Genomic DNA, 72,089 nt, shown 5'->3' with positions numbered 1-72,089 from the left:
GCTTTTATTCAGAAGAACTATGTCCGTTAGCCTTCACCGGTTTACTAGAACTTCATGGAGTTCCTTTCCGGCAGCGATCGCTGTTCCAAACCCGGAACAGGGAGTGACAAGTCACGATTCATTACACTCTGCAGAGGTGTGTTGCTTTACCCATAAGAGATCTTAACCTTGGTGCCAACCGGGGGCGACCCATCCACACTTCCTTTGGTGTGAGGCCCGGTATAAGGTCATAGCCAATCATATTCCTCCGCTACCTCATACACCCACCCTTTGATGCAAACTCCGACCCTGGGTCCTCGCCGGTGCTCTTATACCAATTAAGGACGGCCCCCGACCACGACAACAGTTCAGGTCTCTACCATGAACTCCTTCGCCGGGAGATGCAACCCATCATAGACCGCAATAACCATCGGGACTTAAGGCTTCCCCAGCCCACCGCTTGCTCCTCGGGCGACAAGTGTCTACGGTCTCAACCGTGGGCACTTAAGGCTTCCCCAGCCCACCGCTTGCCCCCTTGGAATACAAGTGTCTACGGTAAAGCGCATCCGTTGATGTACAAGAGGTGGAAATACAATTGACTATTCCGTCCCACTCCAGATCTTATGGTTAACACGGGTATTACGGCACAAGAATCACTGGACGACATTTGTTGTTTAATCCTAGATGGATATAAACCCTTGCAATGGAACCTCCACCATATCAACACAATCCATGGTTCCATTGCCCACCACATAGTCATATTCATAGTTATGAAAATAGTGGTTTTGCTTTTTTATGCAATAGTGATAAACATAGTACTTTGCAAGTAATTTGGTAAAAATACTCAAATGACATGAGCAAGCGATGAACTTTCCTTTCTTGACTGCAAGATTATGCAGGCAAGGTCTTCGATACGCAATAACTCCAAATTCTGAAATAGCATCATCGGCCGGTAAGGACGATGTTTAAAAGATTGGCAAGGATGCAATAATGCCTAAGTATGAGATGCAATCGTTCTAAACGTGACCTAACCCCGATGATTTAGGATTAGTGAGTTGTAATGATTAGTTTCGGGTGTGTTGCACTTTTAGAATGATTCACAAACAAGGTTCTTATTCAGGGTTGTGTGGTTTTAGAATTATAAGCAAGTGGTAAAATGCATAGTAACAATCATACACACCAAGGAATTGTAGTTGTATAATAAGTAAAGAGCAGTTGTCAATTTTAATACTATATGGCATGGTTAATGATTACTTGTTATATTCTTCAAAAGAATATCTTTTGAAGAACATGTTCTTTAATATAAAACAAGTATGACAATTGGGTTTGTGGGGTTCTATAGTTTCCTATAGTTCCAATTGGTCTCTGAAGTAAGTATTAGATGGATCCCAACAATGTTGGATTTATCAACACCTAGGGCTTGTAAGGTTGAGTTAAGCCTAGGCATCCTAAGCAATTGTTTATACATGGTTGCTATCAAGGTTGATTCATCTTGCTGGTGATAGATAGCTAGGGTTTATAGATCCTATTAAGCAGGTTTGATGACTACTTATTTACTTCAAAAGAATAACTTTTGAAGAACATACTTCTCAAGTAATAAGAAGTATTTCAATTAGGGTTGAGGTGGTATAGGTTTACAATTGGATCCACTAGGTAAAGAATAGTAGGTTCCTAAATAGGATAGTGCACAAGTATGTATTATTAGTAGGGTTTAGTGTGTATGGAATCTGATGCACAATATTGGCATGATTGCTATTAGGGTTCATCACCATGGTGTGATGCAAAATAGGGATAAATAGGGTTGTTGTCTCTAAGGATAGGAACTAGGGTTTACACTTGGTTAACCCTATTTGATCATCTAGATCTGATGCAGATGAACACATGGGATACCCATCTTATTAGTGATAGGTCTTCTACATTATATGTGGATAAGACAAGTACCTAGGTTCTATATGGTTCTAAACTTTAAAAGAAAGTAGGATGATTACATGGTATATACTAGGGTTGAGGTTTGGAAACCATTTAGGGTTCATATGGAGCTAGGTTTCCTAATGGCATTAGGGTTTTAGAATCCCACATAAAATTATGAACTATTATTTTATGTATAATGGAACTAGGGTTTCCTAATCTACCATATAGTTCTTAAGGTAATACTTCATTATAAAGTTGAAGTTATTAATAACTTTGAAATACAATAATAATGGATTTAACATTATATTATTTTTAAAAGACTTAAATAAAATATGATAAATACTATTAGGGTTTAGGGTTTTGAATTAATAGCTGAAGTAATGATCAATTAGAGTTTTCATATAATTAAAAATAACCATAATGAAACAATTTTTGTATTATGTAAAATTTTAATACAAAGTGATATTTACTATTTTCTTGATGTAAAACTAGAAACAAGAAAATTATATTCTTAGCATTTAAGTCTTAACAATTCAAGATTTAAAACTGGTCTTCAAAAATCTAGAGGAATGATTCATATTATTATTATTTAAATTTTACAGTACTTGTTTCTGGTTTTGTTTTGTTTATAATTTTCCTTTTGTTCAGAAGTTATTTCTATTTGACTTTTTATGTCACTTTATTTATTTAAGAATTGTTCTAAAAAATGGCTAAATAACTATGGCCCAACTGGTCCAACCAGGCCAAGTTGGCCTGGCCCGAACGGCCTGCTCGATCGGTCGGGCTCGGGTCAAATTCGACCCGACCCAACCCCTCTCCCTCACACTCTCCTCGTCCTCTCTCACTCACGCGCACGCATACCCCCGAGCTCCCCATGTCCTGGCCGCGCCGCCGCTCTCTCTCCTGGCCGCCTCCAGCCCTCTCCAGCACCGGTGAGATGGATTCGCACCCGCCATGACGTGATCTACAACCCCCACCAGCTTGATTTGATTTTTGTGGCTTCTCTTGTTCGCCCCCAACCTGAAAACCCTAGCCATTGTCCGGGTTTCCCACCATCGCCGGCGACCATAAGCTCCGCCGCGCGTCGATGGTTAACCTCTCCGGCCTTCTTCAACACCTATTTCCACTTCAACGCCCTCTGATTCCACGTTGGACGGAAGCCCCAATCCCTTCGGGTTGGCTCGCCGTCGGACGTCTGACGCCACTGCTGCTTGGCATGGCTTCGGCCGCCTCCATGAAGCTCGGCCCCTCCTGCGCGTGCAGCCACGCGAAATCTTAGCCGGTGTGGCTCAGTTCTGTCGGTATGGCCCCAGCTGCCACGCCTCCGGCTGCTCATCTTGTGAACTACCTGAATCTTGACGCCGGCAAGACGGCATCCTCTGCAACCCCGGCGTCATCGACCTGCATATGTTGCGTTGATGTACTGTTTGTTGGTGATGATTTGTGGTGGTGGGGCTGACATGATGGAGTTGCTATTGCTGCAACACCTACGTCTCCTTTGGCGTCGGCGGGACGGTGCTGCAACGCAACCCCGGCGCCAACTCCTTCTTCTACTGCTGCGATTGCAATGTGAGCTAATCCTATTTTTCTCACTCACTCTATGGCTTTAAACCAACTGCATGTGTGTATGTGTAGTGCTTATAGCTGCTGTCATGGATTACCATTTATGTGCAACTATATTGGTTCCATGTACTGAATATAATGTTCTGCATTTATAGTGTTACTAATTCCATTGAAGAGTTAACTGAACATTTTGTTCAGGGTTAAAAATTATCTTGTGGTCTGCCTACGGTGGAGAGGAATTTGCTATGCTGATAATTCCTAGTTGTATTTTCATTTAAGGAATCTGGTGGATTGTTTCCACATGTACATGAGCTGGTTGTTGCCTTGGAAAGGTTTATATTATCTGATGAAGATCTTGTGGCCTAGTTACTGCCTTGCGTTGATTCCGATAGTGGTGTTGTTGTGATGCAAATTGATGGATATATTGGCTATGCAATTTATGATTTTTAGATACTGTTGTGGAACACATGTAATGATGCCTCGGTCTGGAATGATTAACCATCCAGGCATGTGTGGTTGGTTGTGTTAACTTGTATGCGTATGGTGTCTGTGATTGCTACTTTTGTACTACTTGGTTGGCCTGGGATGATTTCCTGGACCCCAAGTAATTCCTGGAGTGAGTTATTTATTACTGGCTGCTTATGATGATGACTGAATCAAGTGCATAAATGATACTGGACAGTTACTGGGTTAGAATGCACAAAGTGAGACTTTGAGTTTCTTGAATATGATCTAGTTGCGAATTAGCAACTAGAAATGATTTACTTTTGCAAGGTTGTTTATTGGTGGATCTTGCTATCTCTTATTTGGCAGTTATAAACTGATAAGAATAGATGTTGAACTTGAGATCTTGGCCCAGCCTATGATGCAAAAGGATGAGGCACTTCCTTTTGATAAGAACAAATATACTATTTACGATTTTATAAGATTCTCCGTGATGAACTGGGCATAGCACTTCTATGCCAGATCTGAGAGAAATCCATCTCTCAAATCCTCCTAGACGAAGTCTAGTTGAAGGGTAGTTAGATGGGTTACTTGTATACTTCTATTACTTCCTCCATGATGTGTATGCAAATCTAAGTACTGTAAGATCTATCCTATGAGTTGCTACCTGCCTTGGTAGCTTGATCTTCTTGATGCTGAAATGAACCTCCCCTTGTGGCATGCCTTCTCCACTCTCTGCTTCTACTTCTTCCTAGTTACAATTGCTGATTCCAGTGGTTGATCTGGTGTTGTTCTAGTGGTTCAGCTAGTGTAGTTTTTGGTGATCTTCATGTGCTGAGAGAGTTGTTGGCAGATTTGGGAAACATGAGATTCGGCTGGGAATGTTGTGTGTGCTAGAAAATCTTGCTGGTACAGGTGTTGTTTATATAGGCTGGTACTTTGCATGTGAGGTTGACAACACACAGATGCATGGCATGCGTGTAGCTGCTGGGTACATGGGCAAGTTTTAATGCACTAGATCCATTCCCCTTGTACAAGCCAGGGCTGATATTTGTAGCTGTCAAGTGACTTTTCTCTTTCTCCTCTTGCAAGCTACGGTGGGTTGATATTTATCCACCTTTGGTCTTTCTTTTGTGTACTGCCAAGTGGAAACTACTTAAGCTGGGCTGCTACTATTACTTTATATTGTATGGATGCTTCTTAATTACATTAGTGGCTGGAATAACTCAAGTGGCATAATTATGTGTGCCTGTACTAAACAGATCAAGTGTGATTCAAGATTGATTAAGCTTTGCTTAATTATCAGTGGCTTATTAATATTCGGTTAGGGTCATATTGACTTTTCTATGTCAATAATGATCCATTTAAATGAATTTGTGGCTTCTAAATAGGAACTTGATTAGATTAGAGGGAAAATAAAAATGTTGCCTTCTGTTGCCATTCCAATTGATCATAACTTGTTGCACAATATCCCTGGTTGCCTATTTGATGCCTAATTTATCATTGCTGCCTCCAATGGTACTATCTAGTAGTTCCTAAATCACAAATGTTGTCGAAGATGAATAATTACCTCTAGTCACTTTTGGGGATTAGGACTGGTTCCTAATTTCCATTAATTGAGTTCCAATATTAAAATGCCTCATTTCATATGATGGCAACATTATAACCATAACCCAATATTTTTCCTTTTTCTTTGTTTTGTTTCTCTTATTGCAGGAAAAGAAGAATAAGAAATGTTGAGAAGATTTAGATTAGATTTAGAAATTCTTTTAGTTCCATTTTGTAATCTCATAGTTCTTGTGTAAATTATAATATTTGAATAAATGTTGTAATAATACTTATGTGAATTGTTATTAGTAATATTTGATTCTTATTCCTATTTGTTATTACTTCGTATTTTATATAATTGTTTAAAATTCAAATTCTTATTTGAGTTTTGTCTTTCATATTCGAATTTGAATTCAGATTTTCCCCCAAAACACATAACTTCGCAAAGGTCATGTCGAAATTTATCACACTCACATCGTTGACTAACTCGATTCCACCGATGCAAGAGAAACCTCGATCCCTTTGACAGTTTTAAACAATAGCGCGAAAATTTCCCAGATTTTCTATGCATGAATGCAATGCACACATCTGTTTCCTCTATTTTTGTAACCCCATTACCTGGGATATTACATAAACTCTATCTCCCTATCTGGTGGCATTCCAGGTAATTCCTTAGGAAAAACATCCTGGAATTCATTCACTACAGGTATATCCTCCAGCTTTACTTCCTTCATGCTATTCAACTGTAGCTCTACTTCAATTTGGGTATGCTTATCTCCTTGGTAGATCATTCTACTTCCATCGGGGCTTTTCAGAGACACTGTTTTGTTCACACAGTCTATCAATGCTCCATTTTCCTCTAACCAGTTCATACCAAGAATGACATCAATGTCCTTCATCGGTAGAATGAATAGGTATGCGTCAAACGCGCACTTATTGATCATAATGACTTGTCCTTGTTTGGTGTGGGTTACTACTATCGTTCCCCCCGCAGAAAGTATGTTTATAGGTGTATCTAACTTAGTGCAACTAATCCCATGTTTGATGATGAATTGCTGAGAAATGAATGACGTAGTTGCACCAGTATCAAAAAGTACTTTGCCAAGATGAGTAAGTATCTGAAGCGTACCTATCACTGCCTGATCGGAGTTCACCACCTCCTCCAAGCTGGTGCAGTTCAACTTGCCGAAGGGTTTCTTGTTCTTCCAGTTCCCTCCGGTGTTCCCTCCTCGGCTTCCTCCTCCTCCTGACTGTCCTCCTCCATTCTTCTTCTTAGGGCAATCCCTAAGCATGTGCCCTTCCTCGCGACAACCAAAGCATATTATCCTTGGCCTCTTGCAATCCTTGGAAAAGTGTCCCTTGCCTCCACAGCTACGGCAAACAATCTGGTTTGCAGGCTGAAATCCTTTGTTCCTCTCCTCTGGTTGTTGTTGTTGTTGTTGTACCTTGGTTTGAAACTCAAGCTAGTGTTAGGCTTGTTGCTGACATATCTCTTAGGCTCAAATTTAGCCTTCTTTCTCTTTTCCTCCTGCAGTTGCTTGAAGTCATCTTCAAGAGTGATGGCTGCATCCACCAACTCCTGGAATTCAGTAGCCCTCATCATTCTGAGCTGTACTTTGAACTGCGGACTTTATCCCCGCAAGAACCTCTTCTTCTTCTTGTCCTCGGTGTTGACCTCCTCAACTGCATAGCGGGACAGTTTTGAAAACTCCCTGACATAAGTCAGGATGGCCTTATCTTTCTGCTCGAGACTTTCAAATTCTCGACGCTTCAGTTCCACTATACTTTTAGGGACATTAGATTCGCTGAACTTCCTCTTGAACTCTTCCCATGTAAACATTTTCTCAGCCGGATAAACGGCTACTATGTTATCCCACCATGATGCGGCGGTTCCACACAACAAGTGGGTTGCATACCTGACCTTCTCCAAGTCGTTGCATCCAACAGTATTGAGCTTTCGCTCAGTGTCCATCAACCAATCCTCCGCATCCATAGGTTCGGGCGCGTATGCGAAGGATATTGGCTTTGTATTCTGGAAGTCCGACAAAGTGACTCCCTGATTGTCTGGCCTCTCCACCTTGTTCTGTTGAAGCAGCTCCTGAAAGAACTTATTTTGCTGCTCCATAGTCACTCGTTGCCTTTCCTCCAACATTTGCATGTATTGGAGGAAGTTCTGCTGCGTCATGGGTGGTGGTGTGGAAACTGGTTTCTGGCTGCTTCATCAGCCTCTTCCTTCTGCTTGGCCTCGCGCTCAAGGCGTTGTGCTTCACTCTCCTCACCCGTTACTCCCGACATATCCCCCTAGTTCTGCAACACAAAGTGGTACTCATAGTTACTCCATATGCAAGTTTTCTGGGCTCAACTTTGTGCACAGAACTAGTCACGCAATAGAAATCAAGAAGCAAATCCAAATCATACAAAACATATACCATGTATATACATACTTAAGTGGTTTATTACAATACTCAGTGACGATGTGAGTATGCAAACTCACTTATTGAAGTATATGTACAAACTTCTACAAAATATTACATACTACAATACATGTGGTACAACTGTATTGTAGTCTCGCCTCCCATGGTGGTCTCTAGTCGTGCTTTACTCCCGGTACATCCCAGGCTTCCATCCGGTCGAACGTGTAGTCCTGACAGAATTTGGAACATAGGGTCTTCCCGTCGGCTTGTAGTCGGAATCAGAGGATGATCCCAGGGAGAAATCTGTGTTCATGAACTGATTATTCAATACATCATAATCCACCCATCGGGTGTACTCCCATGTGACTCCGCCATAGGTATTTCCACCATCAGTATCCAACTCAATCAGTATAGGATACTCCTCATAGTCTCCCCTATTATACTGATTGTTCTGGAACTGGGTTGTGGCGTCCTCCTCCATCTCAGAATTACCTCTGACTGGATCGCCATAGGTTCCCGTGTGTGACCCCCAACGCCAACCTGTTGAGTTCTCTATAGGAGTCTCGGAACGCTGATGGTTTCCGGATTCCTCTCCACCCTCATATCCTCCGTGGGAACTACTAGGAAAGTACCTAGGTGTAATGGGTGTGGCTTGTTGTTCGGGATTGTCAATACTAATGAAATCACCAGCTGAATAAACTGGTGTGTGAACCTCATTCTCCATTGGTTCCTTCCCCTTAGTATCCTCCTTGGGCTCAGTGAACTCTTCTAACATTGTATCAATCGCACCCGACAGATGTCGGTTCAACTGAAAGAACAATGTCAGTAGGTTACGGCTGTTATCCATGTACTTAGCGGCTTCTGCTGGTTTGCGTTTTGCAAGTTTGAAGTGGTTAAGCATAGGATCATCTTCCTCCTCCATATGAGGAACGTGTGCGAACTCGGAACCCATAAGCTCTTTCATCTTATGTTCCCGAATATCAGTGATGGCTCTCATTATAGCTATGTGGTAGGCTGTTCGGATAGTTCTAGCCTCACCTGCTGGCATCACTATACTCATCCCTAGGGATTCTGGAAGTCTTAGTCCTACCCTACACTTTGCCAATACTGTACCGTCATAGTACATGTATTTCATTACCTGGATCTGGGGATCGCACCCAAATTCAAGTAACATGGCACAAAGAATATCCGCGAGTCCTCTGTCATAGTCACTCAATGTTGACTCCATCACTTTCACGTTATGTCCCGAACGTGAACTTGCCATAGTTGGTTGTAGAATAGAAAGAATATATATTAGTAATGATGCATCATAATAGAGATAATAAAGAATTATCGCACTAAAAGATATGATTGTTTTATTCTCAAGTGAATATACACCATATTTTTAGAGAATTCTTTACTAATCCTATTTGACTCCTAACGTTATGTCCCATTTACTAGGTTCCAACCTAAGGTCAAAGCTTTTGCTCTGATACCAACTGTGGTGACCCTGCATACCACTGCATGTTGTAGTATGCCAGTCGTTGATATAACATTCACGAAGTACTGACACGCGTACAGCACGCGACCGTTGGGAACCCCAAGTGGAAGGTGTGATGCGTACAGCAGTAAGTTTCCCTCAGTTAGAAACCAAGGTTTATCGAACCAGTAGGAGTCAAGAAGCACGTTGAAGGTTGATGGCGGCGAGATGTAGTGCGGCGCAACACCAGGGATCCCGGCGCCAACGTGGAACCTGCACAACACAACCAAAGTACTTTGCCCCAACGAAACAGTGAGGTTGTCAATCTCACCGGCTTGCTGTAACAAAGGATTAGATGTATAGTGTGGATGATGATTGTTTGCAGAGAACAGTAGAACAAGTATTGCAGTAGATTGTATTTCAGTATAGAGAGTTGGACCGGGATCCACAGTTCACTAGAGGTGTCTCTCCCATAAGATAAATAGCATGTTGGGTGAACAAATTACAGTTGGGCAATTGACAAATAGAGAGGGCATGACCATGCACATACATATTATGATGAGTATAGTGAGATTTAATTGGGCATTACGACAAAGTACATAGACCGCTATCCAGCATGCATCTATGCCTAAAAAGTCCACCTTCAGGTTATCATCCGAACCCCTTCTAGTATTAAGTTGCTAACAATAGACAATTGCATTAAGTATTGCGCATGATGTAATCAATAACTACATCCTCGGACATAGCATTGATACGTCCAAAACGTATCTACTTTCCCGAACACTTTTGCTATTGTTTTGCCTCTAATTTGTGTATTTTGGATGCAACTAACACGGACTAACGCTGTTTTCAGCAGAACTGCTCTGGTGTCTCGTTTTTGTGCAGAAATCCAACTTTCGGGAAAAACCTCAGAATTTATGCAGAAGGCCCTATTTTCCTAGAGAACTGACGGAGCCAGAAGGACGAACCAGGTGGAGGCCCGAGGGCCCCACACCATAGGGCGGCGCGGCCCAGGGGGGCCCGCGCGGCCCTGTGGTGTGGCCCCCTCGGCCGGCCTCCGACGCCCTCCTTCGGACTATTTATCGGCCTCGACCTAAAAACGCATGGGGAGAAGTCGAAGTCGCCAGAAACCCTCCAGAATGCCGCCACATCGCGAAACTCCGTCGCGGGAGCCAGAAGTCTCCGTTCTGGCACTCCGCCGGGACGGGGAATTGGAGGAGATCATCGCCGCCATCACCGCCAACGCCTCTACATCAGCCAGCCATGTTTCCCCCATCCATGTGTGAGTAATTCCCCCGCTGTAGGCTGAAGGGGATGGTAGGGATTGGATGAGATTGGTCATGTAATAGCATAAGATTGTTAGGGCATAGTGCCTAGTGTCCGTAGTTGGTACTTTGATGATATTGTTGCAACTTGTTATGCTTAATGCTTGTCACTAGGGCCCGAGTGCCATGATCTCAGATCTGAACATGTTATTGCTTCATCAAGATAATCATTGTTTATGGTCTTACCTATAAGTTGTATACACATGTCGCTGTCCGGAACCAATGGCCCCGAAGTGACAAGAATTGGGACAACCGGAGGGGATGGTAGCGATGTGAGGATCACATGTGTTCACGGAGTGTTAATGCTTTGCTCCGGTACTCTATTAAAAGGAGTACCTTAATATCCAGTAGTTTCCCTTGAGGCCCGGCTGCCACCGGCTGGTAGGACAAAAGATGTTGTGCAAGTTTCTCATTGCGAGCACGCACGACTATATATGGAACACATGCCTATTGATTGCTTTGTACTTGGACACCATTTTATTATTATCTGCAAATGCCCTGCTATGATTGTTACATGAGTTTCTCTCATCCATGCAACGCCCGCCATCCGTCCCCGTGCCTACAGTATTTTAATCCTGCTGTTTACTAAAATCACTACTGCTGTCTCTGTTACTCGTCGTTATTTCACTATCGCTCGCTATAAAACTGTTACTACTGATAAACCCTTGCGAGCAAGTCTGTTTCCAGGTGCAGCTAAATTGACAACTCCGCTGTTAAGGCTTCCAAGTGTTCTTTGTCTCCCCTTGTGTCGAATCAATAAATTGGGTTTTACTTCCCTTGAAGACTGTTGCGATCCCCTATACTTGTGGGTCATCAAGACTATTTTCTGGCGCCGTTGCCGGGGAGCATAGCTTTATTTGGAAGTTCACTTGGATTAATATTGTTCGCTGCAAATTCTCCATCATGGGTAAACCTCGCGATACTAAGATCGCCATATTACCATCCACTACAAGAAAAGGTACAATTCTGAATACCTCTGCTGCTCTTGATTCACCATCTGTGATTGATAAACTTGTTTCACCGCCACATGCTTCGCATGCGGGTACTTCTGCTGAATCTGAAAACTCTCATAATATTTATAATGTTCCTGCTGTGCTTGATGATAGTGGTTCTTTGGGATCCTTTCTAGATGCTACAATTGCTAGATCTAGACAAATTGAAAATACTGAAACTCCTAATGCTACTACACCTGTTAGTTCACCTGAACTTGATTATTTTAGTGATGATCCTGATGAAGATTATGTGGAGCTTAATGATGATTTTATTGATAAATGCAATGCTACTACTGATGCAAGAAAAATTAAAAAGTTGCTTGCAGAACATGCTGTTAGATATAAACTGTCTCCTGATCCTAAGTTTGCCACATCTCCTATAAACATTAAGGATAAAGATTATGATTTTTCTCTTGATCTATCTCATATAGCTATTGTTGAGAAAACACCATTTGTGGTACTGAAAAAGAAAGTGCTGTTGAACACATGACTGAGTTATCTACTCTAAGTAGCTTGTTTTCTGATGATGTCAAGATGCGTACTTACTTTGTTGCTAAAATCTTTCCATTCTCATTAAAGGATCACGCTAAAACTTGGTATAATAATTTGCCACCTAATTCTATTAGAAGTCCAAAAGAATTGCTTGATGTTTTCTTCCGCAAATACTTTCCTGCTAGTGCTCAACATATTGCTTTGCAGAGAATTTATAATTTTGATCAGGGAGATGAAGAGAAATTGCCTGAGGCTTGGGCGAGATTTTGCTCTCTTATTAGAGCTCTACTTTGATCATGATCTGGAAAAGCATGATTTACTTGATATATTTTATAGTGGACTAACCATTGAGTCTAGGGCATACCTGGATAGTTGTGCTGGTTGTGTTTTCAGAAAAGAACTCCTGCATTTATTTGAAGAATTATTGGCTAAAATAAGCCGGAATCATGATGATTGGACTACGCCTGAACCAACTCCAACTCCAATATTGAAGAAGAGGGGTTTAATTGAATTGAATGATGAAGATATGAGGGAAGCCAAGAAGTCTCTCAAGGAGAAAGGTATTAAATCTGAAGATGTGAAGAATCTACCTCCTATAGAAGATATATGTGAGATAATTCCCCCTTCATCCATGATTGAGGTAAACTCCCTTCAACGCTTTACTAGGGAAGATATTCCGTATTCGAAACCTCCTGCACAATGCTTAGATGAGTTTGATAACTATATTGTTAAGCAAGAAAATTTTAATATGAGAGTAGAGAATCATTTAATGGAAAATTCTCGAGCTATTAGTGAATTGCATGATATTGTGGAGAGAACCTCCAATGATGTTAAGATGCTTGTTAAACATTTTCATATGATTCAAACTCAAATTGATCAACTCACTAAAGTGCAAAATGACTTGTTAGGGAATAATTCTAAAGAGAAACATGCTTATGAAGTAACAACTAGAGGTGGCGTCTCTACCCAGGATCCTCTATATCCTGAAGGGCATCCCAAAAGAATTGAACAAGATTCTCAACACATTGAACCTAGTGCTCATTCTAGGAAGAAAAAGAAGAAGAAACATAAAAATGTTGTAGAATCCTCTGAACCTGTTAATGATCCTAATAGTATTTCTATTTCTGATGCTGAAACTGAAAGTGGTAATGAACATGATAATGATAAAGATAATGATAATCATGATACTCCTGAAGAGGTTGAAGAAGAACCTGAAAAGCATGCTAAAAATAAAAAGTACACTAAAGAAGATTTTATTGCTGAGAAACATGGTAATGAAAGAGAACCTTGGGTGCAAAAGCAAATGCCTTTTCCTGCTAAGAAACTAAAATCGAAGGAAGAAGAACACTATAATAAATTTTGCGATTGGATGAAACCTTTATTCTTGCAAATCCCTTTGACTGATGCTATTAAATTGCCTCCTTATTCAAAGTATATGAAAGATATTGTTACTAACAAAAGGAAAATCCCCAATGAGGAAATTTCCACTATGCTTGCTAATTACTCTTTCAATGGCAAAATTCCAAAGAAGTTGGGCGACCCAGGTATACCTACTATTCCTTGTTCTATTAAGAATAATTATGTTAAAACTGCTCTATGTGACTTGGGAGCCGGTGTTAGCGTTATGCCTTTTTCTCTTTATAAGAGACTTTACTTAGATAAGTTGATACCTACTGATATATCTTTGCAAATGGCTGATAAATCTACTGCTATTCCTGTTGGTATATGTGAGAATGTTCATGTTCAAGTTACTACTAACTGCTTGATATTAACCGATTTTGTTGTGTTGGAAATGCCTGAAGATGATAATATGTCTATTATTCTTGGGAGACCTTTTCTTAACACCGCAGGGGCTGTTATTGATTGCAATAAAGGGAAGGTTACTTTCAATGTTGATGATAGGGAACATACCGTTTATTTCCCCAAGAGGATTGAGAAAGCGTGTGGAGTTAATACTATTTCTAATGTGAGAACTATCAAAGTGGGAACTATTGATTGTCCTATATATGAGCCTAAAGAAGAATATCAAACTCTCGTGATTGGATCCATATCAATACAATTCAAGGTAACATGATTGATTTGAGGTTTATTTCTTCTTATGCTATGTAAAATTTATTTGGTGACAAGACTTGATCAACCTTGTTAACGAATACCTTTTATATGCATAGAGGAGGTAAACAACATCTCTTTCTTCCTCCACTTGCTCTAGTTGCTGTAGCATTTTAAATTTGCAAAAGTTCCTTAGTTATTTAAAGATTTCAAAAATTTTCCTGGCCAGTAATAATAAACTAAATACCCAGAAATGTGCGTTTTTCAAAGTTTTCAAAAATTCACAAAAATTATACCGTTGGTCCTATTTTTCGACGAGGCACCTGGGAGCACCAGAGGATGACCTGTGGGGCACCAGAGGGCGCCAAACCACAGGCCGGCGCGGCCAAGGAGGTGGCTGCGCCACCATGTGGTGTGGGCCCCCCTTTGCCCCACTTTGTCATCTCTTTCTCCCAGCACCTTCTCTCTCCCGAAAAAACTCGTACCAAGTTCCTCTCTCTCGCGTTTTTGCTCCAGAGCTCCAGATTTCTCGATCTCTTTGCTCAGCCCAGATTTCTTGCTGAAATTTGGCACATTTGCTCCTTGGTATGTGACTCCTCCACCCATCCAAGTAGAATTTTGTTTGGTTGAGTATATCTTGAATATTTTGCTGCTGTAGGTAACATGTTTAGTGAGCTTGCATGCTTGTTCTAAGTGGTAGAAACTAGTTTTGATGCATGATTAGTACTCTAGCAAGTTCCTATGGTAGTTCCCCTTGATTATATGTCACTAAATCAAATTTTTATATCATTTGTTGAAAATTTCAGAGAAGCTATGAAGAAGTTCAACTTTGGAGAGTTGTTCAAGAAAGGGACAACCAGCACCGGGAGGCCTTCTAGGGCCGCCACCTGGATTAGGCGATCATACAATGAAGACATCATCGCGCCTAGCTTTGCGCCCGAAGAGGACAACGGGCCTCCTAATGCTTCGACTTTTCCATGCTATGATTTTCTAAGGAATGCAGGGATATTGGAGGATTTCTTAACCCTTGTCAACAGGGCAGGGTTAACCACCTATATGGGAGATGAAAGGGAGCAATACTATATGCTCACCAAAATCTTCGTCGAGAGTTTCCAGTTCAACAACAAACAATATGAGCCGACGGTTGCATTCAGGATCTATGGTAATCCTGTTACTATGCAATTGAAGGATTTTTGTCGTGCATTGGATATTGTCCCTGTAGGTACAGCAAGTAGGATTGATGACAACCCCCGGGACTTGTTGGAGCTCTATCGAGGGATTACCGATGATGATTGTCGCACCATTCAGCTTGGCAAGATAAGGAACATTCAACTCCCCGCCATTAAGTATTTTGCATACTACATTGCTACTAGCATTCTTGGTAGGGAGAACACTAGCAACATTTCTAGTTACCATCTTGCTTTCTTGAATATTGCACTTACTGGTCAGACATCTTATCACCTTGGTGCTCTTATTGCTCGCCGCCTGACTACCAGGGGGCCTATTTTTGGAGGAACTATTGCACTGCGCGTTTTAACATATCTAAATCTTCCTATTGATCCTAATGATGTGCCATTGGCCCCTAGGAAACTCGATATTACTGCTATGAAGAGTCATCATTTTGTGACTACTGATTCTACTTTAGATAATATGGTTTATAGAATGTTGTTTTCTGACGGGGATGAGAAAGAAATTCCTCTTCCCCAACCAGGTTTGTTAAGTATTGACAGGCAATCATGGTCGTGCACTAAGGAGGAAGTGGATGAGCATTTGAAGATAAAAGACTTCCACCAGCAACATGACTCCGAGGACGCCGGGGCCTCCTACGACCACACCGTCACATATCCGGGTGCTTCTTCTAGCACATACCCGGAATACGATCCATCTTCGTCATACTACGGAGACACTACCTCATGGGATCGATGGGATTGAACTCCACTTAGGCCAAAAGCCTAAGCTTGGGGGGAGGTATACCGGCATCACTCATTCTTTGCATATTATGGTTGCTGGATACTTGTGCATATTTGTTTTGTTCGTTTGAGTGGTTTTCTAATGAGAGGAAGATAATATTTGGGGAAGTGCTGCCTGAAAACAGATTCTGGAACGTTACCGTAAAAATTCTCAAAAATAGCCAGAGCGTCATTTTGAGCTGCCAATTTTTGTGCAGGTTCCCCAGGTTGTTATCTAACTTTTATTAGTTGAACACTTTTCGAGCTGAGCAACGTAAGATTTTTGTAAAAATCGATTTCTGTACTGCTGTCAGGTTTTGGCAGATTTCTGTCATCCTGCTTTTCTGTGTTTCTTTTAGTTTGCTATTTCTTGTTCTTGCTTTGTTTCTTTCCCAAAACACAAAAAGACCAAAAAATATTTCTGTTGTTTCTCTTCACCATTTGTTTGCTTTAGTTTCTTGCATTTGTTTCGCTTTATTTGCTATTGCCAGTTTGCTATAAGAAAACCCAAAAAGATTTTGCTTTGTTTGTTTGTTTCCTCTTGTTCTTGTTTCTAATTTGAAAACACCAAAAATATTTGATGTTCTTCTCTGGTTTGTAAAGTTCTTTATGAGTTCAATGGTCTTCGGTGGCTGGAGCGTGGTTTTCATTTCATATTATCCAAGCTACACAAGTGAAAAGGCAATAATGACGATCTACGACAATTGGATTGTGGTGAGAGGCTGGTATGAACTCTATTTGTTTTCATTTTTGTACATATACTCATCCATGTGAGCATGCTTAGTTGGTTCATGTGAGGTATATGTTATTTGAGAAAGTCTAGTAGTTCATGATCTCTCATGTTTAGCTCCAATTTATTAATATGAGTAGCATGTCATGGATGTTTGCTTGCATTGTTTTATTCATAAGTAAGTATGGCATTGTGGTATCCTCCTCTGAATAATTCATTTATATCGACTTGGCACATGCTCACGCATGCATATGACTGAACAAAAAGTCAATTAAGCCTCGATGATTTATATTGCTTCAGAGTTCTTGTATCACTTTTATGCCTCCGTTAATTTATTTTGCCGCAAGCATGATTATGACGATTATCGCTCTCTTGATTTGTCGCTCCCTAGTCTATTGCTAGCCTTCACTTGTACTGAGCGGGAACGCTGCTCGTGCTTCCAAACACATGAAAACCAAGTTATTCCAGAGTGTCCACCATAAATACCTATGCATGGCATTTCAAACCATTCCAAGTAAATTCTCATGCGCTACCTTTAAAACCTTCAAACTGCTTCTCAATTTGTGTTTATGTTTCATAGCTCATGAGGAAGTATGTGGTGTTTAGCTTTCAACCTTGTCATTTACTTTTGACGGACTCTCATATGGACTAGTGGCACATCCACTTATCCAATAATTTTGCAAAAAGAGCTGGCAATGGGATTCCCAGTCCCGAATTAATTAACTTAAATAGACACTCCTCCATGGTTTGTGATTGTTGGACGGCACCCGAAGGATTCGGTTAGCCATGGCTTGTGTAAGCAAAGGTTGGGGGGAGTGTCATCATCATAATAAAACTAAAATAAAAAGGCACTCCTTCATGGTATGAGATTGTTGGTAGGCACCCGAGGATTCGGTTAGCCATGGTTTGTGTAAGAAAGGTTGGAAGGAGTGCCAAATAAATATGCAATAATTCATGGGAGCCGCTCTTGAAAGTCCGGTTGGCGAGGTAGTTAGTGTACCCATTACCATTCATTGACAACAACAAACACCTCTCAAAATAATTTTGCTCCTGTCTTTATAAAAATGAAAAGCTCTAGCGCATGTTAATCCTTGCTTCCCTCTGCGAAGGGTCAATCTTTTACTTTTATGTTGTGTCTCCATTATTTCTTTGAGCACTATCTTGAGAGCACAACTGTCATTCTTAGTATAATATGCTTGTCTCAAAATATGATTGATTGTGGTATAACTTTGATGCATTTATCTTTTGACAATCACTACTTCTAGTCTTTCTATGAACTCCAGAGGTGCCCGGGCATTTATGTTTTGCCAACCAAATACAGGCAAGCGAGATACCACTTTATCATACTCTCTTATGAACATTGCAATATTGCTTATATACATGATTCATGATGCTTCTTATTAATTGTTGGTACCTCTCCATGATTGACATAGCTTTTAGATGATCTTATTTGCATGTATCTCATTATGAACTGCTTAAGTATTAGCCATAGCATGAGAATATATACATCATATGAGCAAATGTGTTCGTGAAAGTTCTTTTATCGCTCAGTTGTTAACTGAATTGCTTGAGGACAAGCAATAAGCTAAGCTTGGGGGGAGTTGATACGTCCAAAACGTATCTACTTTCCCGAACACTTTTGCTATTGTTTTGCCTCTAATTTGTGTATTTTGGATGCAACTAACACGGACTAACGCTGTTTTCAGCAGAACTGCTCTGGTGTCTCGTTTTTGTGCAGAAATCCAACTTTCGGGAAAAACCTCGGAATTTATGCAGAAGGCCCTATTTTCCCAGAGAACTGACGGAGCCAGAAGGACGAACCAGGTGGAGGCCCGAGGGCCCCACACCATAGGGCGGCGCGGCCCAGGGGGGCCCGCGCGGCCCTGTGGTGTGGCCCCCTCGGCCGGCCTCCGACACCCTCCTTCGGACTATTTATCGGCCTCGACCTAAAAACGCACGGGGAGAAGTCGAAGTCGCCAGAAACCCTCCAGAACGCCGCCACATCGCGAAACTCCGTCGCGGGAGCCAGAAGTCTCCGTTCTGGCACTCCGCCGGGACGGGGAATTGGAGGAGATCATCGCCGCCATCACCGCCAACGCCTCTACATCAACCAGCCATGTTTCCCCCATCCATGTGTGAGTAATTCCCCTGCTGTAGGCTGAAGGGGATGGTAGGGATTGGATGAGATTGGTCATGTAATAGCATAAGATTGTTAGGGCATAGTGCCTAGTGTCCGTAGTTGGTACTTTGATGATATTGTTGCAACTTGTTATGCTTAATGCTTGTCACTAGGGCCCGAGTGCCATGATCTCAGATCTGAACATGTTATTGCTTCATCAAGATAATCATTGTTTATGGTCTTACCTATAAGTTGTATACACATGTCGCTGTCCGGAACCAATGGCCCCGAAGTGACAAGAATTGGGACAACCGGAGGGGATGGTAGCGATGTGAGGATCACATGTGTTCACGGAGTGTTAATGCTTTGCTCCGGTACTCTATTAAAAGGAGTACCTTAATATCCAGTAGTTTCCCTTGAGGCCCGGCTGCCACCGGCTGGTAGGACAAAAGATGTTGTGCAAGTTTCTCATTGCGAGCACGCACGACTATATATGGAACACATGCCTATTGATTGCTTTGTACTTGGACACCGTTTTATTATTATCTGCAAATGCCCTGCTATGATTGTTACATGAGTTTCTCTCATCCATGCAACGCCCGTCATCCGTCCTCGTGCCTACAGTATTTTAATCCTGCTGTTTACTAAAATCACTACTGCTATCTCTGTTACTCTGCTGCTGTTATTTCACTACTGCTACTGCTATAAAACTGTTACTACTGATAAACCCTTGCGAGCAAGTCTATTTCCAGGTGCAGCTGAATTGACAACTCCGCTGTTAAGGCTTCCAAGTGTTCTTTGTCTCCCCTTGTGTCGAATCAATAAATTGGATTTTACTTCCCTCGAAGACTGTTGCGATCCCCTATACTTGTGGGTCATCAAGCATCAATGTTTTATCCCTAGTGGCAACAGCACATCCATAACCTTAGGGGTTCTTGTCACTCCCCCAGATTCACGGAGACATGAACCCACTATCGAGCATAAATACTCCCTCTTGGAGTTACAAGCATCAACTTGGCCAGAGCATCTACTAGTAACGGAGAGCATGCAAGATCATAAACAACACATAGATATAAATTGATAATCAACATAACATGGTATTCTCTATTCATCGGATCCCAACAAACACAACATATAGCATTACAGATAGATGATCTTGATCATGTTCGGCAGCTCACAAGACCCGACAATTAAGCACAATGAGGAGAAGACAACCATCTAGCTACTGCTATGGACCCATAGTCCAGGGGTAGACTACTCACACATCACTCCGGAGGCGACCATGGCGGTGTAGAGTCCTCCGGGAGATGATTCCCCTCTCCGGCAGGGTGCCGGAGGCGATCTCCTGAATCCCCCGAGATGGGATTGGCGGCGGCGGCGTTGATGACCCACAAGTATAGGGGATCGCGATAGTCTTCGAGGGTAGTATAACCCAAATTTATTGATTCGACACAAGGGGAGGTAAAGAATACTTATAAGCCTTAACAACTGAGTTGTCAATTCAGCTGCACCTGGAAAAGCACTAGTAACAGGGGTGATGTAAAAGTAGCAGTAATATGAGAGCAGTAGTAACAAGAATACAAATAGCTAAAGAATAGCAATATGAGAGCAATGGCACCAGAGAATAGTTGATACTACTTCCAATGACATGTAGAACAAGTATATTATGATGAGAGATGGACCGGGGTTCCCAGCGATCTACACTAGTGGTAACTCTCCAATAAGTGACAAGTGTTGGGTGAACAAATTACAGTTGGGCACTTGATAGGAATCAAAGCATTAAGATAGAACATCAGGCTTATTAATTATGTAGGCATGTTTTCCGTATATAGTCGTACGTGCTCGCAATGAGAAACTTGCACAACATCTTTTGTCCTACCAGCCGGTGGCAGCCGGGCCTCAAGGGAAACTACTGGATATTAAGGTACTCCTTTTAATAGAGCACCGGAGCAAAGCATTAACACTCCATGAAAACATGTGATCCTCACATCACTACCATCCCCTCCGGTTGTCCCGATTTCTGTCACTTCGGGGCCATTGGTTCCGGACAGTGACATGTGCATACAACTTGTAGATACAATCTAAGCAACAATATAGAGCTCAAATCTAAGATCATGCCACTCGGGCCCTAGTGACAAGCATTAAGAATAACAAGATTGCAGCAACAATAACTTCACAAACTTTATAGATAGACTAATCATAATGTATCATCCATCGGATCCCAACAAACACAACACCGATTACATCAGATGAATCTCAATCATGTAAGGCAGCTCATGAGACCATTGTATTGAAGTACATGGGGGAGAGTATACCGACATAGCTACTGCTAGAACCCGTAGTCCATGGGGGAACTACTCACGGAGCATGGCGGAGGCGGTGGCGTTGATGGAGATGGCTTCCGGGGGCACTTCCCCGTCCCGGCAGGGTGCCGGAACAGAGAGTTCTGTCCCCCGAATTGGAGTTTCGCGACGGTGGCGGCGCCCCTGGAGTCTTTCTGGAGTTTCGTCAATTGGTACGGTGTTTTTAGGTTGAAAGGGCTTTTATAGGCGAAGAGGCGGCGCAGGGGGGCACCTGGGGGCGCCACACCCTAGGCCGGCGCGGCCAAGGCCTGGCCCGCGCCGCCATGTGGTGTGGTGGCCCCCTGGCCCCTCTCCGACTCTTCTTCGGTGTTCTGGAGCCTTCCGGGAAAAATAGGAGGTTTGGCGTTGATTTCGTCCAATTCCGAGAATATTGCCCGAACAGCCTTTCTCGGAACCAAAAATGCTACAGTAAAAACAGGAACTGGCACTGTGGCATCTCGTTAATAGGTTAGTTCCGGAAAATGCATGAAATCATCATAAAGTGCAAGCAAAACATGTAAGTATTGTCATAAAACAAGCATGGAACATCAGAAATTATGGATACGTCGGGGACGTATCAGCATCCCCAAGCTTAGTTCCTGCTCGTCCCGAGCAGGTAAACGATAAAAAGAATAATTTCTGTAGTGACATGCTACTTACATAACCTTGATCATACTATTACAAAGCATATGAAATGAATGAAGTGACTCAAGGCAATGATTTATAGTTGCTAACAAATAGATAACATATAGCAAAACTTTTCATGAATAATACTTTCAAGACAAGCGTCAAAAGTCTTGCACAAGAGTTAACTCATAAAGCAATAAATTCAAAGTAAAGGCATCGAAGCAACACAAAGGAAGATACAAGTTTCAGCGGTTGCTTTCAACTTTCAACATGTATATCTCTTGGATATTGTCAACATAGAGTAATATGATGAATGCAAATATGCAAGTATGTAAGAATCAATGCATAGTTAACACAGGTGTTTGCTTCTTGAGGTGGAGAGAAATAGGTGAACTGACTCAACATTAAAAGTAAAAGAATGGTCCTTCAAAGAGGAAAGCATCGATTGCTATATTTGTGCTAGAGCTTTGGTTTTGAAAACATATAGAGAGCATAAAAAGTAAAATTTTGAGAGGTGTTTGTTGTTGTCAACGAATGGTAATGGGTACACTAACTACCTCGCCAACCGGACTTTTAAGAGCGGCTCCCATTTTATTTTATTTTTGGGTGGCACTCCTTCCAACCTTTCTTTCACAAACCATGGCTAACCGAATCCTCGGGTGCCTGCCAACAATCTCATACCATGAAGGAGTGCCTTTTTATTTTAGTTTTATTATGATGATGACACTCCCCCCAACCTTTGCTTACACAAGCCATGGCTAACCGAATCCTTCGGGTGCCTTCCAACAATCACATACCATGGAGGAGTGTCTATTTAAGTTAATTAATTTGGGACTGGGAATCCCATTGCCAGCTCTTTTTGCAAAATTATTGGATAAGCGGATGTGCCACTAGTCCATATGAGAGTCCGTCAAAAGTAAATGACAAGGTTGAAAGCTAAACACCACATACTTCCTCATGAGCTATAAAACATTGACACAAATCAGAGGTGATAAATTTTGAATTGTTTAAAGGTAGCACTCAAGCAATTTACTTTGGAATGGCAGGAAATACCACATAGTAGGTAGGTATGGTGGACACAAATGGCATAGTGGTTGGCTCAAGGATTTTGGATGCATGAGAAGTATTCCCTCTCGATACAAGGCTTAGGCTAGCAAGGTTGTTTGAAGCAAACACAAGTATGAACCGGTACAGCAAAACTTACATAAGAACATATCGCAAGCATTATAATACTCTACACTCGTCTTCCTTGTTGCTCAAACACTTTACCGTAAAAATATCTAGACCTTAAGAGAGATCAATTATGCAAACCAATTTTAACAAGCTTTACGGTAGTTCTCCACTAATAGGTTTAAACTACATGCAAAAACTTATGATCTACTTGAGAGCTCAAAACAATTGCCAAGTATCAAATTATCCAAGACATATGAGGCATTTTCTGTTTCCAACCAAACAATAAGTATTGTAGCTTCCAACTTTTATTCATTGAACATTAAAAGTAAAACGAAGAACAAGTGTTCATATGAAAAAGCGGAGCGTGTCTCTCTCCCAAACAAGGATTGCTAGGATCCGAATTTATTCAAACACAAACAAAAATAAAACATACAGACGCTCCAAGTAAAGCACATATGATGTGACTGAATAAAAATATAGTTTCAGGGAAGGAACCTGATAAGTTGATGAAGAAGGGGATGCCTTGGGCATCCCCAAGCTTAGATGCTTGAGTCTTCTTGAAATATGCAGGGATGAACCACGGGGGCATCCCCAAGCTTTGACTTTTCACTCTTCTTGATCATATATCATCCTCCTCTCTTGACCCTTGAAAACTTCCTTCACAACAAACTTCTCATAAACTTCATTAGAGGGGTTAGTACTCAAAAAATTTGAATCCACCTTGGTCCTGTAGTGGCACATTGCAAGAACTCAATAAAACATTAGCTACAGCTCTCTACGTCTAGAAAACCTCGCTCAAAGTCCACAAGAGACAATGCAAAAAACAGAGGCAGAATCTGCCAAAACAGAACAGCCAGTAAAGACGAATTTTAATAAAATACTTCCGTTGCTCAAATCAGAAAACTAAAAACTAATGAAAGTTGCGTACATATCTGAGGAATACGCACGTAAATTGGCATAATTTTTTGAGTTTCCTACAGAGAATTGGACCAAGATTCGTGACAGATAGAAATCTGTTTCTGCGCAGAAATCCAAATCTAGTATCAACCTTCGATTAGAGGCTTCACTTGGTACAACAAAACACAAAACTAAGATAAGGAGAGGTTGCTACAGTAGTAAACAACTTCCAAGACACAAATATAAAATAAAGTACTGTAGCAAAATAACACATGGGTTATCTCCCAAGAAGTTGCTTTCTTTATAGCCATTAAGATGGGCTCAGCAGTTTTAATGATGCACTCGCAAGAAATAGTATTTGAAGCAAAAGAGAGCATCAAGAGGCAAATTCAAAACACATTTAAGTCTAACATGCTTCCTATGCAAAGGAATCTTGTAAATAAACAAGTTCATGAAAAGCAAAGTAACAAGCATAGGAAGATAGAACAAGTGTAACTTCAAGATTTTCAGCATATAGAGAGGTGTATTAGTACCATGCAAATTTCTACAACCATATTTTCCTCTCTCATAATAATTTTCAGTAGCTTCATGAACAAACTCAACAATATAACTATCACATGCAGCATACTTTTCATGATCCACAAACATATAATTTTTATCAAGTTCAAGAATAGTGGAATAAAAACTTTCAAACTTACTTTTAATAATATAACAAGGTAGTTGATCAATCTCAATAGATATGGGACTCATAGAATAAGTCAAGAACTCTCCAATCCCATTTTCATTAGTAGTACAATTAATATTATCAAGTAACATAGGACCATCATCTAGAGCTTTATCATAGACATTTGCTAAGCAAAATTCTTTAGTACCATGCATTTCGACATCAGGCACAAACAAAGCATTATCATAAGATTTATCAAAGTAGCATGGATTATCATAAATAACAGTAGCATAATTATTCTCACAAGTATTACTCATAGGTACTATTTCAAGAGAATCCACAGGAACATAACATTCAACCTTTTCCGGTAAGCATGGAGGACAATCAAATAGTGTAAGAGATAAAGAGTTACTCTCATTAGAAGGTTGGCATGGGTAGCTAATCCATTCTTCCCCCTTTTGTTCGTCGCTCTCCTCTTCTTTTTCATCCAATGAGCTTTCAGGTTCATCAATTTCCTCCTCTTTTTCATCCAATGAGCTTTCAGGTTCATCCGTTTCTTCTTCCACAGGTTCCTGCAAATTGTGAGTGCATTCTTGTGCATTAATGAGTCTCTCTTTATAATCAATGATATAAGGATTATTACCGAAGTATTCTATGCAACAATTAAGGATAGAAGAGACATAATCTTTAAGGTCCTTACAAACAACACAAGTTTCATAATTCTCAACCATGAAGGATTCGATCTCAGAGGCTCCCATAAACACGACAAATTGTTCTACCTCTTCGAACCCATAATGAATATAGCAATTCCGATTATAGTTCTTAATTAAAATTTCCTCACTAAAGCCACATTGAAATTTAAGATGTTTAGTATCCTGTTGAGAGCAACAGTTTATATCATGGCGTTTAAGCAAGATTTTAGCAATTGTATTCACTTTTTCTATCATAGCACTCATTACTTCACCAGCTCTTGATTTCCTATAATTATTATAACATTCTATGAGCTCCAAGTAGGTTGTAGGTTCTCCCATAACGGCAGTTTTTAATTTTTCGGTTTTTCAAATTTTTATGGATTTTTGGGTATATGAGACAAATAAAACAAGACAAAAATAAACTAAGCACAAGTAAACTACGCAAAATAATACTAGACAGAAATAAACTAAGCACAAATAAACTAGACAAAAGTAAACTAAGCAAAACAAAATAAAATAAAACAAAGAGAGAGGTAGAGTGTACTCCCCAGGTGAACTTATGAGTAGAGCTATGCCTCCCCGGCAACGGCGCTTTAAAAACGATCTTGATGACCCACAAGTATAGGGGATCGCGATAGTCTTCGAGGGTAGTATAACCCAAATTTATTGATTCGACACAAGGGGAGGTAAAGAATACTTATAAGCCTTAACAACTGAGTTGTCAATTCAGCTGCACCTGGAAAAGCACTAGTAACAGGGGTGATGTAAAAGTAGCAGTAATATGAGAGCAGTTGTAACAGTAACACAGCAGCAGTAATAGCAATATGAGAGCAATGGCACCAGAGAATAGTTGATACTACTTCCAATGACATGTAGAACAAGTATATTATGATGAGAGATGGACTGGGGTTCCCAGCGATCTACACTAGTGGTAACTCTCCAATAAGTGACAAGTGTTGGGTGAACAAATTACAGTTGGGCACTTGATAGGAATCAAAGCATTAAGATAGAACATCAGGCTTATTAATTATGTAGGCATGTTTTCCGTATATAGTCGTACGTGCTCGCAATGAGAAACTTGCACAACATCTTTTGTCCTACCAGCCGGTGGCAGCCGGGCCTCAAGGGAAACTACTGGATATTAAGGTACTCCTTTTAATAGAGCACCAGAGCAAAGCATTAACACTCCATGAAAACATGTGATCCTCACATCACTACCATCCCCTCCGGTTGTCCCGATTTCTGTCACTTCGGGGCCATTGGTTCCGGACAGTGACATGTGCATACAACTTGTAGATACAATCTAAGCAACAATATAGAGCTCAAATCTAAGATCATGCCACTCGGGCCCTAGTGACAAGCATTAAGAATAACAAGATTGCAGCAACAATAAATTCACAAACTTTATAGATAGACTAATCATAATGTATCATCCATCGGATCCCAACAAACACAACACCGATTACATCAGATGAATCTCAATCATGTAAGGCAGCTCATGAGACCATTGTATTGAAGTACATGGGGGAGAGTATACTGACATAGCTACTGCTAGAACCCGTAGTCCATGGGGGAACTACTCACGGAGCATGGCGGAGGCGGTGGCATTGATGGAGATGGCTTCCGGGGGCACTTCCCCGTCCCGGCAGGGTGCCGGAACAGAGAGTTCTGTCCCCCGAATTGGAGTTTCGCGACGGTGGCGGCGCCCCTAGAGTCTTTCTGGAGTTTCGTCAATTGGTACGGTGTTTTTAGGTCGAAAGGGCTTTTATAGGCGAAGAGGCGGCGCAGGGGGGCACCTGGGGGCGCCACACCCTAGGCCGGCGCGGCCAAGGTCTGGCCCGCGCCGCCATGTGGTGTGGTGGCCCCCTGGCCTCTCTCCGACTCTTCTTCGGTGTTCTGGAGCCTTCCGGGAAAAATAGGAGGTTTGGCGTTGATTTCGTCCAATTCCGAGAATATTGCCCGAACAGCCTTTCTGGAACCAAAAACAGCAGAAAACAGGAACTGGCACTGTGGCATCTCGTTAATAGGTTAGTTCCGGAAAATGCATGAAATCATCATAAAGTGCAAGAAAAACATGTAAGTATTGTCATAAAACAAGCATGGAACATCAGAAATTATGGATACGTCGGGGACGTATCAGGCGTCTCTGGAAGGTTTTCCGTATCGTGGCTCTCGGTACTGGGGGTTTCGCGACGAAGGCTATTTGTAGGCGGAAGGGCAGGTCAGGGGGCCACACGAGGGGCCCAGGAGACAGGTCGGCGCGGCCAAGACCTGGGCCACGCCGCCCTATCTTCTGGCCGCCTCGTGGCCCCACTTCGTTGACTCTTCGGTCTTCTGGAAGCTTCGTGTGAAAATAGGCCTCTGGGCGTTGATTTCGTCCAATTCCGAGAATATTTCCTTACTAGGATTTCTGAAACCAAAAACAGCAGAAAACAACAACTGGCTCTTCGGCATCTTGTTAATAGGTTAGTTCCAGAAAATGCATAAATATGACATAAAGTATGCATAAAACATGTACATATCATCAATAATGTGGCATGGAACATAAGAAATTATCGATACATCGGAGACGTATCAGCATCCCCAAGCTTAGTTTCTGCTCGTCAGAAGCGTGGTAAACGATAACAAAGATAATTTCTGGAGTGACATGCCATCATAACCTTGATCATACTATTGTAAGCATATGTAATGAATGCAGCGATCAAAACAATGTAAATGACATGAGTAAACAAGTGAATCATATAGCAAAGACTTTTCATGAATAGTATTTCAAGACAAGCATCAATAAGTCTTGCATAAGAGTTAACTCATAAAGCAATAAATCAAAGTAAAGACATTGAAGCAACACAAAGGAAGAAGAAGTTTCAGCGGTTGCTTTCACTTATAACATGTATATCTCATGGATATTGTCAATGTAAAGTAGTATAACAAGTGCAATATGCAAGTATGTAGGAATCAATGCAAAGTTCACACAAGTGTTTGCTTCTTGGGATGGAGAGAGATAGGTGAACTGACTCAACAATAAAAGTAAAAGAATGGTCCTTCAAAGAAGAAAGCATTGATTGCTATATTTGTGCTAGAGCTTTGATTTTGAAAACAAGAAACAATTTTGTCAACGGTAGTAATAAAGCATATGTGTTATGTAAATTATATCTTACAAGCTGCAAGCCTCATGCATAGTATACTAATAGTGCCCGCACCTTGTCCTAATTAGCTTGGATTACCGGGATTATCACAATGCACATGTTTTAACCAAGTGTCACAAAGGGGTACCTCTATGCCGCCTGTACAAAGGTCTAAGGAGAAAGCTCGCATTGGATTTCTCGCTATTGATTATTCTCAACATAGAAATCCATACCGGGACAACATAGACAACAGATAGTGGACTCCTCTTTAATGCATAAGCATGTAGCAACAATTAATTTTCTCATATGAGATTGAGGATATATGTCCAAAACTGAAACTTCCACCATGGTTCATGGCTTTAGTTAGCGGCCCAATGTTCTTCTCTAACAATATGCATGCTCTAACCATTTAGGTGGTAAATCTCCCTTACTTCAGACAAGACGGACATGCATAGCAACTCACATGATATTCAACAAAGAGTAGTTGATGGCGTCCCCTGGAACATGGTTATCGCACAACAAGCAACTTAATAAGAGATAAAGTGCATAAGTACATATTCAATACCACAATAGTTTTTAGGCTATTTGTCCCATGAGCTATATATTTCAAAGGTAGAGGATTAGAAATTTAAAGGTAGCACTCAAGCAATTTACTTTGGAATGGCGGAGAAATACCATGTAGTAGGTAGGTATGGTGGACACAAATGGCATAGTGGTTGGCTCAAGTATTTTGGATGTATGAGAAGTATTCCCTCTCGATACAAGGTTTAGGCTAGCAAGGCTATTTGAAACAAACACAAGGATGAAGCGGTGCAGCAAAACTCACATAAAAGACATATTGTAAATATTATAAGACTCTACACCGTCTTCCTTGTTGTTCAAACTCAATACTAGAAATTATCTAGACTTTAGAGAGACCAAATATGCAAACCAAATTTTAGCATGCTCTATGTATTTCTTCATTAATAGGTACAAAGTATATGATGCAAGAGCTTAAACATGAGCACAACAATTGCCAAGTATCACATTATCCAAGACATTATAGCAATTACTACATGTAGCATTTTCCAATTCCAACCATATAACAATTTAACGAAGAAGAAACTTCGCCATGAATACTATGAGTAAAGCCCAAGGACATACTTGTCCATATGCAACAGCGGAGCGTGTCTCTCTCCCACACAAAGAATGCTAGGATCCATTTTATTCAAACAAAACAAAAACAAAAACAAACCGACGCTCCAAGCAAAGCACATAAGATGTGATGGAATAAAAATATAGTTTCAGGGGAGGAACCTGATAATGTTGTCGATGAAGAAGGGGATGCCTTGGGCATCTCCAAGCTTAGACGCTTGAGTCTTCTTGATATATGCAGGGGTGAACCACCGGGGCATCCCCAAGCTTAGAGCTTTCACTCTCCTTGATCATGTTGTATCATCTCCCTCTCTTGATCCTTAAAAACTTCCTCCACACCAAACTCAAAACAACTCATTAGAGGGTTAGTGCACAATCAAAATATACATGTTCAGAGGTGACATAATCATTCTTAACACTTCTGGACATTGCACAAAGCTACTGAAAGTCAATGGAATCGAAATATCCATCGAACATAGCAAAACAGGCAATGCAAAATAAAAGGCAGAATCTGTCAAAACAGAACAGTTCGTAAATACGAATTTTATTGAGGCACCAGTCTTGCTCAAATGAAAATTCTCAAATTGAATGAAAATTGCGTACATATCTGAGGATCACTCACGTAAATTTGCATAATTTTCTGAGTTACCTACAGAGAAATTTTCCCAGATTCGTGACAGCAAAGAAATCTGTTTCTGCGCAGTAATCCAAATCTAGTATGAACCTTACTATCAACCACTTTACTTGGCACAACAAAAGATAAAACTAAGATAATGAGAGGTTGCTACAGTAGTAAACAACTTCCAAGACTCAAATATAAAACAAAATACTGTAGTAAAAACATGGGTTGTCTCCCATAAGCGCTTTTCTTTAACGCCTTTCAGCTAGGCGCAGAAAGTGTATATCAAGTATTATCAAGAGACGAAGTATCAACATCATAATTTGTTCTAATAATAGAATCAAAAGGTAACTTCATTCTCTTTCTAGGGAAGTGTTCCATTCCTTTCTTGAGAGGAAATTGTTATTTAATATTACCTTCCTTCATATCAATGATAGCACCAACAGTTCGAAGAAAAGGTCTTCCCAATATAATGGGACAAGATGCATTGCATTCAATATCCAAGACAACAAAATCAACGGGGACAAGGTTATTGTTAACGGTAACGCGAACATTATTAACTTTCCCCAAAGGTTTCTTTGTAGAATGATCAGCAAGATTAACATCCAAATAACAATTTTTCAATGGTGGCAAGTCAAGCATATTATAAATTTTCTTAGGCATAACGGAAATACTTGCACCAAGATCACATAAAGCATTACAATCAAAGTCATTGACCTTCATCTTAATGATGGGCTCCCAACCATCCTCTAGCTTTCTAGGAATAGAAGCTTTGCGTTCTAATTTCTCTTCTCTAGCTTTTATGAGAGCATTTGTAATATGTTTCGTGAAAGCCAAATTTATAGCACTAGCATTAGGACTCTTAGCAAGTTTTTGTAAGAATTTTATAACTTCAGAGATGTGGAAATCATCAAAATTCAAACCATTATAATCTAAAGCAATGGGATCATCATCCCCAATGTTGGAAAAAATTTCAGCAGTTTTATCACAGGCAGTTTCAGCAGTTTCAGGCAGTTTTTCGCGCTTTGCATTAGAAGTGGAAACATTGATAACACCAATTCTTTTATTATTAATAGTAGGAGGTGCAGCAACATGTGTAGCATTAGCATTACTAGTGGTGGTAATAGTCCAAACTTTAGCTATATTATCTTCTTTTTCATTTTCTTCTCTTTCCCACCTAGCACGCAATTCGGCCATCAATCTTATATTCTCATTAATTCTAACTTGGATGGCATTTGCTGTAGTAGCAATTTTATTATTATGATTTTCATGAGGCATAACTTTCGATTTTAAAAGATCAACATCAGCAGCAAGACTATCGACTTTAGAAGCAAGTATATCAATTTTCCCAAGCTTTTCTTCAACAGATTTGTTAAAAGCAGTTTGTGTACTAATAAATTCTTTAAGCATGGCTTCAAGTCCAGGGGGTGTGTTCCTATTATTGTTGTAAGAATTCCCATAAGAATTACCATACCCGTTGCCATTATTATAAGGATATGGCCTATATTTGTTACTAGAATTGTTCCGGTAAGCATTGTTGTTGAAATTATTATTTTTAATGAAGTTTACATCAACATGTTCTTCTTGAGCAACCAATGAAGCTAACGGAACATTATTAGGATCAACATTAGTCCTATCATTCACAAGCATAGACATAATAGCATCAATCTTATCACTCAAGGAAGAGGTTTCTTCGACAGAATTTACCTTCTTACCTCGTGGAGCTCTTTCCGTGTGCCATTCAGAGTAATTGATCATCATATTATCAAGAAGCTTTGTTGCTTCACCAAGAGTGATGGACATAAAGGTACCTCCAGCAGCTGAATCCAATAGGTTCCGCGAAGAAAAATTCAGTCCTGCATAAAAGGTTTGGATGATCATCCAAGTAGTCAGTCCATAGGTTGGGCAATTTTTAACCAAAGATTTCATTCTTTCCCATGCTTGTGCAACATGCTCAGTATCCAATTGTTTAAAATTCATTATGCTACTCCTCAAAGATATAATTTTAGCAGGGGGATAATATCTACCAATAAAAGCATCCTTGCATTTAGTCCATGAATCAATACTATTCTTAGGCAGAGATAGCAACCAATCTTTAGCTCTTCCTCTTAATGAGAAAGGGAACAATTTTAATTTTATAATGTCACCATCTACATCTTTATATTTTTGCATTTCACACAATTCAACAAAATTATTGAGATAGGCAGCAGCATCATCAGAACTAACACCAGAAAATTGCTCTCGCATAACAAGATTTAGTAAAGCAGGTTTAATTTCAAAGAATTCTACTGTAGTAGCAGGTAGAGCAATAGGTGTGCATAAGAAATCATTATTATTTGTGGTTGTGAAGTCACACAACTTAGTATTTTCAGGAGTACCCATTTTAGCAGTAGTAAATAAAACAAACTAGATAAAGTAAATGCAAGTAACTAATTTTTTTTGTGTTTTTGATATAGCAAACAAGATAGCAAATAAAGTAAAACTAGCAACTAATTTTTTTGTATTTTGATTTAGTGCAGCAAACAAAGTAGTAAATAAAAGTAAGCAAGACAAAAACAAAGTAAAGAGATTGGGATGTGGAGACTCCCCTTGCAGCGTGTCTTGATCTCCCCGGCAACGGCGCCAGAAATTTAGCTTGACACGCGTACAGCACGCGACCGTTGGGAACCCCAAGTGGAAGGTGTGATGCGTACATCAGTAAGTTTCCCTCAGTTAGAAACCAAGGTTTATCGAACCAGTAGGAGTCAAGAAGCACGTTGAAGGTTGATGGCGGCGAGATGTAGTGCGGCGCAACACCAGGGATTCCGGCGCCAACGTGGAACCTGCACAACACAACCAAAGTACTTTGCCCCAACGAAACAGTGAGGTTGTCAATCTCACCGGCTTGCTGTAACAAAGGATTAGATGTATAGTGTGGATGATGATTGTTTGCAGAGAACAGTAGAACAAGTATTGCAGTAGATTGTATTTCAGTATAGAGAATTGGACCGGGATCCACAGTTCACTAGAGGTGTCTCTCCCATAAGATAAATAGCATGTTGGGTGAACAAATTACTGTTGGGCAATTGACAAATAGAGAGGGCATGACCATGCACATACATATTATGATGAGTATAGTGAGATTTAATTGGGCATTACGACAAAGTACATAGACCGCTATCCAGCATGCATCTATGCCTAAAAAGTCCACCTTCAGGTTATCATCCGAACCCCTTCCAGTATTAAGTTGCTAACAACAGACAATTGCATTAAGTATTGCGCGTAATGTAATCAATAACTACATCCTCGGACATAGCATCAATGTTTTATCCCTAGTGGCAACAGCACATCCATAACCTTAGGGGTTCTTGTCACTCCCCCAGATTCACGGAGACATGAACCCACTATCGAGCATAAATACTCCCTCTTTGAGTTACAAGCATCAACTTGGCCAGAGCATCTACTAGTAACGGAGAGCATGCAAGATCATAAACAACACATAGATATAAATTGATAATCAACATAACATGGTATTCTCTATTCATCGGATCCCAACAAACACAACATATAGCATTACAGATAGATGATCTTGATCATGTTCGGCAGCTCACAAGACCCGACAATTAAGCACAATGAGGAGAAGACAACCATCTAGCTACTGCTATGGACCCATAGTCCAGGGGTAGACTACTCACACATCACTCCGGAGGCGACCATGGCGGTGTAGAGTCCTCCGGGGGATGATTCCCCTCTCCGGCAGGGTGCCGGAGGCGATCTCCTGAATCCCCCGAGATGGGATTGGCGGCGGCGGTGTCTCTGGAAGGTTTTCCGTATCGTGGCTCTCGGTACTGGGGGTTTCGCGACGAAGGCTATTTGTAGGCGGAAGGGCAGGTCAGGGGGCCACACGAGGGGCCCAGGAGCAGGTCGGCGCGGCCAAGACCTGGGCCGCGCCGCCCTATCTTCTGGCCGCCTCGTGGCCCCACTTCGTTGACTCTTCGGTCTTCTGGAAGCTTCGTGTGAAAATAGGCCCCTGGGCGTTGATTTCTTCCAATTCCAAGAATATTTCCTTACTAGGATTTCTGAAACCAAAAACAGCAGAAAACAGCAACTGGCTCTTCGGCATCTTGTTAATAGGTTAGTTCCAGAAAATGCATAAATATGACATAAAGTATGCATAAAACATGTAGATATCATCAATAATGTGGCATGGAACATAAGAAATTATCGATACGTCGGAGACGTATCAAGTACCAATCCGCAAATATTACATCCCTCAGAGTAGTACAACAGAACATAGCAGGTCCATAACTCATTCATTTATTATTACAAGCAACATGTACATATCATCTCGGAGCTCCTCTTGGTTCCTAAGAGGGATACTCCTGGGTTCGAGGCGAACCCAACTTAACTTACAATATAAGAGTCTTACTAGGTTATACATTTATTCTCCTCGAGCAGTTAAGTACTAAGAGTTCGTACTGCTCGATTACTACTACTACTCGGTAAGTCTAAGCTTGCTCTCCTCCGGAACCCTCCCCGGTTCCATAGACTATGAGGTAGTCTACACCTTCAACACCTCCAGAGAGGTCTGGTTCTTCATAGCCGATGACTTCGGCTCCTTCAGGGTCGTCGTTGACCTCCTCCAGTCGATTCAGACAATCTAAGCAGGGGATTTAAGAGTGGTATGAGTACGAGCGTACTCAACAAGTTCATTATACAAAAGAGGTGTTTAATGCACTAGCTACGATATCAGACCAGAAAGTCTAATACCAATGCAGGTTTTGATAAACAATTCTTCAAGAGGTTGCTTTTATTCCAAAGAACTATGTCCGTCAGCCTTCACCGGTTTACTAGAACTTCATGGAGTTCCTTTCTGGCAGCGTTCGCAGTTCCAAATCCCGGAACAGGGAGTGACAGGTCACGATTCATTACACTTTGCAGAGGTGTGTTGCTTTACCCATAAGAGATCTTAACCTTGGTGCCAACCGGGCAGCTTTCCCGTCCACACTTCCTTCGGTGTGAGGCCGGTATAAGGTCTAGCCAATCATGTTCCTCCGCTACCTCGAACACCCACCCTTTGTTGCAATTCCGACATTGGGTCCTCGCCGGTCAGCATATCCAAAGGATACCATCCGACCTCGACTAATACCAGGCACGACGGGCTGATACCTTCACCGGTTGTTGCAACCCCTCATAGACCGCAATACCGTGGGGACTTAGGACTCCCCAGCCTCACCGCTTGCTCCTTCGGGCGACAAGTGTACTACGGACAATGCCGTGGGGACTTAGGACTCCCCAGCCTCACCGCTTGCCCCCTTGGATTACAAGTGTACTACAGTAAAGCGCGTTTGTTGATGAACGAGAGGTGGAAACACTTTTGACTACTCCGTCCCACTCCGGATCTTATGGTTAACACGGGTATTACGGTACAAGAATCACTGGACGACATTTTTTGTTTAATCCTAGATAGATATAAACCCTCGCAATGAAACCTCCACCATATCAACACAATCCATGGTTCCATTGCCCACCACATATTCATATTCATAGTTATGAAAATAGTGGTTTTGCTTTTTATGCAATAGTGATAAACATAGTACTTTGCAAGTAATTTCGTAAAAATACTCAAATGATATGAGCAAGTGATGAACTTGCCTGAACACTACAAAGTGTTGCAGTTGGATGGTGTGGACTGACCCTTGTCCTCTCTTGCTGAAAAATAGCATCATTGTCCGATAAGGGCAATGGTTAAAGAAACAATTATGCATGATTCAGTTTTTAGGGTTGTTCCCCCTTCCGGTGTTTTTATCATTTCATGTGAGAGGTTAATACTAACAATGATTTAGGGATACTCTGTTTAGGGTAAAATACAACCTTGAAATGTTGTCAAGGTGTTTTTAAAGTACAAAAGCATTTATGGACTAATTTTCATTATTGAAAATATAAGGTGTGATTTAAATGATTATTTTACTCATCAAATTTGGACTTAATCTTGTTTGTCTTCAAAAATTCCTTTTCATATTTTATTATGATATAGAATTTTATCCCGAGTAGTTTTCATATTTTTAATTATTTTTTAGAGCTATTTATCATTTTCTATGTATTTTCAAAGTTTCATGATTAAATGGATTTGTGAAAAGTCAAAAATGCCCCTGGGCCCACTTGTCAGGGTGGCCCAACGGGTTAACCCTAACCCGAGCCGCCTGTCTGGCTCGGTCGGACGCACCCATCCCCTTCCCCTTCTCCCTCGCGAACCCTAGCCCTTCGAGCTCTGGCGACTCCCGCGTCGCTCGCGCCGTCGCCGAATTACTCCGTCCGCCTCCGGCCATTGGATCATCTGCAAGGCTCCGGTGCTTTGATTACTTGTATGATTCACTTATATGTATTGACTTGATTTACTGAAATGGATAAGTGATGTGAACTGCTTGCAGTTGTGGTCATTCTATTAACTGTGGCAGGGCTAGTTGGATGCCAACACCTGGTTGTGTACCCTAGCCCTCCTTTTGAACCCATCTGGGTGATGATAACTGTGCAAGGCTTGGTGGTTTGGGCTGTTTCAGTGGTAGAGGTGACCCTGACAGCAGTTCTTTGCTGTTTAGGTAGCTCCCACCCTTGTTGGCTAGCTGTGACTCACTGGATGCTTTCTGGGTGATCCTTTTGTTGGATCGCCAGTAGCTTTTGATGTTGAAATCAAATAGACAATGACTTGTCTAAAGTCTGATGGTTAGTGAACCATTTAGTGCTAGGAGAGTTGGGCTAGGCTAGCTGTGGATCAATCCTTGCTGCATTCATTGGTTTGCCTTAGTGATAATACACTTGGCTTGACCATTTCTTCCCTAGGATGATTTTCATCTGGCTTATTCCCCTTTTTGCCAGCATCAAATGGTTTAACACCAAATGATGATACACACAGGGTGATCATACCCTCTGGCTTGTGTTTGTGTTATGCACATGCTTGTGTTATGAGCAAAACTGATGTTTGCTCATGGATTTTGAGTATACCTCACTCCAGCTCCTAGAATTATTTGTTGGTGTAGAGGATTGCTTATGTGATGTGCTTGTGCTTGCCCTGCTCCTCCTTGCAAGCTTGTGCTACTTGGTTAATTTCTGTGGTTTGTTAGAATAGGTGGAGCAGCCTCCGTCGTTTCTGTTCTTCTTTGTTCTTGATGTGTTCTTACTGTTCTTACCCTGAAGCTTGTGTCGATGCAAATGACTAGGGTTTTGGCTGTGAAAAGCTTTTATGTGCCTTGACCTTGCTTCTCTGGTCGACAGCAATGCCTGGCATCGTTTGGTGACTCCCCTGGTCGTGTGTATTGATGGCGTGTAACTCACACGTTCGTTGGGAACCCCAAGAGGAAGGTATGATGCGCACAGCAGCAAGTTTTCCCTCAGAAAGAAACCAAGGTTTATCGAACCAGGAGGAGCCAAGAAGCACGTTGAAGGTTGATGGCGGCGGGATGTAGTGTGGCGCAACACCAGGGATTCCGGTGCCAACGTGGAACCTGCACAACACAACCAAAGTACTTTGCCCCAACGAAACAGTGAGGTTGTCAATCTCACCGGCTTGCTGTAACAAAGGATTAACCGTATTGTGTGGAAGATGATTGTTTGCGAGAAACAGTAGCACACGGATTGCAGTAGATTGTATTTCAGTAAAGAGAATTGGACCGGGGTCCACAGTTCACTAGAGGTGTCTCTCCCATAAGACAAACAGCATGTTGGGTGAACAAATTACAGTTGGGCAATTGACAAATAAAGAGAGCATGACAATGCACATACATATCATGATGAGTATAGTGAGATTTAATTGGGCATTACGACAAAGTACATAGACCGCCATCCAACTGCATCTATGCCTAAAAAGTCCACCTTCAGGTTATCATCCGAACCCCCTCCAGTATTAAGTTGCAAAGCAACAGACAATTGCATTAAGTATGGTGCGTAATGTAACCAACAACTACATCCTTAGACATAGCATCAATGTTTTATCCCTAGTGGCAACAGCACAACACAACCTTAGAACTTTACATCCTTTGTCCCGGTGTCAATGCAGGCATGAACCCACTATCGAGCATAAGTACTCCCTCTTGGAGTTACAAGCATCTACTTGGCCAGAGCATCTACTAGTAACGGAAAGCATGCAAGATCATAAACAACACGTAGATATAACTTTGATAATCAACATAACAAGTATTCTCTATTCATCGGATCCCAACAAACGCATCATATAGAATTACAGATAGATGATCTTGATCATGTTAGGCAGCTCACAAGATCCGGCAATGATAGCACAATGGGGAGAAGACAACCATCTAGCTACTGCTATGGACCCATAGTCCAGGGGTAGACTACTCACACATCACACCGGAGGCGACCATGGCGGCGTAGAGTCCTCCGGAGATGATTCCCCTCTCCGGCAGTGGTGCGGAGGCGGTCTCCTGGATCCCCCGAGATGGGATCGGCGTTGGCGGCGTCTCTGGAAGGTTTTCCGTATCGTGGCTCTCGGTACTGGGGGTTTCGTCACGGAGGCTTTAAGTAGGCGGAAGGGCAAGTCAGGAGGGGGCACAGGGGCCCAGATGACAGGGCGGCGCGGCCAAGGGGGGGGGCCGCGCCGCCCTAGGGTTTGGGCACCCTGTGGCCCCACTTCGTTTCGTCTTTGGACTTCTGGAAGCTTCGTGGAAAAATAGGCCCCTGGGCTTTGATTTCGTCCAATTCCGAGAATATTTCCTTACTAGGATTTCTGAAACCAAAACAAAGCAGAAATAAAAGAATCGGCACTTCGGCATCTTGTTAATAGGTTAGTTCCGGAAAATGCACGAATATGACATAAAGTGTGCATAAAACATGTAGATAACATCCATCATGTGGCTTGGAACCTAAGACATTGGCGATACGTCGGAGACGTATCAGCATCCCCAAGCTTAGTTCTGCTCGTCCCAGCAGTAAAACGATAACACGTATAATTTACGGAGTGACATGCCATCATAATCTTGATCATACTATTTGTAAAGCATATGTAGTGAATGCAGCGATCAAAACAATGTATATGACATGAGTAAACAAGTGAATCATAAAGCAAAGACTTTTCATGAATAGCACTTCAAGACAAGCATCAATAAGTCTTGCATAAGAGTTAACTCATAAAGCAATAATTCATAGTAAAAGCATTGAAGCAACACAAAAGAAGATTAAGTTTCAGCAGTTGCTTTCAACTTGTAACATGTATATCTCATGGATATTGTCAACATAGAGTAATATAATAAGTGCAATAAGCAAGTATGTAGGAATCAATGCACAGTTCACACAAGTGTTTGCTTCTTGAGGTGGAGAGAAATAGGTGAACTGACTCAACATTGAAAGTAAAAGAATGGTCCTCCATAGAGTAAAAGCATCGATTGCTATATTTGTGCTAGAGCTTTGATTTTGAAAACATGAAACAATTTTGTCAACGGTAGTAATAAAGCATATGCATCATGTAAATTATATCTTATAAGTCGCAAGCCTCATGCATAGTGTACTAATAGTGCCTGCACCTTGTCCTAATTAGGTTGGACTACCGGATCATCACAATGCACATGTTTTGACCAAGTGTCACAAAGGGGTACCTCTATGCCGCCTGTACAAAGGTCTAAGGAGAAAGCTCGCATTGGATTTCTCGCTATTGATTATTCTTCAACTTAGACATCCATACCGGGACAACATAGACAACAGATAATGGACTCCTCTTTTATGCATAAGCATGTAACAACAATTAATAATTTTCTCATTTGAGATTTGAGGATATATGTCCAAAACTGAAACTTCCACCATGGATCATGGCTTTAGTTAGCGGCCCAATGTTCTTCTCTAACAATATGCATGCTTAACCATAAGGTGGTAGATCGCTCTTACTTCAGACAAGACGGACATGCATAGCAACTCACATGAAATTCAACAATGAATAGTTGATGGCGTCCCCAGTGAACATGGTTATCGCACAACAAGCAACTTAATAAGAGATAAAGTGCATAATTACATATTCAATACCACAATAGTTTTTAAGCTATTTGTCCCATGAGCTATATATTGCAAAGGTGAATGATGGAATTTTAAAGGTAGCACTCAAGCAATTTACTTTGGAATGGCGGAAAATACCATGTAGTAGGTAGGTATGGTGGACACAAATGGCATAGTGGTTGGCTCAAGTATTTTGGATGCATGAGAAGTATTCCCTCTCGATACAAGGTTTAGGCTAGCAAGGCTTATTTGAAACAAACACAAGGATGAACCGATGCAGCAAAACTCACATAAAAGACATATTGAAAACATTATAAGACTCTACACCGTCTTCCTTGTTGTTCAAACTCAATACTAGAAATTATCTAGACCTTAGAGAAACCAAATATGCAAACCAAATTTTAGCATGCTCTATGTATTTCTTCATTAATGGGTGCAAAGCATATGATGCAAGAGCTTAATCATGAGCACAACAATTGCCAAGTATCACATTACCCAAGACATTAATAGCAATTACTACATGTATCATTTTCCAATTCCAACCATATAACAATTTAACGAAGGAGAAACTTCGCCATGAATACTATAAGTAGAAACCAAGGACATACTTGTCCATATGCTACAGCGGAGCATGTCTCTCTCCCATAAAGTGAATGCTAGGATCCATTTTATTCAAACAAAACAAAAACAAAAACAAACCGACGCTCCAAGAAAAAGCACATAAGATGTGATGGAATAAAAATGTAGTTTCAGGGGAGGAACCTGATAATGTTGTCGATGAAGAAGGGGATGTCTTGGGCATCCCCAAGCTTAGACGCTTGAGTCTTCTTAATATATGCAGGGGTGAACCACCGGGGCATCCCCAAGCTTAGAGCTTTCACTCTCCTTAATCATGTTGCATCATACTCCTCTCTTGATCCTTGAAAACTTCCTCCACACCAAACTCGAAACAACTCATTAGAGGGTTAGTGCACAATATAAATTATCATATTCAGAGGTGACACAATCATTCTTAACACTTCTGGACATTGCATAATGCTACTGGACATTAGTGGATCAAAGAAATTCATCCAACATAGCAAAAGAGGCAATGCGAAATAAAAGGCAGAATCTGTCAAAACAGAACAGTTCGTATTGACGAATTTTAAAATGGCACCAGACTTGCTCAGATGAAAATGCTTAAATTGAATGAAAGTTGCGTACATATCTGAGGATCATGCACGTAAATTGGCTTAATTTTCTGAGCTTCCTACAGGGAGGTGGACCCAGATTCGTGACAGCAAAGAAATCTGGAACTGCGCAGTAATCCAAATCTAGTACTTACTTTTCTATCAACGGCTTAACTTGGCACAACAAAACACAAAACTAAGATAAGGAGAGGTTGCTACAGTAGTAAACAACTTCCAAGACAAAATCTCTACTACTTAAAAAATACGGGCGTGTTCCGTCGTCAATCGTCGACTATGGTCCGTCGCCCTTCGTCAGACTCCCCTCCCTTTTTCCCGTCCCACCGAAAGACACCACGGTAAAAAAAACACCCATATCCCTCGCTCAGTGCCCCATCCAATTCCAACCCCGACCGCGAGCGCCCTCATGGTTCAATGCCTCCATTCTCCCGTGACACCGCATCGCGCCGCCCCAGACCAGCCCTAGCGCGCTGCCGCAGAAGCCTAGCCCAGAGCGCCACGCACACTCGCTGATTCGCGCCGCCAGATGCTCCCCCAATTCTTCGCACCACCGGAGCATCTCCGTGCCGAACCAGGATCCCCGCCGCCACGCAGGTTCTGGATCTGGCCGTGTGTTCCCCGGATGCTGTCGTGCTGAGTTCACCGACCGGCCGGCTCAGATCCATGCCACCTCTATCGCTGAGAAGACACCCTCATATGGAGACCTAGGAGCTGGGCTCCGTTTTCCGCCGCCCCTCCAGAAGCAGCTCGACGGCGCTGAGGCTCCCGTAGAGGATGGCCTGGTGGAGCAGCGTCAGTCCAAGGGGAATAACCCTCGGATTCTTGATGGAATACTGCTTTTCAATGCACGGATGGATGGATGCAGCGAGGAGCGCAATCCCATTGGTTAATAACTTGGTTTACTAGGAGTATGGTTTCCTGGCCTGGTGCCAGTTCTAAGGTAAAGAATTTTGCCTTCTACTTTTGGATCTCACAGATTGTAGTAGTACGGACGGATGCATGAACATTCCAGATTTGCTACTAAATGATTCTTTCTCCAGTATGCTTTTAGGTGCATCCTTGTAAACGGCATACAAGAAAAATCATGTACAACTGTGTGAACATAATTCTCTATAGTCAATTGGTTCTTAACTTAGACAATTATAATTTATGAAATATTTGTATTGCTTAAGAAGATTGTGGAGGTATCTGCTTGTTCGAATCTTCATGTTCATTCCTGACCTTGCCATCTTAGCAAGAGAGAGATAAAGCTAGGATATAGTCACATATCCGGGTTTTTTTTAAAATATGGTATTTGATGCTTCATAAATATGGTAGAAGACTATTTGATGCTTAGCTTTATAAAGGGTCCTTCTTAGACCAGTTGATGATGTATTGTGCAGACGATATACGCTCCACAGTAAGGTTTGTTATGCAAGGTACTTCCCATATTTAAAAACCCAATGGCTTCTTTCTGGTTTTTTTGATTAGTGTAAAAGGTGATCCTTAGTTGCTGACAGGTAGGCATTTACTAGATCCATTACTGGATCCAGCTTGATGAGTGCACCAGTGCTAATTCTAATTTCAATTGGTGTTTATTTAACCAATATATCATTAGTTAATGGTACAAATTTGATTTTTTCCAATAAGGGAAGGGCCGGGATTCAGATGCCCCACCTCAAATAAACTCATATTTGGTTACATGGAGAGAATACCTAGCCCTATGAGGCTCAGTGTGGTGTATCTGTGTAATGTTGTATTGATATATTGATTGGTGGCATGGAGATCCTTGATGGTGCTCTAGGGTCTCTAAGTTTAACCTGCAACGGTTGAAATGCATGTACATCACATTATGTAAACAGTTTGGTTGCCTTGCAGCATGTTAAAATATGTCTTTATGAAAGGCTAACATAATGAAGATTTATTTCAACTATCTGAATGTGTACTTCTGACTGCCTTGTTTTCGTCTAATTTGTTGTTTCCTTACAGGGATGAGATTTATTCTATCATCATGGGGAAGATGGTTTTTATTATTACCGTACAAAATTACAAGGTTTAGGACTTCAGTCTTCAGGTAGGTGATCCCTGACCCAAATGACAAAAATATATACACCCTTGCCCCACTCCCCAATAGTAAAATATGTACTATCACTGTTATTTTCAGTCTGTCATTTTAGACTCACCTCTCCATTTGTCACCATCTTGGTTATACAACTCAATTTGTTAGTGTGCATGATAGTAAGCTCTGTACTAATCTTTGTTAAAGTTGTGTACAATGTATGTATAAACTGAGTTTTGTGCATATAATGGCTCGATCTAATTCATTAATCACACATGTCATCCGTGAGAGGTTCCAGATAAACAACTTGATGTTATAGTGATGAACAAGCTAAAAAGGTATGTTTTCTACCGCATACAAAATTCGTTCTCTTTCTAGGACTTAAGGTTGATATAGGATAAGAAGTAATTAAAGGCAGTAAACTCGAGGGAACTTCAAACATCAGTTCAGTCTATACCTTGGCTATAATGGAAGATCAGTTAACGTGTTAAGCTGCTTGTTACATCTTGGTCAGGCGATTATCATTTCCCCTATGTTGCTCAGGCGATTCAGACAATCATCATTTCCCCTGCTCAGGCGATTAAAGTCATTTCAGCTCAGTTCTAGAGTTCCTCAATGTTTCATCTTGCTTTGGAGTTAATATCATTTTTGTTCATTTGCTTCCTGGCAGATGCATCTGTAGAATGTTAGTGGCTAGATTTGTTCTTAACCCTTTCGCCTTTCAAAGGATGAAGTCCAACTTGCCCAAGTACCTTTCGAAGGCCTAGCAAGTGGCCATGTCCTTCACATGTATAATATATCCATGTTAATACTTTGCTGAAACTCAACTTGCGGTTTTCTTTGCATTCTTATCCAGTCTGTCTACATTGCAATTTATACCTTTGGAAATGTTTTTCTCAAAGATTTATTTATCAAACTTGACTCAGGGAGCTTTCATTGCTTTCATGTTTTCAGGAAACTGAGTTGTTTTCCCTCCCGTTCAAGACGGATGCCATGAGTTTTTCCTTGATATTAATCACATTGATTTTGGTGTATACAATAATAAGAAGTTATTTGATCACATAGTAAGGGTTATCCTTTTTTCTTCTGTTTTCTAATGTACATGAGGGTTTCAGCGGATGTTCTCTTTAGAGATAGAGGTCAACTGCAAGTTGTTTTTGCTTGTGGCAGTGGATATGATGGGTATTATTGTTTCAAGCTTATTTTTGTTTTGGGAGAGAGTATAATGACTATTTGATGCTTCATAGTGGTGAAGAAGTTAGTTCCTGATGCAGCTCACCATTTTTTACTATGCTCCTCAACGGTGGTATGACTGGAGTTGTGGTGTCAGACTGCCGATGTTAGTGGCCGTCATAGTCTTCATGGCTGCATGGAAGCGTAGCTCAGCTTTGGACCAAGCACGCAACCCAGTAGCGAAGCTGGCAGCAACAACAACAACAACATGGACGTCGATGTTGCCAGAAAACAATCTACTGTTTGCTGTGAGCTATTTTGACACATTTAGAGAGATCGTATAAGTTCTTTGCTTCTCTGTCCAGATGTTCATTGAATATCTAAAGCTTTCCAGTAAATCTACAAAAATATTTCCTAGCGGCTGCCAAGTTTGGCTAAGCTGTATATACAATTTACAATTTACTTGTGCTTAAAATATGTGCTTTCATAGTTTGTATTAATCACAATGTGGAATTGTTTCTAAGAATTGGTGCGGCTTCTGAAAGATTTTTTTGTTTTATTTTGGTTTGCAACTATGGGAATCACAACACTTTAGAGGAATCATTTGCTATCAAGCAACTTGCTTAAACTATTTGTACACGGTAACCTGCAAATATGTGCTTTCATAGTTTGTATTAATCACAATGTGGAATTTTTTCTAAGAATTGGTGCGGCTTCTGAAAGATTTTTTTTTTTGTTTTATTTTGGTTTGCAACTATGGGAATCACAACACTTTAGAGGAATCATTTGCTATCAAGCAACTTGCTTAAACTATTTGTACACGGTAACCTGCAAATTGAATAAAAACAATTTTATTTAATCTGTATAAACTTTTGTAAAGCATTAAGTGATACAACCACTTACACGTGCCGTTACGGGAATGTGCATGTTGCAGAGAAGGCCTTGGCTCAACGGTTAACAATGATGTTTAAGGTGCATAAGTTCATATAAGAAGTTGACAATGATGTTTGAGGTGCATAAGTTCATATAAAAAAAAATCAAAGTTACTTGTTTAACACGATTGATGTGAAATCATTAGCATATTTATAACCCGTTGCAACGCCACGAGCATTTAGCTAGTAAAAACAAAGTACTGTAGGTAAAAACATGGGTTGTCTTCCATAAGCGCTTTTCTTTAACGCCTTTCAGCTAGGCGCAGAAAGTGTGTATCAAGTATTATCGAAGGGTGGTGCATTCTCAGCGGGGTGCGGAGTTTTCTCAACCAGGCACAATATATTAGATATATAAGTTTTAGCATCTCCTTTTTCATTAGTCTTAGGCGTGCTACTCTCATCAAACAAATTTTCAGGAACAAGCCAAGCATAGTTATTTTCTAGTGCATCATTCATAGCTAGGAGTTTACATGGTATTGGTGCTTTGATCTCCCCACCATCATCAATATTATTAGTGCATCTTATTCTATCCATGTCCATCTTTTCAAGGAGACTAACAAAATTAGTATGAGAACCAAGCATATTAAATTTAGCAAAGACCTTCCTAGCTTCTCTTGCTAGACCACCAAATTCTCTAAGAAGGGTTTCTAAAACAAAATCTTTCTTTTCTCCTTCTTCCATATCACTGAGTGTAAGAAACATATGTTGAATCACAGGATTAAGATTAACAAATCTAGCTTCTAACGCGTGTACTAAAGAAGCAACAGCAATTTCATAAGTGGGGGCAAGTTCTACCAAGTGTCTATCTTCAAAATCTTCGACCATACTAATATGAGTGAAAAAAATCTTCTATATTGTCTTTCCCAAGGATAGACCCTCGGCCTACCGGTACATCTTTAAGAACAAACTTAGGAGGAAACATGATGAAACAAGTAAAGTAAATGCAAGTAACTAATTTTTTTGTGTTTTTGATATAGCAAACAAGATAGCAAGTAAAGTAAAACTAGCAACTAATTTTTTTGTATTTTGATTTAGTGCAGCAAACAAAGTAGTAAATAAAACTAAGCAAGACAAAAACAAAGTAAAGAGATTGAGAAGTGGAGACTCCCCTTGCAGCGTGTCTTGATCTCCCCGGCAACGGCGCCAGAAAAAGAGCTTGATGGCGTGTAACTCACACGTTCGTTGGGAACCCCAAGAGGAAGGTATGATGCGCACAGCAGCAAGTTTTCCCTCAGAAAGAAACCAAGGTTTATCGAACCAGGAGGAGCCAAGAAGCACGTTGAAGGTTGATGGCGGCGGGATGTAGTGCGGCGCAACACCAGGGATTCCGGCGCCAACGTGGAACCTGCACAACACAACCAAAGTACTTTGCCCCAACGAAACAGTGAGGTTGTCAATCTCACCGGCTTGCTGTAACAAAGGATTAACCGTATTGTGTGGAAGATGATTGTTTGCAGAAAACAGTAGAACAAGATTGCAGTAGATTGTATTTCAGTAAAGAGAATTGGACCGGGGTCCACAGTTCACTAGAGGTGTCTCTCCCATAAGACAAACAGCATGTTGGGTGAACAAATTACAGTTGGGCAATTGACAAATAAAGAGAGCATGACAATGCACATACATATCATGATGAGTATAGTGAGATTTAATTGGGCATTACGACAAAGTACATAGACCGCCATCCAACTGCATCTATGCCTAAAAAGTCCACCTTCAGGTTATCATCCGAACCCCCTCCAGTATTAAGTTGCAAAGCAACAGACAATTGCATTAAGTATGGTGCGTAATGTAATCAACAACTACATCCTTAGACATAGCATCAATGTTTTATCCCTAGTGGCAACAACACAACACAACCTTAGAACTTTCTGTCACTGTCCCAGGTGTCAATGCAGGCATGAACCCACTATCGAGCATAAGTACTCCCTCTTGGAGTTACAAGCATCTACTTGGCCAGAGCATCTACTAGTAACGGAAAGCATGCAGGATCATAAACAACACGTAGATATAACTTTGATAATCAACATAACAAGTATTCTCTATTCATCGGATCCCAACAAACGCAACATATAGAATTACAGATAGATGATCTTGATCATGTTAGGCAGCTCACAAGATCCGGCAATGATAGCACAATGGGGAGAAGACAACCATCTAGCTACTGCTATGGACCCATAGTCCAGGGGTAGACTACTCACACATCACACCGGAGGCGACCATGGCGGCGTAGAGTCCTCCGGGAGATGATTCCCCTCTCCGGCAGGGTGCCGGAGGCGGTCTCCTGGATCCCCCGAGATGGGATCGGCGTTGGCGGCGTCTCTGGAAGGTTTTCCGTATCGTGGCTCTCGGTACTGGGGGTTTCGTCACGGAGGCTTTAAGTAGGCGGAAGGGCAAGTCAGGAGGGGGCACAGGGGCCCCAGATGACAGGGCGGCGCGGCCAAGGGGGGGGCCACGCCGCCCTAGGGTTTGGGCACCCTGTGGCCCCACTTCGTTTCGTCTTCGGACTTCTAGAAGCTTCGTGGAAAAATAGGCCCCTGGGCTTTGATTTCGTCCAATTCCGAGAATATTTCCTTACTAGGATTTCTGAAACCAAAAATAGTAGAAAACAGCAACTGGCACTTCGGCATCTTGTTAATAGGTTAGTTCCAAAAAATGCACGAATATGACATAAAGTGTGCATAAAACATGTAGATAACATCAATAATGTGGCATGGAACATAAGAAATTATCGATACGTCGGAGACGTATCATGTATGTGCTGTTGTGCATGCACAACCATGGCTTGCTGTTGCACATGCACTCAAGCTGTGTGAGCAGCTTGTGTGTGTGGCTTGTGCAGCTGAGTGGATCAGCTCGGCTGGTTCCTGTCATATCCACTCAATTTCTACTTTCTTTTGCTAACCTGCCAAGTGGCAATGCCACTTGGCATAATCAATTTGCTTGATTTTGTGTGTGTGATTGCAGGGAACAATGTGACGATCAAGATGAAGATCAAGATCATCAAGAGCAAGAATTACATGATGGTCAACAATGTAGTTTAGGACATTTAGTTGACTTGTAATTTTCCTTTTTATTTTTTCCTTTTATTCAATTTATGTAATGTGTTGTAATATTTCATAATTCAATTCTGAATATTGTAAATGACAATGTATCATGTGTGATTATCAATAAAGCTCCAATTTTCCTTAATGAGCTTTGCATAATAGTTGTAGTAGTTATATTCTTGATTATTTATAATTTTTTTAATGAATTTCCTCAATTTTGAATTATGAGATATTCATATGATGTTTAAATTTGGAATTCAAACACAAGTTTGTTTGAATTCAATCATGCAACTTAAATTTGTAATGTACTAACTCTCCTCTCTTCTCAAAACCCTAATTGAGCTAAGTGAGATGCAAGTTTATCGCACTCTCGAAACCCTAACCCTGTAAGGTGTCGAGAGAGAAACTTGTCCCCCTTCGATGCAGTTTTGTTTTAAAAGCGCGAAATTTCCCCAGAATTTACGATGCAATGCACATCCCTTTCTAAAATCTACCCCTCGATCGTCTCTAAACCTGGGACATTACACTAAACCTAACCCTAACCCTAATTTTCCTTAAATTTCCTCAAAATTGTGCAATGGGAGAGGAAAAGTGAGAGGGAGAGGGAATGGAAAGAAGATTTACCCGAAGACATCGTCCTCTTTGCCCAAGTGAGCAAGAAGAACACTTGGAGAGGGCTTGAGGACCAAATCCCCAAGATCTCCAAAATTGTCTTGAGGGAGACCAAATCCCTTGGTGAAGATGCTTGAGAGATCCCGATCTACGATTGGGTAAAGTTTGGGGAGAAACTAGTGGTGGGAAGGGCCTAGGACGTGGTGGAGATGGTGGAGGCGGCGGCCATGGAGGTTGTGGAGGTGGGGGATAATGAGGAAGAAGACCCCCAAGGGGTAACCTCCTCCAAACATAACGAGCCGCATGGCCGGTCTGCCGCCCGGTCGACCGGGCCTGGCGCCGGCTGGCCCGGCGCAGAGGCCGGTCCAACCGGGCCAGAGACCGGCCAGGGTTATTCTGCCCGGTTTTTTTTGCCTCGTTTTGCCCCTATTCTTTGTGTAAATGTGTATAAATGCTCGGATGATGACATGTACATATAGATAGATAGATGATGATGAGATGAGCATAGACATGGGGTTGGAAACACAAAGTTCTCTAGGCATACCCATTGGAGTGAAAATCCAACAAGATGTAAATAGCAACAATGGGCATGATTCGAAATATATATCAAGAATCATAAGTCATTTTTAAGTGATTTTTGCAATAAGATCATTATTTAGCCTTATATGGTCAAATCAAGTTGCAATTGAGGCTAAATGAGGAGCGGGGTATTACTCCCCCTATGTGAAAGCGCAAATGTCATGAGACCTCGAAGAGACATGCTTGGGTTCATATAATGACATTGGGTCTATTTATGTTGCACACATAGGTATGCATCATACCAAGACATGGTAAGATGACTATCCCCATATGTGTTGTGCCTCTAAGCTAGATAGCAAGATAAATGCAAGAATATAGTGCAAGAAGTTATTCAATCTAAGTTTTTAGGATCAAGAATACCAAGTTCTCCTCTCAAGTTAACAAACCGGGCTTCATCCAAAGGCTTAGTGAAAATATCCGCCAATTGGTAGGTTGTCCCCACATGAGTGAGATCAATATCCTTATTGGCAACATGGTCACGTAGGAAGTGATGGCGAATGTCAATATGTTTGGTGCGACAATGTTGAACCGGGTTGTTGGCGATCTTAATTGCACTTTCATTGTCACAAAGAAGAGGCACCGTACCAAGAGACACACCATAGTCTTTCAAGGTTTGCTTCATCCATAACAATTGAGTGCAACAAGATGCCGCGGATATGTATTCGGCTTCGGTGGTGGATAAAGCGGTGGAGTTTTGTTTCTTGGATGACCACCTCACCAATGACCGGCCAATAAATTGGCAAGCCCCGGAGGTAGACTTCCGGTTAACCTTATCACCGGCCAAATCGGAATCCGAATAGCCAATGAGTTCAAAGGTTGACCCCTTTGGATACCATAGCCCGAGAGTAGGAGTGAGAACAAGGTATCTTAGAATCCGTTTGACCACCATTAAATGGCTCTCCTTAGGAGCGGATTGAAAACGAGCACACATCCCTACACTTAGCATGATATCCCGCCTAGAGGCACAAAGGTAGAGCAAGGATCCTATCATGGAGCGGTATACCTTTATATCCACATCCTTCTCACCGTCACATGAGCCAAGTTGCCCCTTTACGGGCATGGGTGTCTTCATTGGGCTTGCATTGGTCATGTTGAATTTCTTGAGCATGTCCTTCACATACTTTTCTTGAGAGATGAAGGTGCCTTTTGCAAGTTGCCTCACTTGGAAGCCTAGGAAGAACTTCAACTCTCCCATCATGGACATCTCAAATTTCCCAGTCATCAATAGCTCAAAAGCTTTGTTATGATTGGGGTTAGTTCCACCAAAGATAATATCATCAACATATATTTGACATATAAATAAGCCACCCCCTTTAACCCGCTTGGTTAAAAGGGTGGAATCGACCGTACCCATGCAAAACCCATCATGTAGTAAGAAATCCCTAAGGAACTCATACCAAGCACGTGGAGCTTTCTTGAGACCGTAGAGTGCCTTATGGAGTAAATACACGTGGTTGGGTCGGCATGGGTCTTCGAAACCCGGGGGTTGAGCCACATATGCGGTTACTTTTAGGGGACCATTCAAAAATGCACTTTTCACATCCATTTGAAATAGTTTGAAATTGTGGAAAGATGCAAATGCAAGCAAAAGACGAATAGCTTCAAGACGGGCTACCGGCGCAAAGGTATCCTCATAATCCATACCTTCTATTTGGGCAAACCCTTGCGCCACTAACCTTGCTTTGTTTCGTATGACAATGCCATTCTCATCTTGCTTGTTCTTGAATACCCATTTGGTCCCAATAACATTGATGCGATGATCCTTGGGTCTCTCAACTAGAGACCATACTTCATTACGAGTGAAACACTCCAATTATTCTTGCATGGCAATTACCCAATCCGGATCAACCAATGCTTCATGTACCTTGAGTGGTTCAAAACTAGACACAAAAGCATGGTGTTGACAATAAGTGATAAGTAATGCATGGTGTCTATGAGTTACCACTCCTTTTGAGATGCTACCAAGGACTTGATCTACTTTCATGTCACTTGACCTTGTAGCGGCCTTGATCTTCCGAATGGTTCCTTCATGATCAATGAACTCGTCTCTTGCAAGTACTTGATCATGAGGGACCACTTGAGCTTGATCATGAGTTGAGGATGTCTCTTGATCATCATCATGGTCTTGCTCAGTGGAATGAGGACTTTCTTGAGTGGAGGATGGTTCTTGAGTTGCACTTGATGGTTCGGCTTGAGTTGAGCTAGGCTCCACTTGAGCCGTGCTTGATACTTCTACTCCATCATCTTGATCATCATTATGAACTTCCATGGGCCGGATGTGTCCAATGCCCATATGCTTGATGCACTTGATGGATCATCATTATTACCTGCAACACATGGAACAACTTGCTCCACTTGGGATCCATTATCCTCCAAGAACACCACGTCACAAGATACTTCAATAGTCCCGGTGGACCGGTTGTAGTATCTATAGGCGTGAGAGTTCTCCGCATATCCAACAAATATGCCCTCTATGGTTCTAGTTTCAAATTTACCGAACTTTCCTTTGTTGTTCTTAACAAGACATTTGCATCCAAAGACAAAATGTACATGACATTAGGCTTGTTACCTGTGAGAAGCTCGTATGGAGTTTTGTTATGGAGGGGGCGGAGGAAGAGCCGGTTGGAGTAGTGGACAGCCGTAGAGATGGCTTCTCCCCAAAAGTTGTGGGGTGAGTTGAATTCACTCAACATGGTTCTTGCCATCTCAATGCTAGTCCGGTTCTTCCTTTCAACAACACCATTTTGTTGATGGGTGTATGGCGCCGAAAACTCATGCTTGATGCCCTCATCATCAACAAACTCTTGCATGGTGTAGTTCTTGAACTCGGTGCCATTGTCGGTCCTAATCGCCTTGATCTCAGATTCATACATACGTTGAGCTTTCTTGGCGAAGGTGATGAACTCTCTATGGGTCTCGTCCTTAGACTTAAGGAGAAAGACCCAAGAGTATCTTGAGTAATCATCAACAATGACAAGTCCATACTTGCTCCCACCAAGAGTATCATAATGTGATGGCCCAAAGAGATCCAAATGAAGGAGCTCCAAAGGCCTAGATGTGGTGACGATACTCTTGATAGGATGTTTCTTCTTGAGTTGCTTTCCGCCTACACATGCACTGCAAACACGATCTTTCTCAAAAGAAATGTCGGTTAGTACCACAATATGCTCACCCTTTAGGAGTTGTTTAAGATTTCTCATGTTGACATGACCAAGGCGGCGATGCCACAACCAACCTTCGTCATGCTTGGTCGCCATTAGACATGTGGAGGGAGAGGGGCTCTCTTTCGAGAGGTCAACCACGTAAAGGTTGTTCTCCACATATCCAACAAGAACCAATTTGAGATTGTCACTCCTAAAGACTTTCACACAATAATTAGTAAAATATGAATTGTAACCGGCATCGGCAAGATGATATATAGAAAGTAAGTTATAGCCAAGGGATTCAAAAAGCATGACCGTCTCAAGGCACAAGTCCTTAGAGATTGCCACCTTGCCATACCCAAGGACCTTTCCCTTTGAGTTGTCACCAAAGGTGATGCTTGACTTCTTGTTGATATCTTCAATGAATTGATCAAGCACACCTCTTCCTCCGGTCATATGATTGGTGCATCCACTATCAAACACCCATTTTGGACCACCGGAGGAATACCCCTACAAGATCAAGTAGAGGATTTAGGAACCCATCGATTAATGGGTTCCTTTGCAATGGCAACAATATCTTTTGGTACCCAAATTGAGTACTCTCTATAAGCATAGCCATTACGAGGGACAACATAGCTAGCATAAACGTCACCATAATAATCAACAAATAAAGCATAGTGATTGTTTGGCCCCGTGCGATCACCACTAGCGGCTTTGCCCTTTGAGGCTTTGCCATCATTAGTGACCTTCTTGTTCTTTTCTTGAGCGGGCTTCTCCTTCTTGCAGTTCTTCTTCTTGTGAGACTTGGGAACATATCCAAGTCCAAACTTTTGATTGTTTGACCTTTGCTTACTCAAAAGGTCATCCAATCCCATCTTATTCTTGGCGGTGGTGAACTTTGCAAGTTCCTTTGTTAACCTAACATTTTCCTCAAGAATAGTTGCTTGCTCACAAGAAGATTCATTAGGATGATAGTCGAGACCATATTTGATCACCAAGGATTCAAGATATGCATTGGTCTCAACATGCAAAGAGAGTTCCTCTTGTAAACGAACATGTTCCTCAACAAGCTTAGCATGCTCACTAGTAAAAGAGGTGGAGGAACTAGCAACATTTTCTACAACAATGGGATCCTTCATTGATCCAAGAGCTTTTTTGTAGGTTTCTTGGAGAAGATCATGGTTCTCTCCAAGTTTCTTGAGCTCATCCTTAACAAGCTTGTTAGCTCTTTCAAGGTGATCAAGATCCCTAGTGAGAGAAGCATGAGCAACTTCAAGCTCCTCCTTTGAGGCATTGAGCTCTTGGGTCAATGATTGAGCCCTATCAATAGTTTCTAGGTCCTTAACTTTATCAAGTTCATAAGTTTCAATTTTTTTGCTTAAGGCCTTGAGATATGCACCTTTCGATTTTTAGCTCTTGTCTTAGGAGATTGAATCTCCGTTCTTTTTCATTCAAATGATATTCTAATTCCTCAATGGACTCATCCTTTTCTTTGAGAGAGTCCATCAAGAAATCAAACTTGACAAGAGCTTCACCACGAAGGGTGCATCTAACATTGTAAAGTTCCTTAAGCATAATTAATTCTTCTTGATTTTCAGTCTCATCACCAAGAACACTAGATAGAGAAGGTGGGGATTCCATTACCTTGGTTTCTCTTGCCATAAGACAAGAGCCAACGATTGTAGAGGAGGGAGAGTCATCGGAGTCATCATCTTGAGTTGTCCTTGCCATGAAGGAAGAACCAACATGATTCTCCGTGGAGTAATCCTTGGAGTAGTCATATGTGAAGAGTGACCCGGGCTAGGAGAAAGCCAAACAGGCCACTCCGGCCTCCTTCTCTTCATCTTCCTCTTCTTCATCGGACAAGTACTCGGCCCCAACAAAGGCTCTTCCCTTGTTCTTCTTGTATCGATCGTTGATTGGGTTTGGCTTAAATCTTGGCTTGACCCCTTTGATGAACTTTGGCTTGTCTACCCTTTTCTCATAAGGGCACTCATTTGAAAAGTGGCTATCTTCATCACAGTTGTAACAAGTTCTCTTCTTCTTCTTGTCATTGAGGAGCATTGGGAACTTTGCCTTGTACTTCTTGGCAAAGAAGGCAAAGTCGGTAGCAATGTCACTACTTGATGCCATCTCCTCATCTTCTTCAATTTCATAGTCTTCTACTCTTTCATGGTCAGCTCTAGCTCTGAGAGCAAGGTTGTGTGACGCTTCATGGTTGTGTGAGGCTTCATCAACACGGTTCATTGCCATGAGCCTTTTTCCTGCCTTGGCCATGTTTTCATTGGCGGCCACATAGGAGACTAGATCATCGGAGTTCAGATCAGCACTCTTGGTCATGATTTGCAAGTTGAGTGCAAGGTTGGTGTCTTCTTGCTTGACAGCAATCATAGCAATGACCTTGGACTTTATGAATGCTTCATTCATCTCGAAGTCGTCATTGTACGTCTCAACTCCAAGTCCCTTGACCCTTACTCTAAGAGCACCAAGCCTTGCATAGGCATCGGCCACGGATTCTCCTTCTCGAATCATGAACTGGTGAGCCTCTTGCTTTGCGGTCTCATAAAGAGCTGATTGGATCAAATAGGTTCCCTCTTGGAGTACTACGATTCGATCCCACAACTCTTTAGCGGAGTCAATGTCATTGACTTGATCAAGGAGCTTGCGGTTGATGCCACTTCTAATCTTGTCACGTGCGGAGGCATTGAGTTGACGGTTGTAGAATTCGGTGGAGGTCAACCGAACGGGATCATGTGTCTCCCGGTATCCATGAACAATGATCTCCCATAACTCCACACTGCAGCTGCGAATATGAGATTCCATAGCAGATTTCCAAAAAGGAAAGTGAGTTCCATCAAAATGGGGAACATTCCCACTATGGTTTATATGAGGCATGGGTGATGTGTTTTTGGGATAGTCATGGTTGACTTCATGGAAACTTCCTTGAGAGGCCGAAGCCCCACTAGGATTCCCACTAGTCAAGTTCTTAAGCATGGCAGTCATCTTTGCCATTTGGCTTTGTAGGTCATCCTCCTTTTTCTTCTTCTCGGCATCATATGCCAAGAATCTAGATTTCATCTCTTTAACCGAAAGGTTAGAGTCTTCATCTAGACCCTTGAATAGTTTATCCATCTCACTCTTAAGGCGGTGAAGCCCTTAATAAGAGTCCAGGCTCTGATACCAATTGAAAGTTCAGAGATGGTAAACCTAGAGGGGGTGAATAGGTTTCTACAGATTTTAATTCTTTCTTTGCAATATTAGGCTTTGCGGAATATAAAGGTGAGCCTAATGCAAACTAGGTGAAACAACCTATATGAGGATACAACTAATCGAGCACGAAGGCTCTCACAGGCAGTTAAATCACAAGTAAGGAGTTCGGTTAGAGATAACCGATAGCACGCGGCGACGAGGATGTATTCCCGTGTTCCCTTCCTTTGCAAGAAGGTACGTCACGTTTGGAGGGGTGGAGGTCCCACGAAGGATTCCCCACGCCACGAAGGCTCACCGTATTCTCCGGAGCCTATCCCACGAAGGAATAGCTCACTCACTTGTGGTAGACTTTGAGGTAGCCTCCAAACCTTCACAATCTTGTCAGGAGCAAATCCACAGCCCGGATGCTTCCGGACCACTCTTGCCCACCTAGGGTTTCCAAGGAACCCTAGAGAGCAAGCTTCTTGATGAATACAAGGGGGAATGAGATTTGGCTTGGTAGAACAGTAGATCGGGTCCTCCTCTAACGTTTCCCCGGAGGGATTTGAGTTTGGGTGGAGGAGGGAGATCTTAGGCTTTTGGTGTTTATAGCAATGGAGTATGAGAGAGAGATCAAGAACAGTTTGTAGTGTAGTGCCTACCCCTTCAGAGGTAGGAGAAGGGGTATTTATACTGTCACTTGAAATATGGCTGTTGCTCACTTGACACATCAGCTTTCTCCCGAGATTCCCGGTCAACCGGACCAGGGACCGGACTGTCCGGCGCAGGCCCCGATCAACCGGACCAGGGACCGGACCCGCCGGTCCAAACCGGCCGGCAGACCGGACCCCAACCGGAGCTTCGAAAACCTTCTCAGTACTCCCTCCGGTTTGCGTCGGTGCAGAGCTCGGTCAGCGCCGGAGCGTCCGGTCCAGCACCCGGTCCGACCGGGATAGGGACCGGAGCCGCCGGTCCAAACCGGGCGGCAGACCGGGCGTGAACTGGAGCGTTCCAGAGGCTTACAGTAGCCCTCCCGGTCGGTGTAAGCGCAGGGGCCGGTTGGCGCCCGGCCCAGCGCCCGGTCAACCGGGCGGCAGACCGGAGTCTGCCGGCGCACGGGCCGGTCCAACCGGTCCTATGACCGGCGCCCTGCTGTAGACCCCCTTTTTGATTGTTGTCAAAGTGGGGGGTCTCCTTTAGCCTTCTTGTTCCTTTGATACACCATTTATGCCTCTTTGGCTAATACCTGAGATTATCCTTATAAACATGTATTAGGCCAAATACTCTTAGCACGGTGTCATTGTTACCAAAATAATGGATAAGGGTAAAATACACTTACACACGGCGCATGGCAGCCAGCTCCTCGTCGTACGGATTGGCGACGAGGGCGACGCCGAGCTCCAGGTCGGCGCCAACCTTGGCGCCGGTGAAACGGGAGCCTCTTTCCCCGTCCCGCAACCGTCGGCGCAGCGACGGCGGAATCGTCATCTGCGAGTCGTCGACGCCAAGCGGCCACCAATGCCTGGTTCGCCACAAGCGCGAACCAGACACCTCCGGCGAGCGGAAGCGAAAGCCGGTGAAGGAGGAGGTCCACGACGCCGAGGAAGCCGCAATCCTCGAGGCCGTCATGGCGGTCCCTCCAGGACCTCGTCCCCGCCGAGAAAGCCATGCCCCTCGACCAGGCCTGCGCCTAGTCGAGGGAGCAGTGGGAGAAGGAGGAGGCGGAGCGGCAGGCTCGGCTCCTCGAGCAGGCCGCTCTCTACCGCCGGCCTGCGACTCCTCCATCCGGTGTCCCCGTCCCCGTCATCGACCTCGAGGAGTCCGACGACGAGTGGTACAAGCTCTCGCCGTCCCCGCCTCGCAACAGTGGCCGGTGGGGAGACCCCGACAAAGGCAGCAGCCAGGCGGCGTCGGCGCCGCCGCAGTTTGACGACGACGGCTCCGACGATGATGGCGGCGACGGCGACAAGGACTACACGGTGTTCTACCGCCATTTCGGCATGTAGAGCGCCGTGTTTTAATATTTGCAGTTGTATTCCCCTGGCCGAATTCGAAATATATTCAAATTCGGCCTCTATGTATGAACTTCGCCCTCTATATAGTAAATATCATTAAAGTTAGTCAAAATTCAATCGTTTTTTGCCGTATTTCGTCAAGTTTTCGTTTTTCAAAATTAAATCGCCGTCTACGACTGGGATCGTGGCTAGGAAACTGGCCCTCCCCACGCCATTTTTTCGTTCAATTCAGACGAAATTAACCCCGAATTTCGGCGTGGGGAGGCCAAACGAGTGGAGATGCTCTTACATTGCCCAACTTAGCTAATACTACCTCCATCCCAAGGCTTAAGGCCTATATTTTTTTTAAGAAATTAAATTATGTTAAGTTTGACTAAGTTTTTATCTAAAATTATTAACATAAAAAATACAAAATCAATATCATTAGATAGATAATGAAATATATTTTCATATGGTACCTACAAAATATCATATTTGTTCATAACTTTTTTAAAATTAACTTTACTTCGTTTGACTTTCTGAAAAAAATATAGACCTTAAGCCTTGGGATGGAGGTAGTAGTAGTACTTACTCTTTCCGAAATAAGTGCCCTAATTTGCGAAAAGTGTATTTGGCACATGACTACATGAGCACTAGTCTCCTGATTTTTAAAAATCATATTTTTAATTTAAAAAAAAATTAAATACTCACATACATATAAACATTCTAAAGGTAGGTAGAAATTTTGGAGAAAAAATATTATATTTTAAGCTATACAAAAAAAAAGACAAATTTCGGAATAATATCTACCGAAAGTTTGCATGAATATTTAGAACATGTGTACGTATTCATGGAATAAATGTGGTGGTTTTTTGAAACGCAGATGTATAGTTTTTAAATATTTTGAAACTCAAAGCACCGGTGCTGTATCAAATTTGCTTCCGCTAATTTATTTAGATTATCTACATCCCAATTTAAATAAAAAAGAGTAGTCACAAATAGCTGGTTTCGGCTTTACTTGTGACTTTGATTCTAACTTCTTTTCACGCACATCATGCTTGGTGCATCGGCAAGAAACGTGGAAGATCGGGCATCTCCTTATTTCGGACATGAAAAATGTCTACTTGTGTGTGTTTGGATCGAGTCGTGGACACCAAATTGATCTCGTTCGATGATATATTCGTTTGAATTGGGGGTAGCCTCAGGGCCCGAAGCATATTTTTTCCCAATTTTTTTTCAATTAATAGAACCATTTACATAGTGCCAATTTTTTTTAAAAAAAACACTAGAAAATAGCCCTAGCCATAGCCACTAGAAACTAGGGTGCCAAGGGTGCCTACTTGTCGTTGTAGTCGTCGATGAGGTGGATGAAGACCGAAGGCACCCAAGGCCATGGTCAGTGCAGAGGCTGCTGAGGCGTCGGTGGCGGCGTAGGTGTGGGAGGAGGCGGCCTAGGCGCGGAAGGAGGAGGCGTAGGTGCGGGAAGAGTCATCGCAGGAGTCGCTGGCCTCCCTTGGGCCATCGCCAATGCCCGCATTTGGACGGCAAGGCCATCCCACTGAGCGAGCTTCGCCAGCTCGCTCTCGGCAATGGCCATTTACATGGCTTCCTCCTTCGCGAGGTTCGGTGGTTGGAGTTCTATCTCCTCTTCCACGGCATCGAGGACTACGTCTCCGTCCTCCTCCTTGTCATCGAGGCGGACGCCGCGCTCCCGGTTGAAGACCCTTGCCTTTCTCTTGTTCCAAATTTCCCAAGAGGCGAGGAGAGTGATGGAGGCCAAATCCTTGCGGTTAGTCATGGTTTCCCACCATTGATGAATTAAGATTGTTGGCCAAGGTTGTAGGTTGATGAAGTGAAGCACAAGATAATCCTTGACAAGCCCCCAAAGACGAATGGTCAAGCGGCAAATGGCAAAGAGGTGTGATTCCCGGGCTTAATAGCCCCTCTTGCAAAGCGGGCAAACCCCACAATTTTGACACCCTCCTTTCAAAGCAGTCGGCGGTCCAAACTTATTTTGAGTGGCATCCATGCAAAGAACTTCACTTTAGGTGTAAAAAAGAACTTCACTTTGGGTGGCGCCCAAATCTTCCAACATTGACGGTAGCGAGCGACGTGGCTGCCCCCATAAAATTGGGCTTTGTAAGTGGATTTCATGGAGTATTGACCGTCATTAGTGAGGTTCCAAGATAAATCATCCGGAACTCCCTCAAGCAGGTTGATGGTTCTAAATTGCATCCAAAGGAGATGTATTGTCGAATGTGTTCGCGAGAGATATCAAGTACCGATTTAGAAGTGTGGTGTGTAGACTATATATACTATATTAGCTTATGTTTCCTTGTGTCACTTTTTACTTTGAATTTGTTCCTATATTGGCCTTCATACCAAGTTAGGGGTTATTTTTGGACGTTCAGTCATGATTTTATATTTCTTTATATATTTTGTCTTCCGTGGCAAAGCAGGGGCATTTTACTGGTATGTTAAATAACTTAATGTGGGTTAATTTCAAAAGCAAAAGAGCACTCAAATCCCTAACGATGATTCAAAATTCCAACTCCGCATATAACATTGATGAATTTTAGGACACTTGATGAGAAAGCGCCAAATTAAGTTGCATATTATAAATTTCACAGCGTCAGATGTCTCTTGTTTTTAATAGTGATTTTTGTTGTCAAATCTTCACCAATTCAAAATTTGAATTTCCGTAAAGATGGTGTTGTGATTATTTTACAGGACCAAGGATCAAATTATGATCTGAGTCAAGGTGCTCGTAATCCCGATCAGCAGCAAGAATCACTTGAACAATTGAACTTAATCACTGTGTACGTGTCCATCAGCCTATTCACGAGCACATGCACAAAAATTGTGACAAAAATTTCAACCCAGAAAAGGACTCCATGCTCTCAGATGAAAAATAATGCCTTATTCTTATTAATTATGAAAAATGACTCCATACCCTTTCCATCCATAAAAGGACATGTTAGATATGTCCAAATTTAGATGTGTGTATTCACTAAATAGTGCCTACATACATTCAAATCTAAACATATCTAAAACATCCTTTTATGGATAGAGTTAGTATAGCATTTAGATAAGGATATCAAACGGTACGTCAGTCTTCACACATCATAGCATAAAGTGAGATGTCCTAGAAATTGCGTCACTTTGGGCCTTATCTTAGCTACTCGGTTCAAATCAAGGGAACAGTTAAATTCTACTCCCCTACACTGAATACCAGCTTAGCATAGTCATCTGGCTAACTCAGTTCTACACAGAAAAAAGTAGGAGCAAACTCCGAGAGGTGCTCTAATCGACATCTTTGCCAGCATGAATGCAATACTACAACGTCACAAGAATGATAAACTAAACAGTAAACTGTTACAGCTCTTCGATTCTAGATATTTGTATATATTGCAGAAGCCCTCCCACAAGGTCAACAGCGGCACCCACTTTTGCAACCTTCTTCACTTGATCCTCAAGAATCCATGGACTATGACTATTAGAAGTATCTTTGAACTTTGAGCTGCGATGTTCTTCTAGCGAAGTCTCCACTTGCCTTTCTCTTCACCAAATAGAGCCTCCATGTTGAGAAGGTGGAATATACCCTTCTGATGAAACAGCTCCAGGACTTCATGGTCGAAGTCCTTGAAAACGAAGTGCACAAGTTCAACAATATCATTTCGATTCAACATCGATGGGTCAACAAAGATGAAACCCTTGCACGCGCACTCACAACCATGCACCGGGCAATCGCGTATAAAACTAACAACATTTCGTCCATCATTGAGATTCTTCAGGAACTCTTTTTTCTCAGCTTCGCCTAGAAATTGCGCTGGTGTCCCTTCAAGAGGATCTGATTGGTTACCTTTCTTGGACCGTCTCCTTCTCCTCCTTTTACTCTTCACAGTGACTGCAGCTAATGTGGCTGTGCCATCTCCAGGATCTGTACCAGGTGTTGAACCCGATGAAAGTGCTGTACCAGCTGTTGAACCCGATGAAAGTGCTGTACCAGCTGCAGCAGCTTCTTCAGCAGCTGCTGCAGCAGCTGCTTTGGCTTCCTTCATCTTTTGCCTCTTTTGAAACCCCAATCTTGAGAGACCCATGGAATAGTTCAATAGCTCATGCAACTCAGCAATGGTGAAAAGTCCTTTGAGATGAGCGATGTTGCAAAGTATCTCCATAAGGATCATTTTATCCCCAACAGAAAACTCTTTGCGAAGAATCTGATCAACCGTGACATGATAAATGAATCGCTTTGGGGTTGTAAGGAACAGAGTATGATACATAATCATTTCAATCCTTGGCTGCGATTCTTCCATCAAATCAAGCCAATGGCTGAGGGGCGCTGGATGGACAGCTTGTGGATGAAGTAACTGGATAATTTCTCTGCTTACTTTTGCCAAACGCTTCATATCACTAGCCACTTTCTCCTGCCGAAGAGGACCCTGCCGTAATTCTGCTTTTGGCTTGATGTAACGGAAAACACATTTTCCCGTTTTCTTGTCTATCCATATATTATCCAGGCAGATTGCCTCACCAAGTTCAATACCTCTAATGTGGTTTTCAGATGCTACCTCAGCCAACGATCTTAGGGCAATCCCAGCAGCTTCTGAAAGTGAAAGACGGCTCATCCTAGAAACAGATTTCCAAAATGGGTTCTTCGCAGCGCGCTTGCCAGATGGAGGGGCTGTGACATTAAATAGCCTATTTGAGAGGATTGAGGTAAAGAAGGGGACTTTTTGGAAGTGATCAATGATCCTTTCTAGATCTTCAGGCTTGAATTTCCTGGAAAAATAGCTGTTGATATAGATATCAGCATTTGCGTACCAAAGTACTGTTTAGGAATAGCAGGTCTAGGCATATTAAACTTGTACAGATCTTTAACAAATTCACAGAACTACAGATGTAACAGAATAAACTGCAAACAGCTTACATTGTGTTAGTCACAGGTTGTGAGTCCCATGAAGACAAAGTGGACATTTGTCTGTAGGAGCATGACGAAAACCGTCCAAAAGGAGAACACCCCATTGGATTTTTAAACAAGGGATTCACACTACTGAATGACCGAAGTACTCTCGTGGCAGAAAACTGAAAAGGTGGACAAACAATTATAAATAAATGGGTGATAACATTTAAGCATATAAATGATAACAGGTACAAAAGTCAGCATAATTATCATACGATCTATATAAGGTTACTTATTAACAGCTGATTCAAAATCAGCAATAAGCAAGTGAAGAAAAAAAAAGAGCAAGCAAACGGTACATGTTATTCTAATATTAAAAGGAGCTCTAGACTTCACAAAGTAAGACAATATGTAAAACAATTGGATTATCCCAAGCAAGCCAATTAGTATCAATATGAAACTTTGTTGTTTGCAGGTCACTTCTCTAGTGAATAAAGGCGGCAGATCCATTCCAATTGAAAATCATATGCGTTAAACAAAATGGAGAACTGAACATTTGGCGATAATATTGTTAATCTATCCTATTACTATTTCCATAGGACATTACTCATAAAAAACAAGGATCAGAAATTAAGGAAATACACCCGTTTCACTAAAGAAAATCCATAATCCAGACACAATTAGAATTCAAAAACTGCACACTATTTCAGAGTTAATTTCGGTCCGTATGTTTGTGTTCTAGCAATCCACAAACTCAGGATAGGTTTGCAACTATCCTTACCTTATTCTTAAGGCAAGTCTCATGGACGTCGGCGGCTGCGGTGGCACCATCAATGCCCTAGCAATACAAACAACAATGCTGGTCAGTATTGGAACAGGGTTGCAGTATTTTCTACAGGGCACAAGATAGATTTCCTGCCTCAGACTAAAATATCAGCCCATACAACATTAATCAAAATAGGTGTGCATGCAGTTGCAATGAGCCATATTACTTTGTATCCTCACCAACATTGTGAAAGTAGCTACTCAAAAGGAAATCGTGAGTACACTGACTTGACATGACCCTCAAGGGATACAAAAAATATATTCGCTGGGCGAGAGTTAATTCACCCTAGTGCCTACAAATAACCAGAGCAGGCAACTTCCCTGAGGCAACAAAGCATTCCTAAACAAACATCCAACAAGCTAGTTTTGATTTTTTTTCCTTCTACAATCAACACTTCCCACTAGGTCACTCCGTATCATTATAAGTTCTTGTAACCCACGAGCTCAAGATCTGTTTGTAGCTATTGTGAAGACAGGTCCCAAATACTGCAACCCTGTTCCAATACAATCAACACTTCCCACTAACCTTATTGTGAAGGCAGTTCCCAGCAATGACGGTGGCGGTGGTGGTACCATCAGTGCCCTAACACAACAAACCACAATGCTGGTCAGTGTATGGAAAGATGTTGCAATGCTTTTTTACATGGCACAAGATAGTTTTACGGGTTAAACTGAAACGTTAGCCCATACAACATTCATCAACATAGATGCATATTCGGTTTTAATGAGTCATATTACGTAAAGTAACAAAGTTCGGAATTATTATCATCAGATATAGTTGTGACTTCCATAACACAGAGCCGATTCACAAGTAGCAATGGGCAAATGAGGTAACAAGAGGCGGCATATGTCATATGTTCTTCCACTATAACATAAAGTTACCGACTGCAGATAATAAGATGTGCACATGACAGTTACACCTACTTAAAAGGAAGCTGGAACTACTTAATAAGATGTGTGCACGACTGAGTTCAACGTAACATCCGAAAACAAACACCCAACCACCTAGTTCTGACTGTTCTGTCTACAATCCACACTTCCCACTAGGTCATTCCGTATCAATTTCTGTTCTTGCAACCCACAAGTTAAGTTCAAAGTTAAATCATCCTAGTGACTCGAAATAAGCATTGCAGGACAACTTCCATGATTTCAACAAAACATCCCAAAACAAATACCCAACAACCTAGGTCACTTGCAACCCACAAGCTCAAGATTAAGTTGTAGCTATTCTTACCCCACTCTTAAGGTAAGCACCAGGGACGTCATCGGTGGTGGTGGTATCGTCAGTGCCCTAGCAATACAAACCAAAATGCTGGTCAGTGTTGGAACATCGTTGAAATATTTTCTGCATGGCAGAAGATAACTGGTAACTGAGACGCATTCACGAAAATCAAGTGTTATTATGAAAGATTTCGGCAGGGCACGAGTTAGAGTTCCTTCCTAAAATTTAAATGTACTTATTAGCCAGATGTCACCGCAATTACGGAAAGTTGGCATCATTATCATAAGGTTTATTTAGGCTCCAAATTCACAGCTGATCTGAAAGCAGTAATGCGCAAGTGAAGTTGTAACAACAGGTGCTAGCAAACGGTATATGGTCTTCCAATATTACAGGGATCTGTAGAGTCTAGAATGCACAAAGTAAGACAATATGAAAACAAATTAGAGTAAATTTCTAACTATCCCAAGTAAGCTAATGACTAGTATCAAACATGAAACTTCAATGTTGGCAGGTCATTTCTTTAGTGAATATAGCCCACGGATCCGTTCTAATTCGAATTCATAAGCATAACAACTTACAGAGTCAAAATATACAGCATGAAACATTTGGCGAGGAGTTGGTTTGCTTGTCTATCCTAATACTCTTTCTACAGGGCATTAATCATAGCCAGACATAACCAAGGATCAGAAACTAAGGAAAGCCACCAAACTAACTAAATGAAATTAATAAGTTGGACAGACACAGTTCAACTATTAACTTTGCAAACTGCTCGTGGCAGTAACTACTTCTTTTCCAGAGAGGAGGATGACCCTCCAGCCTACGCGACAATAAATATTTGAGGGTTAATTTCAACTCATTAGTCATTAATGGCAAACAAGACAACATGTTGTTTATGCTGGCCAGCAATTTGTGAGTATACTTCCTTCACATGGCCCTCAAAAGGAAGGGAAAAAAGGCATATTCGCTGGGTTCAGAGGTAAATCACCCTAGTGCCTCGAGATAAGCATTGCAGGACACTTCCCTGAGTTCAATGAAACATCCCAAAACATACACCCAGCCACCTAGTTTTGATTGTTTCGTCTACAATCCACACTTCCCACTAGGTCGCTATGTATTAGTTTCTGTTCTTGCAACCCACAGGCTCAAGATTAAGTTGCAACAATTCTTACCCCGTTCTTAAGGTAAGCACTGGGGATGTCATCAGCGGTGGTATCGTCAGTGCCCTAGCAATACAAACCAAAATGCTGGTCAGTGTATGGAACATCACAGAAATATTCTCTGCAGGGAACAAGATAGATTTCCTGCCTTAAACTGAAATGTAAGCACATACAACATTTCTCAAAATAGTTGCATGGATTAGAGTTGGAATGTTAAATTCATAAACTGCACATAGCAGTAACAACTTGAGTCAATTTTTTGACCTATACCTGATGAAGCTCATTAGTCATCAGTAGAGGGGGAAAAAAGCACATCCTTGGTACACGCAACAGGCAATGCATTTACTGAGTAATCCCCTGACATGAACCCTCAAATAAGCATGGCAGAACATTTCCCCGAGTTCAACCGAATATCCCAAAAAACAAACCCCCGAAATTCCAACCAAAACAACCATCTCTAGTTATGACTGTTCCTTGTAGGCACTTGGTAGGCCACTAGCTTCCCTAATAGTTAATGCAACCGACGAACTCAAGACAAATCTGTGTCTGTCGTTACCTGATTCATGCGGCCGGTCCCAGGGATGTCTGTGGGAGCGGTACCGTCCGTGCCCTAGCAAGCAACCCGGAATTTCGGTCAGAGATCGTCAGCCGCAGCCGTTTCAATTTCCGGATACAGGGATGATAGCTCGGACTTGTGGAAGCTTGCTTACCTTGGTCGAGTAGCGCCGCAGCAGGGGCGGAGCGACGTACAGACGGGAGACGGTCGACAGTAAGGCGGCGGAGGCCTAGGGAGGAGAGGGGAGGGGAATCAGTTTGCACGGCCGCGACGAACGAGGGTGGTTTCAGAATTGGTTTGAGCAACCGAAGCAGTCCTTGCTTACCTTGGAATGCGGCCCAGGGAAAGGAGACCGTAGCATCGGGGACGGCGGCGCCGCTGCGCGGCGGCGCAGGAGGCGGAGGGCGGCGGCGGTGGTGGTGGCCATGATCGGCGCGTGCGGAGGGGCGGAGGGTTTTGGGGCGGGTTTGGTGGCGTCCCTTTCACGCAGCAGGCAGGCAGGGGAGAGGAGTAGAGGACAGGGCGTGCGTGCGTTCGGCCTCGCTTCACTTTTTACCGCTGGCTGGGAGAGGACTAGTCCTGCTTCCGCTGCCTTCACTCTCCTCCGGTGTCCTCTTTTTTCTCCTTCGCTTCACTTTTTACCGCTGGGAGAAGAAGTTGCGCTATTCTTTTATTTAGTATTTTTTATTTTTGAGAGAGAACGAGCGAATGCGTTCCTTAATTTAATTTTCTTTATACTAGAAGGCAGAAGCAATTTACGGAGTACAAGAAGGGTCAGGGTGTTTCTGCACCCGGTGCATCTCCACCCTTTATTTAAAATACATTTTAAACATATTTAAAATTACTAAAAAATATAAATAATGTATTTTGTATATCTTAACATGTTACATGCTCTTAAAGTTGTTTCAACAAAAACCGACATGTTTTGTGACAGACGAAAAATGTATTTATCTTTTTTATAAAAGACACAAAAATTGTCGATTTTATGCGAAACCTTAGGTACACACATAGAATATGTTCCTCTACATGCGAAATTCTTTTTCTAATATTTTAACATTTTAAAATATGTTTTACACATACCGGATGCATATGCACCTAAGATCAGTTACAAGAATTGATTCTTAGCTATACAAGAATTGATTCTTAGCGAGAATAGCAGGGATCAAAGGAACTTAAAAAGGAAAACATTGTAGACTTTAAAGCATCTCCACCGGCGCTCCCTAAATAAGCGTCGCCAGGTGCGCCAGCACCACGCTATAGGGTCGCTGACACCTGCTTCCTAATTTTGGGAGCGGTTGCCACACCAGCAACCCCAAATAATCCCAAAATAACTTTGAACAAGCAAATATAATTGAACTGCGGAATTTCATTCAAATTTACATAAAATGGAATGAAACTTGAACTTCAAACTAGACTTAACCCTAATCTACTAGCCGTCGGTTGGGGCACGCGACGGGCCTTCCTCGTCGTTCTTCCCCTTCATTGTCGCTTGCACCCGTGCCCACATCTCCGCCCTTGCTTCACGCATCTGGCGGTGGAGCATGCCGCCAGCGATGTTGGAGCTTACCGGCGGCGCTGCCCACTCAACACCGCATGCCACTAGCGAGACTCCTCGTTCTGGGCAAGCCTCGCTTGCTCGCGAGCGGACGCCTCGGCCTGACGTTGAGCGTTAAAATCAAGCATTCTCTGCCGCTCGGCCGCCATGAGGAGACGACCCGCATCCTCCATGGCCGCCTGTTGGCGCGAAGACGGCGTGCTCAAAATTGGCATCGTTGACATACTCGACTTGTTCCTCCTTCAGACTTCAGATGCGTTGCGCGTTGAATGAGGCCAGGATCGCCGCCTGCTCCGGGTCACCGTGGACCTGCTGCTCCTCGCCCCACTGCGCCACCTCCTCCGCCGCCTTGGTTTTGCGTATGCTATGAACGCCTCGTTCCACTCATCGAAGTAGGAGTCGTCGGAGTTGAAGTACGGTAGCTCAAACTCGGCATTAGGCTGCAGCAGGGCCACGAGCTTAGGTTGTGGCGGCTGTGGCTGCGGTGGTGGTTGCGGCGCCGATGGCGGTGTACGGCCGTTCGGCCTAGCATCGAGTACGTGGTCGCAAGTCGTCGCGACATTGTTCTAGAGAGGAAAGCGTCGGTGGTGGAGAGGACAACGGTCATGGAGAGGCTAGTGCAGCAGAGGGCGTCGCATTTACGGCGGTGTCTACGCGTGGAAAACCATTGGCTTCATCGGCAACCGGCCACAGAGCATTCAAGGCATCGCATTTATGATGGTGCCGGCCATTGAGTGGCTAACATGGAGGTCCCTGATACGTCTCCAACGTATCTATAATTTCTTATGTTCCATGCTTGTTTTATGACAATACCTACATGTTTTATTCACACCTTATGTCATATTTATGCATTTTCCGGAACTAACCTATTGATGAGATGCCGAAGTGCCAGTTCCTTTTTTCTGCTATTTTTTGGTTTCAGAAATCCTAGTAAGGAAATATTCTCGGAATTGGACGAAATCAATGCCCAGCATCTTATAATTCCACGAAGCTTCCAGAACACCGGAGAGGCACCAGAGGGGGGCCCTGTGGGCCCCACACGTGTGGGCGGCGCGGCCCAGGGGGGCGCGCCCCCCTGTTGTCTGGCGGCCCCAGACCCTCTCCGACTCCGACTCTCCGCCTATAAGAAGCCTCCTGACCTAAAAACTTCGGGAGAATAAGCCACGGTACGAGAAAAGTTCCAGAGCCGCCGCCATCGCGAAGCCAAGATCTGGGGGACAGAAGTCTCTGTTCCGGCACGCCGCCGGGACGGGGAAGTGCCCCCGGAAGGCATCTCCATCGACATCACCGCCATATTCATCACCGCTGCTGTCTCCCATGAGGAGGGAGTAGTTCTCCATCGAGGCTAAGGGCTGTACCGGTAGCTATGTGGTTAATCTCTCTCCCATGTACTTCAATACAATGATCTCCTGAGCTGCCTTACATGATTGAGATTCATATGATGAGCTTTCTATCACTATTAATCTATGTGCTACTCTAGTGATGTTATTAAAGTACTCTATTCCTCCTCCATGATGTAATGATGACAGTGTGTGCATCATGTAGTACTTGGCGTAGTTTATGATTGTGATCTCTTGTAGATTATGAAGTTAACTATTACTATGATGGTATTGATGTGATCTATTCCTCCTTTCATAGTCTGTTGGTGACAGTGTGCATGCTATGTTAGTACTCGGTATAATTGCGTTGGTCTATCATGCACTCTAAGGTTATTTAAATATGAACATCGAATATTGTGGAGCTTATTAACTCCGGCATTGAGGTGCTCTTGTAGCCCTACATAATTAATGGTGTTCATCATCCAAGAAGAGAGTGTAGAGTAGTTTTATTATGTGATCAATATTGAGAGTGTCCACTAGTGAAAGTATGATCCCTAGGCCTTGTTTCCAAATACTGCAATCATCGCTTATTTACTGTTCTACTGCATCTTGATGCGTGCAGTTGACACGTCCGTTGGGAAGCCCAAGAGGAAGGTGTGATGCGCACAGCGGCAAGTTTCCCTCAGTAAGAAACCAAGGTTTAATCGAACCAGTAGGAGTCAAGAAGCACGTTGAAGGTTGATGGCGGCGGGATGTAGTGTGGCGCAACACCAGAGATTCCGGCGCCAACGTGGAACCTGCACAACACAACCAAAGTACTTTGCCCCAACGAAACAGTGAGGTTGTCAATCTCACCGGCTTGCTATAACAAAGGATTAGATGTATAGTGTGGATGATGATTGTTTGCAGAAAACAGTAGAACAAAGATTGCAAGAGATTGTATTTCAGTATAGAGAATTGGACCGGGGTCCACAGTTCACTAGAGGTGTCTCTCCCATAAGATAAATAGCATGTTGGGTGAACAAATTACAGTTGGGCAATTGACAAATAGAGAGGGCATGACCATGCACATACATATTATGATGAGTATTGTGAGATTTAATTGGGCATTACGACAAAGTACATAGACCGCTATCCAGCATGCATCTATGCATAAAAAGTCCACCTTCAGGTTATCATCCGAACCCCCTCCAGTATTAAGTTGAAAACAACAGACAATTGCATTAAGTATTGCGCGTAATGTAATCAGTGACTACATCCTCGAACATAGCACCAATGTTTTATCCCTAGTGGCAACAGCACATCCATAATCTTAGAGGTTTCTCACTCCCCTGCATTCACGGAGACATGAACCCACTATCGAGCATAAATACTCCCTCTTGGAGTTACAAGCATCTACTTGGCCAGAGCATCTACTAGTAACGGAGAGCATGCAAGATCATAAACAACACATAGACATAACTTTGATAATCAACATAACAAGTATTCTCTATTCATCGGATCCCAACTAACGCAACATATAGAATTACAGATAGATGATCTTGATCATGTTACGCAGCTCACAAGACCCGACAATTAAGCACAATGGGGAGAAGACAACCATCTAGCTACTGCTATGGACCCATAGTCCAGGGGTAGACTACTCACTCATCACTCCGGAGGCGACCATGGCGGCGTAGAGTCCTCCGGGAGATGAATCCCCTCTCCGGCAGGGTGCCGGAGGCGATCTCCTGAATCCCCCGAGATGGGATTGGCGGCGGCGGCGTCTCTGGAAGGTTTTCCGTATCGTGGCTCTCGGTACTGGGGGTTTCGCGACGGAGGCTTTAAGTAGGCGGAAGGGCAGGTCAGGGGGCCACACGAGGGCCCCACACAGTTGGTCGGCGCGGCCAAGGGCCAGGCCGCGCCGCCCTATGGTTTGGCCGCCTCGTGGCCCCACTTCGTCTCCTCTTCGGTCTTCTGGAAGCTTCGTGGAAAATAGGACCCTGGGCGTTGATTTCGTCCAATTCCGAGAATATTTCGTTACTAGGATTTCTGAAACCAAAAACAGCAGAAAACAACAACTGGCTCTTCGGCATCTTGTTAATAGGTTAGTTCTAGAAAATGCACGAATATGACATAAAGTGTGCATAAAACATGTAGATATCATCAATAATGTGGCATGGAACACAAGAAATTATCGATACGTCGGAGACGTATCAGCATCCCCAAGCTTAGTTCTGCTCGTCCCGAGTAGGTAAAACGATAACAAAGATAATTTCTGGAGTGACATGCCATCATAACCTTGATCATACTATTTGTAAAGCATATGTAATGCATGCAGCGATCAAAACAATGTAAATGACATGAGTAAACAAGTGAATCATATAGCAAAGACTTTTCATGAATAGTACTTCAAGACAAGCATCAATAAGTCTTGCATAAGAGTTAACTCATAAAGCA

The 72,089-nt window shown here is 42.3% G+C and overlaps 1 protein-coding gene and 1 long non-coding RNA gene across 2 annotated transcripts; one reads left to right on the top strand and one right to left on the bottom strand.

The window, feature by feature from the left end:
• Positions 1 to 41,721: 41,721 nt before the first annotated feature.
• Positions 41,722 to 44,984, top strand: LOC127333939 (uncharacterized). The gene is made up of 2 exons (XR_007871675.2): positions 41,722 to 42,349; positions 43,378 to 44,984. It is a non-coding gene; the product is annotated as an uncharacterized lncRNA (long non-coding RNA).
• A 16,226-nt stretch (positions 44,985 to 61,210) lies between these two features.
• LOC127333937 (uncharacterized) lies at positions 61,211 to 67,298 on the bottom strand. The gene is made up of 9 exons (XM_051360379.1): positions 67,102 to 67,298; positions 66,931 to 67,005; positions 66,777 to 66,830; positions 66,233 to 66,286; positions 65,076 to 65,132; positions 64,368 to 64,424; positions 63,798 to 63,854; positions 63,044 to 63,198; positions 61,211 to 62,907 (listed from the first exon to the last, which is right to left on the bottom strand). Exons 1-9 carry the CDS (start codon positions 67,201 to 67,203, stop codon positions 61,647 to 61,649), a joined length of 1,872 nt encoding a protein of 623 aa, XP_051216339.1. The 5' UTR covers positions 67,204 to 67,298; the 3' UTR covers positions 61,211 to 61,646.
• Between the last annotated feature and the right edge of the window lie 4,791 nt (positions 67,299 to 72,089).

The sequence above is a fragment of the Lolium perenne genome, chromosome 2 (genome assembly GCF_019359855.2).
Source record: "Lolium perenne isolate Kyuss_39 chromosome 2, Kyuss_2.0, whole genome shotgun sequence".
NCBI classification, from domain to species: domain Eukaryota; kingdom Viridiplantae; phylum Streptophyta; class Magnoliopsida; order Poales; family Poaceae; genus Lolium; species Lolium perenne.
This window is presented reverse-complemented; position numbering and strand designations above follow the sequence as displayed.

Excerpts from the sequence above, each read along its gene's own strand:
- LOC127333937 (XM_051360379.1), bottom strand. The coding sequence starts at position 67,203 with ATGGCCACCACCACCGCCGCCGCCCTCCGCCTCCTGCGCCGCCGCGCA. Across the intron at positions 66,831-66,930 it reads TGCGGCGCTACTCGACCAAG|GGCACGGACGGTACCGCTCC; the intron begins GTAAGCAAGCTT and ends GTTGCTTGCTAG. Across the intron at positions 66,287-66,776 it reads GGACCGGCCGCATGAATCAG|GGCACTGACGATACCACCGC; the intron begins GTAACGACAGAC and ends TTGTATTGCTAG.